Genomic DNA, 71,060 nt, shown 5'->3' with positions numbered 1-71,060 from the left:
GAGAGAGAGTATCGTCTGTCCCAGTTGGAGCTCCAGGAGGAACTTTCATAATCTTGATATTGTTTCATCTTATTACCATGAGACAGCTTAATTTGGTTGGTCATGTAAATGACGACGTAGCTCTGTTTTCTTTTCAGACCAGAGCTTTCACTTATGAAACTGTATACAATGTGATAATCTTTCTGAAGATCCTTTTCTCATAGGCGTTCATATGAACAACAAAAACACCACACAAAGACATGCATAGTAACACTTTCCACAAATGTCTTTGAGGATCAGAGCATAGATTTAAGTCTATCACTCACAGTCCTAACATGGTTTCTGGTGATGTCATCAATGGTGGGACAACCAGAAATAGCCATGGTTAACTCCAACTCATTCTTCAACATCTCAATCACTTTTCTCACTCCATCTTCACCTTTGGCTGCAAGCCCATACACTACAGGCCTCCCTATCTGCATAACCCAACCAAATTGCGTCATTATATCAACATAGAGCAACCTGAAAGATGTGTGCCAAATGTCCAAATCCTAGAAAAGCTTTCAAGAACAGCTTGTGATCCTAGTGCCAACGCTTTGAAAACGTCTGTCCCTCGTCCCACACCTCCATCAAGCAAAACCGACACCCTCCCTCCAACAATATGAACAATCTGCAGTTTCAGAAAGAAGACCATTGTGTTCGTAAAGAAGAATAAGCTAGTTCTTACGCAAAAGCTTTGATGGGTTTTACCTCTTCTAAAATAGTTATAGTAGCTGGTGAATAGTCAAGCTGGCGATCCCCATGGTTTGAAACAACTATCCCATCTACACCAGCTTCAATAGCTTTAAGAGCTGAAAATATCATCAAAAAAGTCTTTATTATATACTTATGATACAATCTATATATATATCAGAATATGACACAAGAACCTTACCATCTTCACGTTTGAGTATCCCTTTGACCAGAACTGGCAACTTTGTAACAGATCTTAACCATTCAATATCCTAAAACATTCCAGTTCAAACATTGTAAGTAATCCCTAGTATTCAAGGACACGAACAGTATCAGTTGACAAGATTAAACCTTCCAGTTTAAAGAAGCATCAAATGTAGTTGAATCGAAGGCTTCAACACCTGAACCTTCACTCTGAGAAAAAAAGTTATCACGTCAACAACATGTTATGTTTTCACTTTACATGAACGTTAACTTCAAGGTTTAACCACATTACACTAAAAGGAGGAAGAAGCCAAATGAAAAAGAGTAACCTTTTCTTTGAGACTAATCCCATACAATGGACGAAGAACTCATATAGGTTTTGGATAGCATCTTCTCTCTTAGAGTTAGACAACATGGATCGAAACCACTCCCTAAAGTTTGAATCACAGCTACTGGAAAATCCCGCTTATAAGACAAAGATTGGTGAGCTAAACATGTTAAATATTTTAGAAATCGGCTACGTATCACGCAACGAAACTTACTCTTCTTTCATGGGGAAGAATCCGGCGGCAATGGCTTCACCGGAAAAATCCCAGATGTGCGCCGTATCCTGTCAATCTCAAGATCTCTTAACCTGAGATGCAATTTTGTCGCCACCCGTCACGAATATTTCCTGAAACCTAAACATCTGTGGATCTAAGAACCCCGTTCCTCCTTAATCTGAGATGCAATTTAGTTTTACTGAGTCGGGTAGCTTTGTGGTTTTTTGGAATTCTGAGAAGGAAAAAAATGAAGAGACGAGGTGAAAGATTGGAGAAGAGAGAGAAACAATAATGGGGAAGAACAGTTTGTATTGGTCAAGAGTAATAGTTTCTCACGTGTGAAACAACTCAAAAGAAACAATGGCAATTCCGTGAATATTTTATCTGGAGAGGGTGATCTATGTATTTTCTAGCACACTTGCATAGGGTCAAATAGTACCACGACCCACTCCGCAAATAAAAACTTCGCCTGACCCGAAACCCAAATTGAAAACTCGGCTGCGACCCACTTTCCCAATTTTTCGTTGTTTCTATAGCAAGTTAGATGTTTTTAAAATGAAAGTTAAATTAGTGACCCATACAGCAAGTTAGAAGTTTTTAAAATGAAAGTTAAATTAGTGACCCACATGTACGATCCATCCAGTCACCCGTTAACTTTTCGGGTCAAACTTTTCCCCTAAAACGCAGTGTTTAAGGCTTCAACTTCAAGAGTATAGAAGGCCGAACAAAACACACAAACCCTTAGAGCATTAATATCGCGGTCTCTAAGCCGCGTATTCAACTGTTTTAGGATTTTTTTTTAAAAAGAAAAATGTGTAAATTAATTGGAGACGTCGCTTAATTAAGCGAAAGAGGAAACGGTTTTATGGGACACGTGTCACAAATGTACCATTCTCTCTCTCTCTTGACGGATCATCTTCTCTCTTTCTCTCCCGAATCCTCGACGATATCGAATCTCTCCGGTGATCTCTCCTCGGCGCTGATCTCTCCTCGGCGGTATCTCTCGTCGACGGAATAAGCCGGCGTCTCTCTCGGTCGAATCGTCGACTCTGTCGGTCTCCTCGGCGACTCCGCTTCTCTGTCGATCTCGTCAAGTGTCAGCGTCTCTCTTGAGATCCTCGACGGCTCTGCTTCGGTGTCGGTCTCGTCGACGATTCACACTCCTTTCTCGCGATCCTCGACGACTCCGCCTCCATATCTTGGTCTCCTCGACGCATCCACGTCTCTCTAGCGATCCTCGACGACTCCGCTTCTCTCTCTTGGTCTCCTCGATGACTCTGCATGTCTTTCGCAGTCGTCGACGCTCTCCGGCCCATGGCTATCATCGATTAAATCAAATCGAAAGGTAAAGCTATGTATTTGTCCTTTTATGTCTCAGCTCGTGATTGTACAGATGATGATGTCTCTTGTGTTTGTTTAAGTCTGTGTCTTTGTTTATTATGTTGATTTTGTATCTTCTGTTGGTTGTGTCACTTGAGAAATTTATGTCTGGTGATTTAAAGATCGATCACCACTGATTCTTTTTGATCTGTCTCTTTGTCTTTGTTTCTTTAGATGGACGGATGAAGCTACATGAAGACACACTTTGGTTCGGCAAAGTAGAGGTCTACAATTGGCGTACAGGTAAAATAATAATCTTTGCTCTCGTAAATTGATTGCTAGTTTGAAAAGAACTTTGGGTAGGTGTGATTAATGGTTAGATAGAAACTGATTACTGTCTGCAATATATTGAATGTGAATCTCGTTTCTCTGCAATATATTGATTGTGAATCTGGCTGTTTGTCTGAGGTGTGATTAATGGGTAGATAGAAAGATGTTTAAGTCTGATTAATGAGTTAGGTGAATGTCATCTCAAATTGGTTGTAAGTTAAACTTTCTCTCTTATATAAACCACCCCTTCTTCTCTTCTTCTCCTCCATCTATCAACTACGGCTTCTTCTCTTCTTTTTATCTTCTCTTCAACTACGGCTTCTTCTCTTCAACCTCGGCTTCTTCTCTTCTTCTCTTCCTTTAGACATATTCAGATATGGATTCCATTCCATATAGGAATTTAAATTTTTTTGATCTTCTTCAAAGTCAACAAGATAGTTCCGGTTTTGAATCCTCTGCTCTTCCAGCAATCGGCAGTCAAGCTACTGAAGGATGCAACTTCGAAGAGAGCAGTCCTGCAGAGCGTAAAGAAAGAAGGAGTTGGAGTCCAATAGAAGATGTCGTGCTCATCAGTGCGTGGCTGAACACAAGCAAAGATCCCGTTGTTGGGAATGAGCAGAGGTCAGTTGCATTCTGGAAAAGAATCGCAGCTTACTTCAACGCCAGTCCCAAGCTTGTTGGATGTGAAACGAGAGAGTCGTCTCAGTGCAAGCAAAGATGGCACAAGATCAATGACATGGTCTGCAAGTTTTGTGGAGCGTTTGAGGCTGCAACCAGGGAGAGAAGTAGTGGGCAAAATGAGAATGATGTTCTCAAACTTGCCCACGAAATATTCTTTAGCAACCACAAAAAGAAATTCACCTTAGAGCATGCGTGGAAGGAATTGCGCAATGACCAGAAGTGGTCTGAACTATCTACTGCAAAAAATGATCGAAGTTCGAAGAAGAGGAAGGTTGATGACACTTCACAGTCAGAAACCTCTCAAGCAATTGAAACCGATGATGAAAGAACCAACCGTCCTCGTGGCGTTAAGGCATCAAAAGCTAATGGGAAGAAGGCAATGGTTGATGGCAAGGATTTTGCTAAGTTCCAGAAGATGTGGACGATCAAGAAGCAGGATTTGGAGATAAAGGAAAGGCTGTCCAAGATGAATCTACTGGACAGTCTCCTTGGAAAACAAGAACCGCTACAAGATTATGAGGAAGCGCTGAAGCAGAAACTCATAACTGAGTTGATGTCTAATTAGTTAAGTGTGAGTGTCATTTTGTTGTTAAGTGTCAAGTCTTGGTTTCAGTTATGTTTTAAGTTTCAGTGTGAAAATGTTATGTGATGTCTCGTTGCTCTCGTTGTTCTTATGTTTTGTGATGTTCTTACGTTTAAAATATTGTTGTCCTAATGTAGGTGAGAAAGTGAAGTTTGAAGTGAAGCCTTGTCATGTTTGAAGTCAAGTCTCGGTTTCAGTCGGGTGCTACTAGAAAAGTCACGGACTAAGAGAAGTCACGAAGTGGTGTATTGTATTGTACTGTCTTCTAGTGTCATGTGTATTGTAGTGTCACGGCGTGGTGTATTGTAGTGTCTTCTAGTGTCATGTGTCATGTACTGTCTCTTGAGAAATGTCTTCTAGTGTCATGTGTACTGTCTTGTAGTTGTGTCATTGTGTTTGTGTCACGGACTTTTAAATCTCAAGCTCATTGTTGTTTTTTTTATGCTTGTGTCTATATAACCAAACACATGCGACTTCTAACAGCATCAAAGCCATCTCCACTCTTTTAACAACATTTACACTCTCTTTAATCTCAAGCGATTCCTACTTCCTTTACATTTCCACTCTCTTTACACAAAGCCATCTCTTTCTTTACATCTCCACGTCTCCACTCTATTTACACAAAGCCATCTCTACTTTCATTTTACCATCATATAATCACTATATATGGCTTCTTCTTCCCATAATAATCTAGATGAATCATTTGATCAAATCTTTGATGATACATTTGATCAAATCGTTGATCAACATTTCGATCAAACTTTCGAAAATTTAATGGTTCATGGTGATGAAGAAGAAGCAAGGAAAAAAGAAAAAAACGAGCCTACATCGAAAGAAATTGAGAAGAAGGTCATGTACGTCTATGGAACGATTATTTCAGTGAAACTCCGACGTATCCTGAAAATCTTTTCCGACGACGGTTTAGAATGAACAAGCCATTGTTCATGCACATTGTTGATCGACTCTCCAATGACGTTCAATTTTTTCGCCAAAAAAAGAAAGATGCTCTTGGAAAGCTTGGCATCTCTTCACTCCAAAAGTGTACAGCGGCTATTCGTGTATTGGCATATGGTACTGCGGCTGATACGGTCGATGAATACCTACGTCTCGGTGAATCCACAACTCGTAAATGTTTGGAAAATTTTGTGGAAGGAATAATAAATTTATTCGGCGATGAGTACCTACGAAGACCAACATCGGCTGATCTTCAACGTCTACTTGATATTGGAGAGTATCGTGGATTTCCCGGGATGATAGGAAGCATCAATTGTATGCATTGGGAGTGGAAGAATTGTCCCACTGCTTGGAAAGGGCAATATTCTCTTGGCTCGGGAAAACCAACAATCGTTTTAGAGGCGGTTGCTTCATATGATCTCTGGATATAGCACGCGTTTTTTGGACCGCCAGGTACCTTAAACGATATCAATGTTCTTGATCGCTCACCGGTTTTTGATGACATAATAAAGGGTCATGCTCCACAAGTCACTTACTATGTCAATGGAATAAAGTATCATATGGCTTACTATCTCACCGATGGTATTTATCCGAAATGAGAAACTTTTATCCAATCTATTCCATTACCACAAGGGCCGAAAGCAGTTTTATTCGCTCAACGTCAAGAAGTTGTTCGAAAGGATGTCGAGCGTGCTTTTGGAGTCTTGCAAGCTCGCTTTGCCATCGTCAAAAACCCAGCACTTTTTTGGGATAAAGTCAAAATTGGGAAGATTATGCGAGCATGTATCATACTCCATAATATGATAGTAGAAGACGAACGGGATGGATACACTCAATTTAATGTTTCGGAGTTCCAACAAGGAGAAGACAACGGTAGTTCACATGTGGATCTCACGTATTCTACAGATATCCCTACAAATATCGCCAATATGATGGGTGTTCGAACTAGAATTCGTGATAGACAGATGCATCAACAACTAAAAGATGATTTGGTTGAACGTGTATAGCTTAAATTTGGACGTGAAAAAGACAACAACTGAATTCGGATGCTTCTTTCAAATTGTTATCGTTTATTCCACTAATCTTTGTTTTTATGTTGTTTTTAAAAATTTTATGTTTGATGTTATCTTTTATTATGTTTTATTTAATAAAAAAAATTTAAGTTTAATAAAAAAAAAAAAAATTTAAAAAATCTTTAATTAAAAACCTTGCAATGGACCAATTAAATTTATGTGTCTCTTAGCTTTGTCTCTTAACCCACTTTTTCTACTAAAATGCATTAAAAAATTAATAATAACCCCTAATAGGTATTTGCAATAATCATGCTCTTAGTATCTGTGTCTGTCTGTAGTTGTTCGACTCTTTCTCTCTCCTTAAAGTGCTCTCTTAAATCCTTGGACCACATGGCGCACGGCGGCTATGCCAAGAGAAGGGTTTCGGAACCGAATAACACGGCGGGAAGCGGCAGCCGGAGGTCGAAAGGATTACGCGTCGAGAAGAAACCTAAGATTGTCTCTCTCAAGAATCAGATGCGTTCTGTTGAACGCTTTCTTCGCAAAGTCAGCTCTTCTCTCTCTCTTCTTTAGGATCGAATCTCTATTAAATTTCCAGCCGTAATTTGGCTATTCAATTGTGTTTGTAGGATTTGCCTCGTGAAGTTAAAGAGACTCTAAAACACAAGTTGGAGTATCTGAAGAAGCAGCAAGATGACCACACTCGTCTTGCTGTTGAACGTAAAGTATTCCTCAGGAACCGTAAGATTCGCTTCTTTGGTAAGTGCTCGTTTTTACTTGTGTTTTTTTTTTTTTTTTTTTTTGGCCGTCTGTCTCCCAAATTTACAACTTTGTTTCTTGAATTAGAGCGGAGAAAGATCGAAAGGAGCATTAGACGTCTTGAGAAGCTACAACGTACTTCATCTGCTCCTGTGGACATAGCTGAGCAACTCTGTAAACTCAAAGAAGATCTTGAATATGTTAGGGTAAATTAGCTTCCTTACTCTTTGTCATTCTCTGATGAGTTTGTTTTTGTTATGAATTAGAATGAGCTTAGTTGCATAAATGTATTTTTTTTTTTTTTTTTTTTTTTTTTTTTTGTAGTTCTTCCCCAAGAATGAGAAGTATGTATCTCTGTTTACTGGAGCTGAGGATTCAGAAGTGATTGAGCGGAGAAGTAAAATGCGGAAGCAGATCAAAGCCAATATTATTGTTGCTGCTGCTAGTGGGAAAGAGTTAGATGGTAAACATGATTTGCTTATTTGTAACTATTAAATAATGATGATTTATGTTAACTTTGTGATGTTATGGTTTTGTGGACAAACAGAGACGGGGAGTGAAGATGATGGTCTTCTGGAACTTAGTGATGATGATTTCTTTGACAAAGGGAGCTCAAGCGATGAAGCTGACGCTGATGATGAATTAACTGATAAAAGCACAAAGTAGGTCTTAGTAAATGTGGGATACCTTACTCTTTAATTTCTGACGATAAATCTACAATTTCCCAGGGAGGCTGCTTCTAGTAGAGCAACATCTGGCATGTCTAGTGATGAAAGGAATCAGGTATGATGAGCTTTCTTGATATTAAAAAAAAAAACTGAAAACTCATGGATGTCTGTAGTAGAAAAATGATTTGAGATTTGAGACTCATTATTGGTGATGCCACTTTTTACTAAATAACATTGTTTCTATGACCAACTCTGATTTACAAATTCAAATGTTTTGAAATCTTGTAGAAGCAAAACTCGGCCAGGGCTCTAATGCCACCACCACAAGCAAGGTTTGGACCAAATGCTAGGAAGAGCTCGTCTATGCAGAGGAATGAGAAGCCATCATCCTCGAGAAACACTTCAAACAGAAGAAGTGAGTCTTCATATAACCCCACGGCTGCTGACGCAACTTCATATAGCAGTCAGAGTAGCAACTTGAGCTCCAATTCTGATGCTCATAAACCCAAAAGGAAGAGACGGCCAAAGAAGAAGAAGCAACAGGTCAGTTTACGAGTTCTTTGAATGATAAAAGGTTCTCTGAATAATAAAACCGTCTCGTGAAATTTCTGTTCTTCTTTTACTTGCAATTGTAAACATAAAGGTTGAGCCCTCTGTTTGCTGTTTTTGCAGGCGTGATCGGGTTTCTCAGCTACACTCGCCTGATTCTTTCTTGCTGCAGCGGTCTCATTGGTTGGATCTAATGCATACATATATATAGATTTTGGTGTGGTCATGAAATGCTAAGAGACAGATGTTGGTTGCTTTTTGCTTTTGAAATGGAAAGTTGTAAACCCTATAAACTTTGGGGTCTAAAGTCCCTTTTGAACATCTGTGAAAAAATCAAATCAATGTCTTCACTTAAGATACTTGAAAGTTTGACACAGTGGACCAAGACAAGCATCAAGCTAGGGGACTTCTTGTCATTGAGACAGAGAGCTGCGTCATAAGAGAAGAGAGAGAGAGTAATTAGTTACTTTTTGGTGGGTTTTAACATATTTAGTTCCTTGGTGCCGGAGGAGTACTTTATGTCCATCTTTTGAATTTTCTGTTTCTGAAATGTCCTTGTTAGAAATAAAAATAAAAATGAGATAGAAAAGAGAGAGAGAGTAATTAAGTGACGTGGTCTCCACCACTTAAGTTTCTTTCTCCTTATTCAATTTTCCTTCTCATCTTTCTCTTCTTCTATAAATCCATAACCATTTTGTGAAGATTTGTATTTACTTCAAATCCCAGTCTTCTTAACTCCTCATTCCCTTCACCGTCGATTTCATTCAAATTTTCAAGTTTACCTTCTCTCTTTAGATTTTCTGCATTTAGTTCATCTGTTTGACAAAAACCTATGCGGTTACGGATCTTGATCCATCATCATCGAACCAATACGCATTATCCTTAAAGAGAATTGTGTGGGTAGGTTTGTTTTGGTCATTGACTATGTGGTCAGAGTCTTTGTGGCTGCGGGAATTGTGTTCGGTGGAGTTGAAGCTGCACCTGCCGGTGAGAAACTGCGACGGATTAGAGCAGTTGCCGCAGACCAACTGCGTAATCGTGGACACCACCACCGCCATATACCCAATGTAAGCATAGTTGTGGTCAGTGGTCAATCTGAACAGATAACAACTTGAAATTGTGGTCACTAGCTACTGGTAAATCCATAGAGCCAGACTGTAGGGGTCTTTCCATCCTTGTGATCACTTCACAAAACATTGTTGCTCTGGGCACCTCTAAACATGGTGAGAAAATAGTAATTGACTTATGAAACGGTGTAGTATCTTCATCTCCTCGCTGTAGCTGGCCGTCAATACCGCATCTTATTCCAATTTCCAGAACCTCACGCCGTTCACTTGACCATCCCATAATTGTGTTTCCGTACAAGCGGTGTTCCTCAGGAACCTCACATCATTCTTACGGTGAGCTTCACGTTTCTGCTGGTTACAGCTCCACGACAAATTAGATTCGAAACCATCACTATCATCTTCAGCCATGAGTGTCGGAGGAGTGAGGGCTTCTAGTGGAGCTGGAGTGCTGGACGATGAAGTCGTCGATAAGATGCAGATCTTGTGATGGTGGAGAAAGATGGGAAGGGAAGAAGATGAAAATTTTAAATATAAGGGCTTTTTGGTCAACTTACAAGAACAAAGTACTTGGCAAGTTGAAAGTATATCTAAGTGTAAAGAGAGAAGGTAAAAGTACGTGTAGATGTAATATTTTTCGCGTCATAAAACAGTGTTTGGTGACGCAGTTTTGGTCATTCTGTTTCTATTTCGTAATCTTCTAAGTGAAAAATGTGAGAAAACAAAGAAAAGACTGAAACTTTATAATCTTGACTGCTTACGCTTTACAACTAATTATCCTTTGATTATATACAAGGGAACATCTCAAAACCCTAAGAGACTCTTAGGTAATCTATTGACACGTGCTCTTCTCATCACCCTTGGATCATGGAGTCAAGAGGGTTGAACTGATTCTGCAGGACCACACGTCCAGCTGGTTTCTCCTTGCCTGAGACCGTACTCTGTCGCTTACTCTCGTTTGAGCATAAGACCGTTGCTCTGTTTTCTTCCTCATGTGATGGGCTTATTTTGGTCTCGAGGCCCATCTCCTTATTGCTCGTGATACGGCCCATTGAATCGGTCTTCATCTCTTCCTTTGAACTCTGATTGATACTGTTCACAAAATGCATCTTTTTAAATGTTATTGTACAGCGATCAAACCACCTCACCTGTCACTTTCTTTGGCTCTACCAAAACCTCAGGGGTCGGATTCTTAAATAACTCTTTGGTAACGGCAGTTGTATTTTAAGAATAAGCCCGAGCACCCTTCCTTTACTTGGGGACAACTCTAGCTCCCATCCACGATAAACTACCATTCTGGTCTCTCAAAACTGATTTTCCATAACCATTTAGTAAGGTACACCAAAAAACAAGCATTTAGTCAAATTAGCATGTGCTGATGCCGGTGCAACTCATTAAATGAATTTATGTTATATCACACTGATCATAATCTAATTAATCAATTCGTTTTTCTTTCACTAAATAATTAATGGTTAAAAGAAATAAAAAGAAAAAAGAAAATGAAAGAAAAAACGAAAAAGCAAAAGATTGAATCTGGATTGAATTGAAGGGAGAGAGGGCACCGCATGACCGCAGTTGAATCCTCTCGGACAATAGATCAAGGGTTGTCTCAGATTCATTCCACACACAGAATCTGATTTTTATTATATATATTTATTATTGTGAAAAAGAAAGAAAGAAATGATTTTAATGGAATCAAACAAGTTGAGGTGGGGGCTTTGTTATGCCATCTTCATCTCTCTGACGCTTTCGAGTTTGGTTCGTGATCTTGGAGTTTCCGCCGAAGGTGTTAACCCTCATGAAGCTAAACAGCTTAGAGACGAGGTAAGCCTTTCCCTCAACAAACCTGTATTTATTTCCATTAGAGATCTTGATTTTGAGTTAGCTTTCTGGGACTTGATAAGTCTTCAACTTTGGACCTGTTAGTTACTCAACTGGTGTTGATTGTCTCTGAAAATAACTTCTTGAGCCTCTTGAGAATGACATTATTATAGTAGTTGTGCAAAAAAAATAAACTAGCTGAGATCACCTAATTTTGATGATGCCTTGTGCTTGTTATCACGTTGAGTGTAGGTACGCGAGATGTTTTATCATGCTTTTGATGGATATATGAACAATGCGTTTCCACTCGATGAGTTGAAACCCTTGTCCTGCCAAGGAGAAGATACTCTTGGAGGCTATGCGTTGACTCTGGTATACACTCTCATCTTTAATCATCTTCTAGGCTTTCTGATATCTAAAACCCATATTGATGATTGTAGATAGACTCGTTGGATACATTAGCTTTACTTGGTGACCGAGAGAGCTTCACTTCTTCTGTTCAATGGATTGGTAAAAACCTTCAGTTTAATATAGTGAGTCATGTTACGTTTTCTGTTTTCTCCTACCAACATCCAAGTTTCCAATTCTTCTTTTCTCAAAGGCTTTTCTTTTTTTTTTGGTTAACTGCAGAATAAAACTGTCTCTGTGTTCGAGACAACTATCCGAGTCCTTGGAGGTTTACTATCTGCTCATCTGATTGCAAGTGATTGTGCAACGGTACTTTCTGCTTAGCTATTCCTTTAGTTGTGATGATTTCATCTTATGACAATGAATCCTATCTGATGACAGGGCATGAGAATTCCATCTTATGACAATGAGTTACTGGTCTTGGCTGAGGATTTGGCACGGAGAATGCTTCCTGCATTTGATACACCGACTGGTATTGCTTTTTATTAGTTTAATAAGCTCTTGTGCAAAGGTGGGAATTGTTTTGTTATCTCATTCTTCTCTTTTTTCTGCAGGAATCCCATATGGGTCTGTTAATTTGATGTATGGTGTTGACGAACATGAAAGCAAGGCAAAACATCTTCTTACTCCTTCATGCTTGTTTGCTTAATTGGTCTGTGTTTCTGGTGATCCGACTGGGACAAACGAAACTTAGTTTCCTGGCTCTCAACTATTTAAAGAGTGTTGAGATTCAGTTTCAGCTTATTGCTGATCTCATCTTTTTTTTTTCTCAGATAACGTCAACAGCAGGTGGTGGTACTCTGACATTGGAGTTTGGAGTGCTCAGTCGTTTAACAAATGATCCTGGTCAGTGAACCTCTTGAACTTTGGTATTTCATGTCTCAGACACAAATCAGTTTAGCCACTGAGAAATACTTCTCTTTACTCCGGTTTTTTCTTTAATAGTTTGTTCTGTGTTTTTCCGGCTCTTAACTTTGTTATACTGAAGTTTTCGAACAAGTTGCAAAGAATGCGGTGAGGGGACTATGGGCACGTCGCTCAACTCTCGACTTGGTTGGTGCTCACATCAATGTCTTTACAGGTGAATGGACACAAAAGGTAACACCTATATATTCGTTCATAAACTGAATAAAAAGGGTCCATTATATTGAGGATCTTCTTCATTCCATTGAGGAATTTTGCTTCCACAAAATAACTTGGTCTTTTCTTTCATCACCCAAGTTCTGAATGGTGGTGTCTACTTGGCAGGATGCTGGTATAGGAACAAGCATTGATTCCTTCTACGAGTATCTCCTCAAGGCTTATATACTATTTGGGGATGAGGAATATCTTTACATTTTTCAAGAAGCTTACGGGTCTGCAATGCACCACCTTCACAAGGATCCTTGGTAAAGCTTTCTTAAATCTTTTTTTGTATATTGTAAAACACGAAAAAACCAATTCCTATGTTTGGACTCTATTGGTTTTTTCTAGTTTTGTCCTAGGTATGTAGAGGTCAATATGGATTCCGGAGCTATTGTTTGGCCAGTTTTCAACAGCCTTCAAGCTTTCTGGCCAGGACTTCAGGTATTAAGTGATTGTATGCTTCAAAAAAATACTGTTAAATATTCTAAAGCAGAAAAATTAAAACTATACTGTTTCGCTCTCAAAAAGGTATTAGCAGGAGATGTTGATCCGGCAATTAGAACTCACACTGCCTTCTTTAGCGTCTGGAAACGATATGGTTTCACTCCCGAGGGTTTCAATCTTGCTACACTTAGCGTCCAGGTCCTCCATCTTGATTTGAAGTGATTGCTTTTTCTGATGTTACAACTTCATAGCATGATTGCTTTCTGTGATGTTACAACTTCATTTTTCCATGACAGTATGGTCAAAAGAGTTATCCACTGAGGCCGGAGTTAATCGAGAGCACATATTGGCTATACAAAGCTACCAGAGATCCTAGGTTACCCAAATTAGTCAGCTTTTTCTTATCCTTCATCATATGATTGGTTGGTTTCAAAAGAGAAGCTCAAAGACGTCTTCTTCTTTTTACAACCAGGTATCTTGATGCAGGGCGTGACTTTGTGGCTAGTTTACAATACGGGGCAAAATGTCCTTGCGGTTACTGTCACATCACAGATGTAGAACTTCACAAACAAGAAGATCACATGGAGAGCTTCTTCCTCGCAGAAACTGTAAAAAAATAAACTCTGTTTCTCAATATGGATTTGCTTAGTTACCTTAAAGGCTTGACCTGTTTTTTGCATTTCACAAATATTTCAGGTAAAGTACTTATGGCTTCTGTTTGACTTAGCTGTTGACTCAGACAACCTTGTCGACAATGGCCCTTACAAGTAACCAAACCCACACAATAGCATTTTAAATGTTCACAATTACTGTAGCATTTTACTAATCTTGTTTTGCTTAAATCTTCAGGTACATCTTTAGCACTGAAGGTCATCTATTACCGTTAACACCACAAATATCTCTAGCTCGAGAACATTGCTCATACTTTGGCGGATATTGTCCACGCAATGCCACAAAGTTCGAACAAAGTAACGATGATCATCAAGTCCCTGAAATCGAGCTTGATCATCACAGTAACATTTATCCTTACCACGAGTCTTTTCCTGTTACCGGTTTAATAAAGGTCTGAAAAAAGATCTCGATCCTTTCTCTCTGTTTGTATTATTTCTTACAACAAAAGTCAGTTTCCTCTGTTTTTGGTTTTGTAGGGTTTATGTCCAAGACTATCCCATGCTCAGAAGTACGGTTTGTCTTATGTTTTGCCTGAGAAGACAGAACGTGAAGATGTTAAACGACCTAAACCGGTGATTACAAGCCGCTCCATTGTATTGGTCTCGGATCAAACAGTGGAAAAGAGACCACAAGAAGAAGGATTTACTTCCGAGTCTGAACCAATTATGAGTATCTCTGGTGGTGGTAGTAGCAGCGACCAAACCGGTCAAGAGTTAACCTTGTTAGAGTCAGAAACTGATGATAAAAGAGTATACTCTTCTTAATGTCCCTCTAATATATTCAGTTGTTCCAAAAGGAAAGATTACAGTTTTGCTTATCTGATCTGTCTTTTAATAGTTTGGTGCATTTAGCTTTCTGATCTTTCTACGAGTTAATTTATAGTGAACAAAAAAACATTATGATAAAAGGGTTCTAGATCATAATCAAAATTGCTTCAAAAACGACAAGGTTTGAATGTAAAAGTAATTAGGGCAGTTTCCTCGAGAAACCCAAGTTCAAAGAGCTTAGGGTATGATTAACCATGATCTCTTAGTTGGAGTTTTTAACTCATGATTTGACATTTTTTTTACATTTTTAGGTTAAGAGACGGTTTTTATATCATTTATTTAAGAAACGGTTCTTAGCTTTTCTTAGTTAAAATTTAAGAAAAACTAAAAACCGTCTATTAACCAAAACTAAGAACCCCAATTAAAAGACTGGGGTTAATTAGGGTTTTGTACTATCTCTTGAAATAAGTGACTCAGTTTCCAAGTTTCTCAGATGTTATGTATTTTCTTATTTCATTAATTAGTTTTGAGATGATTTTAAAGTGAGTGGAGATAAGTTAGCGCAGTTTGGTAGATTTACTTGTTTAAGGTGTGGGGGACTACCGTATTAGTAGAAATCTAGGCTAGCATGTTCAATTATTTACAATGGTATATTTTATAAATAACATAAGCAAGAGTTATTTTCTTACAATGATCATGTTTTAATAAGAAATTACTTATAAACGATGTAAGTTTTTAAGAATAGTGAGGAACTCATTGTTTCACAGTTTCACTCAATCATTTTGTATCCATTTAAAGTCATAGAATATTCAAAAGTCCCACAAGTTAAAAGACTAAACGATAAACGATAGTTTTCGATGACATATATAGCCAGAAATCCAAATAATTTACAGATATATTTTCGATGAGAAACATTTCATCACAAAATTCTCGGTAAAGTACATTGAGACTAGCTTATAAGTAAATTAGATAAGTCAAAAGACTTATCTGAATATGCTAGGAATACCAAATGCGAAGATCTAAGATATCTGCCCTGAATTAGTCGCAGACATAGTTGTTGAAGCAAATGTCATGTTAAGTGGTGAAGATCATGTAGAGTCAATATGCTGAGATGGAGTCGTGTAGATTTGGAGAACAAAAGAGTATCTTGGAAAAAAGTCAAGAGGAATAAACTTAGGTATCAAGTTTATGACTTAAAAAAAATGGAATAAGTGCAATTCCAAAAAAAAGAAAAGTTGCACTTCTTGTTTTGGAAAATGCTCATATTCTTGATGCCTTGGAGAAAAGGTATTGTAGAACGTGGAGTTAATGATAAAATAGCTCTGAGGATCGTCGAAAAAAAACACAGACACAGAAGCTGATTTTATAAAGAGAGAAAAGCTCTTGAGTGTGGTCTTGGTCGTGTTGAAGCAATTGTTGAAGTACTGACAGAAGAGAGACATAAGTGTTGTAGCTTAGGAATCTTTCAGTTGTGTGTGTTAGGGTGTTAACACTAGACGTGTAAAAGCTGAATTAAGCAGATCTTGTAATAGATTGTTTAAAAGAGATTCTAATAAAGCATAAGTGTTTGCTTGTAGTGTTTTGTCTCTCGGTTTACTTTCTGCAGTACAATTATGATGTCTCCTTTACATCAACAAGTGATATCAGAGCGGGTCACCTAAGTTACTGGTGTGATCCTGAAGGCAAGAGGGAAGACTGAAGACAGAGTACAACATAAAGCATGGTGGCTGAGCTTATGCTTGATCCTGAACAATATGGGCATTGGAAAGTGAAGATGAAGGCAAGCTTACAAAGTATTGATCTGGATGTTTGGGCATCAGTGGAAGATGGCTATGAAGTTCCCAAAATAGTAGATAAAGATGGTGTTGTGGTCAACAAACCATTGGCTAAATGGACAAAGCGTGAGAAGGAGATGTCAAGGTATAATGCAAAAGCTTTATGTGGTATTTTTACATCAGTCAAAAAGAAGCAATTTGACCTGATTCAAGGCTGCAAGAATGCAAAAGAGGCGTGGGATATTATGCAATTACACTTTGAAAGAACTGAGAAGGTTAAGAGTTCAAGGATGGATTTTTTCAAATCAAAATTTGAGAACTTGAAGATGGAAGAACATTAATCTGTATCAGATTTTAGTTCTCAACTCAGTGCGTTAGCACAATAGGCTCGTGTTCTGGGCATGGAATACAAGGACAAGAAACTGGTGAAGAAGTTTTTAAGGTGTCTGCCAGAAAGATTTACAGGTTATAAGACAGCAATGTTTGTGTCTCTTGACATAGATAAATTTAGCTTTCACGAAGTTGTGGGTATGTTAAAAGCTCATGAGATGGAGCTTGATGGCGTGGGCAATCATACTGAAGTCAAACTGGCAGTTGCTGAAATGACAAGTCAAAAATCAGAGAATGAAGATGAGATGGTTAAGATGATTCGCGTGCTTCACAAAGTACTACGGGAAGTGATACAGTGGCAAGGACATGAGAAAGTTGATGTGAGCAAACAAAGGCAAGAAGATGGCGAACCATGCGATAATAAAGATGTGCAATGTTATAAATGCAGAGGATATGGACATTTCAAAAGGGAATGTCCAATGGCCAAGAGAAGAAGATTCAAACGCTTTAGGTGGAGAAAAATTGGACACGGTGAGATGCATGAGAAAGAGAAATCCTTCATAAAGGAAGATGATAATAAATCAGAAAAAAGACGAAGTGCTCAACCTAGTTGCTTTTGGTGCACACAAAGATGAAGCAAGTACATCATCTGAATCAGATTCTGAATCTGAGGAGGGAAAAATATGATGAAGGGCAAGATGATGATCTCAAAGAGTGCTACAAACAAGTGTGTGGAACGTTAGTAAAGCTTGGAAAAGAGAATATGGTGCTAGTAAAAGAGCAGAGACGTCTTGAAGCACTTATTGAAGTTCTATAGAAGGTTGCAAGTAGAGAAAGAAGAAACAAGACAAGCTCGTGTTAAACCTGGTAAAACTCAGAAAGGAAAAAAAAAGAGTGTATCCATGTCTACAATGAAGCCCGTAGTTAAGATGTATGCAAGGACTACTTCATATGGAAAGACTGCAGTGAAGACTGCAACTGCAACGAGAACTGCTTCATCGTCTGCTACAAGGAATATTCCAGAGGTAAAGAGTGTATCTCAGCGACCCTTCATACATGTGTGTCATCATTGTGGAGTTGTTGGGCATATTAGGCCAAAGTGTTTCAGGCTATTGATGGAGAAGCATCATATTGAGAGAGTATATGATATGAGGATTCATGGTCCAACATGTTATTCTTGTGGAGTTCAAGGACATGTTCGACGTGATTGTTTCAAGTTGGTTGATCAAAGAGGCACATCAAAAAGTGGAGCCAAAGAAGCTTGTCGAGAAGTGTGTCGGGATGTGCGACAAGGAGTACGACATGAAGTTCAACAGCGCATAGCTTTGAGTAACAAGCCGAAGGTTGTACATCAGTGCACCAACATGAAGGTCAGACATGAGGTTCTGAAGCATGGTTGTGCAGCTGGTACAAGGAAGGAGACTGATCGGTGCATAAGCAACTGTGTCAGGCAAAGCAAGAAGCAACATCAGATGTGTTGTTGGTTCTGTGGGAAGATTGGACACAAGAAGGTGGAATGTTTTGCTCGTGAGAAGAGCAGAAACATGGCCAAAAAGGTCAACAAGACGTTCACTAAACCCATGAGGGTTGAAGAGGTGTCCTTAGCCAAAAGTGGCTTACGTGATGAGATCAAGGATGGGAGATCCGAAGATGTATGCAGCTCTGGTAGGAGTGATCTTGAGGTTGATCAAGGAGCATCAAGTCTGGAGCCAGGACACGAGGTTGTTTGTGGCACAAAGGGGAAGGAGATCGAAGTGCGTCAGGAAGTAATGCGAGATGATCTTCAGGAGGGTGATAGTGAAATCACTCCAAGACAATAGCAATGAGTGCAGAGGGCACTCGGCGTGGATGGGGAAGGGCTTGTGGTCAAGAAGATGACACATGAAGGAAGTCAGGTCCTCAACAGAAGCTGGTCGAAGGGTAGTTCGACAGATGCGTCAGATCGTGATGCAGTACTTGTAATCTATTCCGCTGCAGCAGGAGTTGTATCATGATTACGCATGAAGAAACAGACGGCTGGGTCTGTAAGGCATGTCATCTAAGCATTTGTTTTAGCTTAGTATGCAATTAAGCAGGGGGAGAATGGTGATGTTCTGGTACAGAGAATGCATATCTCATGGGGGAGAAAAGCATGGTGTGGTGCATATCTCGTGGGGGAGAAAAACACATTTGGTGTGGAAGTTTCCAGCTGAGGAACGTGGTTGCTGAACCAGAAGATTGTTGTGCTTGATCGGCACACAAAGCTAAAAGGGGGAGATTGAAGATGTAAGATGTCTGCCCTAAAGTAATCGCTGACGTAGTTGTTGAAGCAGACGTCTTAATGAGTGGTGAAGATCATGTGGAGTCAAGTTGCTGAGCTGGAGTCGTGTAGACTTGGAGAGCAAGAGAGTATCTTGGAGAAAAGGCAAAAGGAATAAACTTGGGTATCATGTTTATGACTTAAATACAGTGGAATAAATGTAATTCCAAGAAAAGGAAAGTTGCACTTATTGTTTTGGACGATGTCCATATTCTTGATGCCTTGGAGAAAGGTATTTTAGAACGTGGAGTTAATGATAAAATAGCTCTGTGGGTCGTCGAAAAAGACACAGACACAGAGGGTGATTTTATAGAGAGAGAAAAGCTCTTGAGTGTGGTCTTGGTCGTGCTGAAGCAGTTGATGAAGTACTGATGGAAGATAGACATATGCGTTGTAGCTTAGGAATCTTTCAGTTGCGTGTGTTAGAGTGTTAATACTAGATGTGTAAAAGCTGAATTAAGCAGATCTTGTAATAGATTGTTTAAAAGAGATTCTAATAAAGCATAAATGTTTGCTTGTAGTGTTTTGTCTCTCGGTTTACTTTCTGCAGTACAATTGTGGTGTCTCCTTTGTATCAACAAAATGTTGGCGGTCTAGTGGTAGTGCAAAAAGATTAGTTATCTTGTGATTTGGATTAGAACCTTTTTTGGTATGAAGTATTATTCTGTAAATCAGAATTTTCAAAGGCCTACTTCGGGTCTATGGTATATTATGGAGTTAAGTCCCATAAGTTCGATGATAACAAAAAAGTAATTTTCGGAAATTAATTGTAGACTAGGAGTGGGACGGATCCGGATATCCAGTAAATTTAAGGTATCCAGATCCGTAGATTTAGTATCTGAATCTGGATCTGTAACTTTCAGATATCAAGATACGTGGCTTTCGATTTTGGATATTCGTGTAGATATTATACTATCTGTAGGTATTCAGATCCGGATCCGTAAAATAATTATAAAAAAAAAGTAAAACATATTTTTAAAAATATTAAGTTCTAAAATATTACATAAATTAAATATTTATACAAGATTTATAAATATATATATATATATGTATATAATATTATAGAAGTTAAGATATAATATTATAAGACTAATTTTATGTATAAATATTAATATGTCAGATATAATTATTAATAAAATTAAAATTTTAGTATGTTTTAAAAATATGGATCCAGATATTTGGACTTAAAAATCAAGATCCGGGCACCCATGATATCCTATTTTCGGATTGGATCTCAGATCGGATCCGAATCCCGGATAATAAGTCTCGTCCTTACTATAGACCAAAGTTGAAGGGATTTTGTTGGAAACTTTCCTATCAATTTATAAGAAAAACTAGGGATGGGTGTTCCGCGTTGGGGTATCCATCCAGGTTTGTTTCAAATCTATTTGGGTTTCAGGTTTTTGGAGATAAAGATTTCAGTCTCATTCGGTTATTTATAAATTTTGGATTTGGTTCGGTTCGGATCTTTGCAGATTTGGTTCGGGTTTGGATTACTTGTTTGAATTATTTTTAAAAATTAAAATTTATTATATACTTTAAATTACTCAAAATATAAAAACAAAACAATATATTACATATGAATTTGAATAATGTATGTCAAAATACCTAAAGTTAACATATAAACTGGTTTGACTTGAATATTTGGATAGAGAATCAATAGATATTTCAAGCATTTTTTTTAGTATTGCTTAACTATTTTATACATTTACTTTTGAATTTTTACTTCAAATTTTAAGTATTTTGGATATTTTTTATATTTTAAATCTAAAAATAATTAATATATTTAGGTATATTATTCTATTTCAGATACATTCGGGTATCCAAAATATTTTGGTTCAAGTCAGGTTCGGTTTCGGTTCTCTATATACTAAAAATTTAAATCCTTTCGGATATTTAAGCAAACTCGGTTTGAGTTCGGTACTACTTTTTCGGATCGGATTCGGTTCTTGCTTCGGATTCTGTTTTTTTGCCCAACCCTAAGAAATACATTGGGTTTCGGTTCTGTATATTTATTATTTTTATAATTTTCAAAAGAGCACAAAATAAATTATATTATGTAATTTGTATATACAATACTTATTCTGCGCAGGACGCGAATCTTAACCTAGTAGTATATTACGAAATAAACTACCAGAGTGAGCAGAAGAATGCCGCGGACCAGAGTTTCATCTGGATTCATAACTAAGAGTTCTCAAGAAAGCATACTTTCAATATGTAGCTAGCAAATTTTAATAGATTACACACTAAAACCAACTGTTTGCTATGTGAAATTTATGATGCAGTTAGAGATTATCCACTTCCACATGGACATTATGACCTATGATCTTGGCGTCTTTATTACGCCAGTCAAAGCTGGTATTCCTTCATTGGATTTAGAAGTTGGATCAGTGGTAGATTTCCATCCTTGGGTAAGTCGGCTTGATCACCTCATATCTTCGTTCTTATATACAACAAATGCGGTTTATATATGCTCTTTGGAGAAAGATATTTTATCGGCGTTATTACAAATTCGTAGACTACTGATATTCAAAACATTTGTTTCAGTCTTTGTAAAAAGACAGAATTATCGGGTTTATTTGGCATGTTTGGTTTCAAGAATATACATCTTCTCGTAACTATTTTATTTTCCTCTTTTGTGTTTCCATGGAGAGCTCCATTCATGTATTTGGTGTTTCTAAAAGCATTTTTCTCTTAAATTTTAATTGTGCATTGTCTTAGAAAAGTTCGGTGATCAAATGCACAAAAGAGTTTGCCAAACTATAATAATAGACATATTTTTCATTGTTTACATAAGAAACAAAGAAATGTGGAAGCCCCTTAGTCCAGTGGTTTGATTGAGAATTTATTAATGCTTCTACACCAGTAGGTCCAAGTTTCAATTTCCGGAGAAACCAATTTATTAAACAATTATGCAGACTACGAAGGAAAGGCTTATAAGGGATCTTCAACATGGTGCAAGTAAACCCGGCTAAGTGTGGATCTTCATAAGGCGGCTCTGGTGCGTAGATCCTCATAAGGCGGCTCTGGTGCGTAGATCCTCGTAAGACAGGTAGTATTGTCGGTTGTCGAATCGTCTATGTAATATTTCTCATAATTGTAATATCCTAATAAATGAGCGTTAAGAAAAAAAGAAACAAATAAATATAGAAAAGCTATGTAGTAAGTATGAAGACATATTGCATATTTTTTTGCTCTATAAAGTTGGTAAAAGAAAAACATTATGCGGTCAAGTCATAAAAAAGAAATTAAGGGGTGATTGGAATGAGCTATAGCTTTATGTTTTTTGCTGTAAAATTTAAGCTGTAGTTTTATTTGATATAAATTATTTTGATGTACTTTTGTAAATCACTATCATTTTGCTCTGGAAATAAAGCTGATTACGGCTATATTTTATTTTTTTTTAAAAAAATTTGCTGTGAAATTTTTAAAGAAAAGAAAGCTTGATTGGTTGACTTATATGACTTTAGACTAAATTTTAGTTGTCTAGAGTATCTACAGCCGCAATCAATCACCCTGTAAATGAGAGCGACGATGCATGTAAAGTATATAAAACATGAAGTTCAGAAAACGTATATAAAATATATAAAATGGCGACCTTTATTAGTTTGTCTCTATGATTTAATTAAATCCACTAATTATTGCAAAATGATTACTAAAGTGTATTTAACAATATTGCCCTCATGAATCCACGTTCAATTTTATAATTACGTTTTCCGTAGTCCCTTAAAAATAACATTTCAGTGATTATTTTCTCATAATTTGATTGATAATTACAAATTTGATAGAAAATCAATACTCTCAGTTATATCTTTATATAGTTTGCTTCACTTCTAGACTGTCCATGTCATCTTCCACATCAATAAGTCGGCTCATGTACGTTCGACCTGTGTCACGATCCACTGAAACTCACCTGTTCATTTAATTCCAAAGTATCAGATGGGCTTCGATCGTGGGCTTATAAAATATTTGTTTGGGCTAAAAAATGTAAACAAAAGTCTAACCCGTTTCACCTTCGTCTTCTCACCTTCTACACCAGTAGGTCCAAGTTTCAATTTCCGGAGAAACCGATTTATTAAACAATTATGCAGACTACGAAGGAAAGGCTTATAAGGGATCTTCAACATGGTGCAAGTAAACCCGGCTAGGTGTGGATCTTCATAAGGCGGCTCTGGTGCGTAGATCCTCATAAGACAGGTAGTATTGTCGGTTGTCGAATCGTCTATGTAATATTTCTCATAATTGTAATATCCTAATAAATGAGCGTTAAGAAAAAAAGAAACAAATAAATATAGAAAAGCTATGTAGTAATCTTTTATTTTTAATTTCTTATAGCCCTATATTAACTTATTTGTTACCATTTGGTTCTCATTCTTCAGAAACCAAAAAAAAAAAGGAAAAAATTAGAAGCTCTCATCGAAAGTGGAAGAATGAAGAATGAAGAATAAAGAATGATTGAACAACACATATATATTTTCAAAAAAAAAAAAAGTATGAAGACATATTGCATATTTTTTTGCTTTATAAAGTTGGTAAAAGAAAAACATTATGCGGTCAAGTCATAAGAAAGAAATTAGGGGGTGATTGGAATGAGCTATAGCTTTATGTTTTTTGCTGTAAAATTTAAGTTGTAGTTTTATTTGATATAAATTATTTTGATGTACTTTTGTAAATCACTATCTTTTTGCTCTGGAAATAAAGCTGTATACGGCTATATTTTATTTTTTTTAAAAAAAATTTGCTGTGAAATTTTTAAAGAAAAGACAGTTTGATTGGTTGACTTATATGACATTAGACTAAATTTTAGTTGTCTAGAGTATCTACAGCCGCAATCAATCACCCCGTAAATGAGAGCGACGATGCATGTAAAGTATATAAAACATGAAGTTTAGAAAACGTATATAAAATATATAAAATGGCGACCTTTATTAGTTTGTCTCTATGATTTAATTAAATCCACTAATTATTGCAAAATGATTACTAAAGTGTATTTAACAATATTGCCCTCATGAATCCACGTTCAATTTTATAATTACGTTTTCCGTAGTCCCTTAAAAATAACATTTCAGTGATTATTTTCTCATAATTTGATTGATGATTACAAATTTGATAGAAAATCAATACTCTCAGTTATATCTTTATATAGTTTGCTTCACTTCTAGACTGTCCACGTCATCTTACCCATCAATAAGTCGGCTCACGTACGTTCGACCTGTGTCACGATCCACTGAAACTCACCTGTTCATTTAATCCCAAAGTATCAGATGGGCTTCGATCGTGGGCTTATAAAATATTTGTTTGGGCTAAAAAATGTAAACAAAAGTCTAACCCGTTTCACCTTCGTCTTCTCACCTTCCCTTTCTTAGGTCTTGATTGGTAAAGCGTTAGCATTAGCAGTAGTAGTATGCTATAGAAGTAGTATGCTGCAGGAATTGTATGCTTTTGCTAAACTGTTTAATAGGATGATTGGTATAGCAGTATGAGTATGCTATTTAAAATTATTATAAAATTAGTATATGATATATAATATATTTATTTTTAATGAATATATTTCTAATATATATATATAAATATAGAAACATATAAAATGAAAAATATATATAATTAATTTATTTTATTTAATAATTTAAAAAATTATGTTTATATCGAAAAATATTGTTTTAAAATAACTTTTATAATTAAAATATCTATTTTAAAAAATAATATTACACATTTAAAATAATTTAAATTATATAAAATAAAATTATATGAATTAAATTTTATATTTTAAATGTGAAAAACTACTTTTTTAAAAAAGTATTTTTATTGTAAATTAATTTTAGAATCAAAATTTTATTTTCTGGATATAAAAATAATTTTATGATATTATTAAATAAAATAAATAAATAAATTATATATTTTTCTTAATTGTATAAATTATAAATGCAAATGATCTCCTACAAACTTCATATGAGAGCATTGGCCATAAAGCATTTGGAGAGCATTAGCATTTAATAAATACTTCTCTAAATGCTTTTCTAATAATTGTTGATTGGATAATTTAGAGCATAATGCTAATGCTAATGCTCTACCAATCAAGACCTTAGAATGGTGGCTACTCAAGATCTTCATGGTTCTTCCTATTTTCGCTAGAGACGATTGACAACGGCTAATCTCTGGTGGAGAAGTTGCTTTCAGAAATAAGCAACTGGCAAGGATTTTAACTGACATATAAGAGCTGATTATGTTCACCTCCAACTAATTTCGGATAGATGTTGATTGTATTCATCACCTTTGGCTCAACACGCAAGAGTACTTACCTTTCATGAAGTAGATTAGCTATCAAATAAATAATTCTGACATAAACCATAGTTTCCCTGCAGAGGAGGGTTGACGTTATTTAAAACCCATCTTTACTGGATGCACTAAACCATTATCGTTGTGGAATATTACCTGTCCATTGGGATTGTTAACATCAGACGCTGAATAGACTGGCTTAGACTGGCTTTCATTGTTACAAAAGGTTGATACTCATCCCCTGACCAAAAACATCTGCAAAAAACATTTGTTACATAAGTTGAGTAAACATGACTTATTAATCTGTTTTTAGGAAAGGTTTGTTTGGACGTTATTAGTTCAGAAACAAACCCGGAAAATCAACGTCATGGTTGCTGCTTCCCTCATCAACGTCAAGATTGAAATCACAATACTTCTGAACCTGTTTTTGCAATCCTTGAGCATCAACGGAGAGTGAAGAAGCGAGGTTGATGGAGCCGAACTGACCCAGTTCGTGAATTGGGTATCCGGAGAAATCCTCCATTGTTCTAATCGTTGGCTTTGGTTCATGTTGTTGTTGAGCCAAGGTTTAAGGTGAAGAGCAGAGAAGGGAGATAAGAGGAAGAAGGAGAGCAACATAACAGAACCGAGTCAATTCTAGAGATTCCATTTTTTCTTGTGTGTTTGAAAGAAGACGTGGATACACTATTTACAGTTTATATAATCTGGTGTGGTGTCCAACTTTAGGACAAAATATTAGAAATATTCTCCAAATTGTTTGAAGAGGCATCCTCAAACATAGTGGGAATCTGACACACAAAGTTTTGTTGTGTAACTGTATACACAAAAGTTTATGTATCTTGATGTCATGTGAAGTTGATATGTCGAATCTTTTCAAAGACGTTTGATATTTTAAGAATGGAACTTTCCAAGAAGCATATCTTGGCACTCGCCCATCCTATGCTTGGAGAAGCATCCTCCATGGAAGGGAAGCTATGAACTTGGGTTTGGTTAAGCGTATAGGAGATGGGAAGGATTCAAATGTCTGGTCAACAAACTGGTTAGTGGATACCAGCGCACGCCCTCCTATGTACAGGCAAGATAGCCTAGTAGATCTTATGTTAAAGGTTTGTGATCTCTTTATTCCTAATACAGAGTTGTGGGATAGGGAAAAAGTGAGAGAAACCTTTACACCAGAAGATGCTGAGTGCGTTCTCAGGCTCAAACCATCACTAAGCAGACCTGATTGCCTGAATTTGAACTTGCACTACCTGGTTGCTTGCTCAAAGAAGAGAAACTCCAAGTTAGGTAACTTTAAGACCTTTCCTTGGATTCTCTGGAATTTGTGGAAATCAAGGAATGAACTGGTGTTTGAGAACAGTGGGTCCTCCGCATTATCCTGTGTTGCTAAGTCAGTGGAAGAGGCTAACATATGGTTCCAAGTGAACGGTGAATCAGGCGATCCTATCCAAAACCCTGCTCAGCCTCCACCGGCTCTTCAACATTGGCAAAGACCTCCTCAGGACTTCTTAAAATGCAATATTGGATCGGTTTGGGACCATCTATCTGGTTTGAGTGGAGCAGGATGGCTGGTAAGGGATCATCAAGGAAATGCTAGAAACCACAGTAGACGTGCTTTTGTAGGTTCTACGTCAAGGAGGGAGGCGGATCTACGGTCTCTACATTGGGCAGTGGAAAGCATGGTTAACGTGAGGCTTAAAAATGTGATTCTTGAAGCCTCCTCCATTGAGTTAAGATAATCACTCCTCGAGCCTCACCGCTTCCCAGAGTTACAACCACTAATAGAGAGCACGTTGCTTCTCTTTTCCAGATTAGACTCTTGGTCTCTTATACATGTCCATGGGTCAAGAAACAGAGTGTCTCCTGCTATTGCTGTAAGTGTTACCTCTGACCTCTGCACCCAATCGTATGTTGCTACTGGAGGCCCTAGTTGGCTCTCAGATACCATTCTCTCTGAAGCACAAGCTATGTGATTAAGCCATATGTGCGGCTGCTAGGGGATTCTTGCGTCTAAGAAAATCACTATCTTGTGGACCTCTCCCCTGTTTCTGTCTTTTCTTTTACTGTTTTGGTACCTTCTGGTACCTAGCATTTTCTATTTGTTGTCTTTGTACTCCTATACGTTGCCATTTCTTGGCTTTGTTATTGAAATTCCCCAGTGTTTAAAAAAAAGGAATTGTTCCAATTCCTACATGGATCAGTTTACAAGACTTTTAAAACGCAATTTTTTTCTTAAATATTATTTTATAAATACGGTTACAAAAAATGCTATAACCGTAGCATAGAGTTCATGCAAACAGTTACAAGAGCAGTAAGAACATATAATCAAAAACAATCGAAGCTTTCGTTTCGATTAACTTTAGTGCTAGGAAATGATACCTTTTGATGGATCTCAAAATCCACTTCATAAATTAGGTTTTGGATTTTGAATTACGTGTATAAAAAATTGTATGAAAGAATAATATTGATGATTCTGTATAAGAAAAGTATATATATGTTACTGATAATATAAATAAAAAAACTAATATGAATACAAAAGGTATCTAACAACAAAGACGTATATAGGTATTGAAAGTATAGTACTGCTCTAAAAGAATCTGTATTTCCTTCTTCTTGTCAATGATCTCTCTTTTATAGATCTACAAGATTAGATCATAACGGTCACATGATATCCGGTGGGTATTAGTGCTTTTAATGGCGTCCTTTAATGCTTTGACTCTCTTTCAGCTCATGTACGACTATGTGAGCTCGGCATGGACAGTCTTTCCAGATGGGGATGGGCCTGGGTGTAAGCCCCGACCCGCCAATGGTCATGAGACCCCACGTCCATTCTTGTCCCGTCAGCCTCATCCTCATTCGATGTTAAAGGCTCGGTAGACTTGATATACTGACACTGCAAATACGACATGATTGTTCTTCGTGCTTTGTCCTTACTCTCACGGTGCCGGGATGGACCACCTTGCACCAGCTTCCCGATATATCACCCATCTGTCGATTGCTTCAGCTCGAGCATGATTAATGCTTGAGTTCACTCCGGATAGTTAACCTAAAAAGTAACTGCACTTTATGTTATAAGTAGCCAAATTCTTATGAGCCATTTCCACCTAATTTACTACCACAAATCCGGGATACTACATTCACCTCCACTGACAGAGTTCACATCCTCGTTGAACATCTAGACCGTCACCCCGATGGTGTGAGTCCATTCGACTCCACACTCTCATCAGGTGCCGGATCTGATACCAATTGTATTCTAAACCCACAATTTGTTTTTCTTCTTTCTTGGGAGCCGAACCAGTTTGAAAAGTTAATCATTGCTTTCTTTGGACTTTTCGCTTTCCATGTTTTGTCTCCATTATGTCGTTTCGATTGAAAGAGCTGTCACTTCCCTTTATAAGTTTTTTTGGCATTCTTTTATTTATCGAGTGGTTATATTTTTCCTTCGTCTTCTATTCCCTTCTCTGATTTTTTTTTCTATGTTTGCTATTTTACTTGACGTCGCCTTTGATCAAGAAAACTCAAGGAGGTCTCCTCCGCCACCTAATAATTCTGATGGTTTGTCGTCAGACAGAATTTTCCCTGTCTCATGACTTTCTTCTTTTGCGATATTCTGTTTCTTGAAAATATCGATTTTGTCGGTCGTTCGTCCGGTGTAGTTTTGATCCTCGTCCGGCCTTTTTGGCTCTGGAAACCACCAAAACTTTTACCTGGATCGAGAACAATCAGCGTCACATCACGATCATCATAAATCTCCACAACCTCACCAGCTACCTTTATGAATGATGGGAAACCGTACGAACGACGCGGCTATGACTACTCTGGCTCTCCTCCAATCTGATTACCCCTTGGCTTTAGATCTCTTCTGCAACTCATCATATATAATTGCCCTTGGGCTTTAGATCGCTTTTTCTTCTCCATCACTGAATCAAATCTACATCAAAGCCGTAACAAGTCTATCCAATCCCCTCCAATTTCCTCATTTGTTTTGGGTTCTTAAAAAAGCCCATTATGTCTAGAATTTTTAGGTTTAAAACTAGAGTTTCTCTTCCTTTTCATAAAATTAAAAATTTACACTTTAATTTTATTTCTTCACAAATCTTTAAGGAAACCCTGCATACATCTCAAGAATCTTAGTCGTCAAGACCCGAAAGCCTCAACATTCTTATTGAAGTTACTCAAGTTTCGTGATTCTTAGTCAATATCGAGTGGGATACTAGTAAGAAAATTTGGGTGATTGGGGAACTTAAGCATAAACTCTCACCGGGTCTAAGTATGATTTTCAAAATTTCCAAATCTGTTTAGCATAGCAGACTTTTTCGAGTAGATTTCCATCGAGGAAACATCAAGAAAAATCCCATGGTAAATACATATGTTAATTCAACAATTGACCGTTTTTTGAGTTTCTCTTTAGTAGAATTTGAAATACAGAAATCAATAACAGCTCATAAGTATATACAAAATAAATAAATATAGTGTCAAAATGAAACAAATCTATTAGACACCAAACAAATCTGTCAAATATAAATTAAAACATGTGGTTAAAAGAAAAAAATCAATGGAAAATTCAGCAAGGTTGACAAAATAAGTAAATATGTGGTTAAAATGAAACAACTGTATTATACATCAAATAAATCTGTAAAAAATAAACAAAACATGTGGTTAAAAGAACAAATCTTTTGAAAATTAGAAAAGGTTGCCAAAATAAGTAAATATGTGGTCAAAATAAAACAGATATATTTAAAACTATATAAATCTGTAAAAATAAGAAAATAATGGTCAAAATTAACCAATATATGAGACACTATATAAATATTTTAAGAATATGGAGATAGAAAAATAAATATGTGAAAAAAATGTTGCTTCATGTGGTAAGACATCCATTAATTAATTAAGTATGATTTTATGAAAAAACCTAATTCTTTATTTTATTGAGCTAGAAATTATAGTGATAATTTTTATGTAAATAAAGTTTTAACATAACAGGATTTAAGAGTATGATAGACACTAAAATAAGTTAATAATTAAAAAAAAGAACAAATGTATTAATAAAAATTGGATTGGAACAAAATAACTAAATAAATATTCCAATTAATTAATTTTCAATTCTAGGAATTGTTAATTTCCTTTTAGCAACGATGAGATACATCATACATATTTATAAAGAGTTCACCAGAGCAAGCTTATAAATACCAAAGGTAAAACCTAACTTTCAGAACGTATAATATCTCCGTCTTTCTCTGCCTCTAAGAAGACTCCGGTTGATTGACTTAACGCAGAGGGAAGCCATGAATAGAGACTGGGAAAGAGAGCTGATGAAGCACGATAACCTTTTAACTGGTGTTGATGTCGATGAATCCTCGACTATGCCGATGGACGTCGATGATATCGACTCCTCCTTGGAGATGTTTGGTGATGTTTTCACCAACCAGAAGCAGCTTCAAGACGCCAAATTCTTCAACGGCTTTGAGGATGATTTCGATGATTCAGATGTGATTCAGATGTCAACTGATAATCCCTAGTTAGGGTTTTTCGAATATTTTCTTAAGATTTTAAATCACCTTCTCATCTTATAATTTTAATATTTTATATTAACGAAAATTGCTTTTGGTATATGCTCTACGTTAGATTTAAGCTTGCACTGCTTTCTCTATCTTAATCTCTGAGTTTTGGGCATTGCTTCGTTGCGTTATTAATTGGTTTGATTGATTGGGATTCGAGTGAAGAAGACGTTTGTATGAGGTCTCAAGTGCTTGGACAACATTGGCGTTTTTGTTGTTCAGATGTAATCTCTTTAGCTGCTTGTTTAGATCTGAGATACTTCTGAATCATACTGAGTGACAACCATATCATCCACATAACAATACAAAACCGCTCTACATAAATTCGTCTTAGTAAAAAGATTTGTTGAAAAACAGCTCCTTAATAATCTATTGTTGTGTCTTGGAGTTGTTATAATCGTCATATTAATGATTGTGTGACAGCTTTTTATATGATAAGTAGCAGACTAGCAGCGTAGCACCTTGGCTCCTATGGCTTTGATAGCTCAAGTCTCGCCCACTTGACTGGACTTCTTCGTCAGTCAAACCTCCAGTAATCATCCGATGCTTCCGTTCCTCCACTATATCATGCACACAATCATTCCAAAACAAAAATCTTATTTCTTAAGAGATCGATATAGGTAGGAGGTAAGAAACTCACAAGTGAAGTTTATTGTAAGTGTTTCCTTGACAATGAATCTTCTGTACCTGCCCTATGCGATGAATTCTCATGATCGCTTGCTCTTCCACTGCTGGATTCCACCATGGAACTTCTTTATTCAAGAATCAGAGCTTGTAGAGTTTTACTGTATCAAACTTGTAGAACAGAGATTTAAAAGGAAACACTGATTATATTGATAATAGTAACTGGTTACAAGTAACTTTGAGAGACTGATAATGGAGTTCTCTCACCTCCCCATGACATGAATGATCAACAACTTGATAAAAGAGCTCTCTAACTCTCATCCCAGCTTATATACCTTAGGTTAAAAGACACCTAACCCAGCCCATATTATTCTATCGCTGGCCCATTTGCTTCTCTGAAATATAAGCCTTCGTATCAAAAATTAGGCTTGAAAAAGTGGGGTACCATGAAGACGTTTGAAGCAGCGGTTAAACTCAGACTAAACTCCTCTAGCTTTAGGAGACATAAAGTTCTCCTGATACACAACAAAAGCATAATAATCTTTAAGCTCTATATATGCTCGATTCAAACAGAGTTGGAGAGTTTGTTTACTTACTGTTTTGTATTTGGTTTCATTGACCTCTTTCAACGCCTGCCAGCTTTTCATCAAATCTAAAAACTCAACTCCTCTTCTTGTCAGTGGAATCTCCAAAAGATTCACTAACAATACTACTGGCTAAAGAAAATGCTCTTCTCGCCCTGTTTAAAAAAAAATCATGAAGATACCAAGACATCATCAATCCTTCAAATAAGTTATGATTATGACAGATTTTTTTTGTGCTTGAAACATGGAACTGTAACACTTACTTTGGATCTCTTGGAAACGGCGGTATAGAAGTCGTGTTCTGCTTCAGATTTTTCAAATTAAATTACTTGAACATAGGTTGGATGACTAGAAGATGATGTACGAGATGGATTATTTCATCCCTCCACAAGGCCCATCAAATAGGATATTTGAACCGTCAAGCTGGCCCGAGAAGCCGGATCAAGTCGGCGGGCTCCCGACTAAAGCTCAGCTTTCCGCTTGGCGTCCTGAAGAAGCGTGCTAGGCCTGGCCCATGGAGAGATCAGTCGACCCCAACGCTCAGCCTAACCATAGTGGGCCCATTAGGTCGGACCGACCTAAAGCTGAGAACGAAGGAACAACTATATAAGAGAGAGGAAAGAAGAACAAGAGGATACAAAGATACACATACACACTCGGCGGCTAGAATTATAATTTTATTCTTTTGTATTCTCGCCAACTTGTACTTTTCCGGCCAACGCTCGAGCACCGACTTACTTTTCGATCAAATTTTCATTATTTGTAATCAAACTGTTTACCGATTAATAAAACGTCTTTGAACTAACCCACTGACGAGTTCCGTCTTTCTCTTTACTGTTTCGACCGAGCTCGGTTCATATAATATAAATATATAAATTATATATGAATAAAATTCCAATTGGACCAATTGAACCGGTAGTTATACCGAGTCGGTATCCAATCAGGTTTCAAAACATTGGAGTCTATCAGTAGCTAGACCAAGTCGGTATCTAGTCCGGTTTCAAAACATTGTTCTAACTTTCTCACAAATATTACCTATAGACTTTCTTGCGGTTATTTGTTTAATTGTTTTAGTATTATTCGATGCAATTTCCAGTTAAAAATAGATTAATAATTAATAAAATGAGAAATTGGAGGGTCGGCCGAGCGAGCCAACCCTATAGGGTTTCCAGAAATAATGTCGGCCATATGTCTTGATTGTGCCATACAGCACTCACCCTTTTAATCTTAGGCTGAGCGTGGCATAAATAGCCATCCGACCCTTTTTAATTTTTAAAGCGGAGGCCCAGCTCCCTTATATAGAAGCCCTGCTCGACCTCTTCTCACTTCTCTTCCCGATGTGGGACAGAAACAAACACAGTCAACCGTAACCAACTTCTTTTAACAAAAACAAATAAATAAATAAACCTCCGCTACAAACTAACAAAATAACTTTGCTTTTACTCCCTCTCTCGTGTATTAAGAAAAGTGTCTTAACAACAACGTAACACTAGGAGTTGATGAAACAAAATGCTTGTGCTTGAATGTAATAAGAGTCTCTGTACTTCTTAGCACTCCCTACTCGTATCCCATTCTCCATCCATTCGTTCCTGTGTATCCATGCCTCCCTTCCAAAATCCAATATTCCCAGAATCTGTTCTTGTCACCGTTTCAATATAGTTATATATATACATATATATATATATATATACGTCTCACCATGCTCATAAACAGATGCAAAAAGGTAGAACATACCGCTCCTCCTTTCCAAGATACGAATGTTGGATCCATTTTTGACGGCAGAACCTCCACCGTGTCTATGGCTTCCGTTGGAGGTATCGCATGAAGAACTCTAGGAGAGAGAGAGAGAAGGGGGGGTGGGGGAACAAACAATTACTTCAACAAAGCAATCTCTTTGAAGACAAATATGTTCAAAAAGATATGAACAAACCTTTCTTCCACGGCTGAGACCAGACCTTTAGTCAAACCAACACCACCAACCTGAGAAGAAGCAAAAAACAAGAGTTTCAGGGGATTATATGGAGGAACCGAGTCTTTTATAGAAACAGACAGGTTTTCAAGAATCTACCAATTGTATGCTGGAGAATAGTTTTCGCTGAAGGTCTATGCGTCCTGCAAGCCAAAAATGGTCTTTTGTTAGGAGTCATCACCTTCCGATATCAAACAGGACAGACAGTGAATCATTTACCGGCAGAGAGAATGCTGCTGGTAATGGCTTCAGCAAGACCAATCTTCTCTTCTTTCTTCGGGTTCAGAGGAGAAACTGCAAAACTATCCCACACTGGTAATCCCATATTACCACCACCACCACCACCAAAGTCCATGTTCCATGTTTCCTCCAACATATTCTCATGGTCTTGGAACCTAAAAACAATATACAAAATGAACATCTCTCAACAGAAGAAAGGGTTATAAGAAAGGATTGATTCTGACCATGTACGTGGTGGCTGGGGAAACAATTCAGGAACAAGAAGGTTAGGATAAAACAAACCCATCGGTGGAACCTGAGATAACCAAAGAAAATCTATTTTCAAGACTTAAAACATAAGAAGAGAGCATTTAACAGAATCATGACTTGAGCTTGTTTTTTATGTTTACGTTAAGTGAGGTGAGATTTGTCTTGTGAGCCACAGCTGGCATGCCGTCCTCGTAAGAATAAACTGTTGCAGCTGTTTCAACTTCTCCTTCCTGTTTATGTACAAAAATCATATTAGTTTCAATATTTTTTTTATCAAGCGAAAAATAACAACGGAGATAATCCAACTTACTCTAATCTCACAATATGACTCCTTAAGTCGATTAAGCATCAGCATATCGATTGGCTTTGCCAAAACGTCTGTTCGGAGCTGTGGCCAGTTTTGGTAATGCCTCTGAATCCATAGAAGGCATCTACATATATCCTGAAAATCGTTTGTAGATGAAGAAAGTTTAGCATGCAGTGTAGCTCATCTAGAAACAGAAAAGAGAAACAAAAATAAATAAATAATATATATATATATATATATATATATCCTTACATCTCCTCCAAAAGGTAGAATCTTTTCAGTATTTGGCAATGAGACTCCATCCTACAAAAACATATCAAAAGTTATAATGGAAGAAGTCACCTAGACTTTTCGCCTATCCTGCTAATACCTCGATACAAACAACTGCACTTGTCTGGGCTCCCATATTCACAATGCAAGCTGTTGACAAACCATTCCCAAAAATGGTGGATAAACCTTCTTGGTGGACCACTGCTGAGCTAAAGCATAGGTCTCGCAACACGATAGTTAGCAGTTCCTTTATTTCTGATAAAATATCATGAATCCAAATCAGAATACTAGCGTACATCAATCAACATATGTCTTGATGGAAGTGAACATTAAGGCTTTACCGCGGCTGTCAAATGTTCCCGGGACAACAAGAACAGCAGAATACTTGTTTCTCTCACTGTGAGCTATCTCAAGTTTATCTAGCAAAACCCAGTCCCAGATAGCGACTAAATCCTCACAAACCTGGAGAGGCAGATAGGAGTATCAAATAAGTTGTCATCTAGAATAGAGAAGAGAAAGCATTACAGGAAAGAAACATGTACCTGTTGCGCTGAATATTGTGGCGAAACATTGAAGTGGCCTCTCCGGATAGGACGGTGAATGGTATATGGCTCTTTTGGAGATATTCTCATAGCTTCTTCACCAAAAATCATATTCCTATACTTGCGCTTACTCTCACCAGAGTCTGTAACATCAGGAGCAGCTCTATCTGCGTTGTCTTCACTTCTATGAGCAGAGGTTTCTGGTGTGTACATGAAGTAAACACATTGAAACCCATCACATGTATATTCAGAAAAGAATAACATTCCTATATGTAGGAGATATAAATCTGATAAAGCAGATTATACTCTACTATGTTCTAATAAATAGAGAGATTGAAGAATGACAGAGACCTGAGGTGGGAAGCGAACTAGGCTCGTCCTCAAACACATCAGTCCAAGGAAAGGCCGTATCTTTCTTCGTATTAGTACTTGGTTGGTTGTATCCATCGATCCTCGCCGTCTTGCGTGAGCCAAAAGAAGAGCTTCCATCCAGGTATGGTATCTTCAACAGCGACGCCGTCTTCTGAGTTTAAAAAAAAAAAAGAAGAAAAAACGAAAGAGTGAGCAGCACCAACAAGTGAAATTCTAGCGACAGAGGAAACAAGATTTCTTACAGTGTTGAAAGCTCTCTCACGGTCAACTTGTTGACTGGTGGTGGTGACCTGAGTGTTAATCATCTGGGGGATATATAAAGAACAATTTTTTATTGGAAAGAAACAGAAGTGAAAAAAAAGGAAGAAAGGTTTAAACAAGAACCAGAAAGAAGACCTGATCGAGAAGGTTTGGTTTGCCGATTATGGTGGTGTGTCTAGCAATGCAGTGAGGGACATTGAAAGGTGTGTCTTGCTTAGCAAGTCCTATTCTTACATTCCCAGACCCTAAACCCGAGAGATAGAGAGAGAGAGAGAGCACCAGTGTGAGATTCCTTTATACCTAAAAAGATCAATTAAAGAGGGCACACCTGGGTTGATGATAACGAGATTTGATCCTCGTTCGGATACAAGCTGAGACGGGACTACTGATTTCAAGTAATCCTGCCATTGATAAAAAAAGATCTCTGCGTCAGATAATTTGATTTGTTGACTTTGCGGTAAGACTAGAAGATTACCATTTTCACGGCCAATAAAGAAGAAGAGCCTGTCGAATTAGGGTTTCCACGAATTTTGAAAAGCTTAACCAGATCGCAATATTTCACAGAGAGCGCTACGGAAGTGTTTAACTAAAGAGACAATGGCCCCAGCCAGAGAGAAAATATCTATTATAACTATTTGTATAACTTAATAATGTTACAAAAGATCATCCCTAAAATGTTGCTTACATTATTTTATTTTTTATTTTCATAACAATATCCTAACAATATATTTAATTATCTTTTTATTCCATCAAAATATTGGTGATGATTGGTTCGACTCTGACTTTAAAAATTTAGCTCCAGATGATTAGACGTAGATAAATCGGTTGTAGTTGTAAAGTTGTTACTGTAGATTTTTTCTGCAGAGATTTTTGCTGTAGTTAAATTTGTTGTAGCTGTAAGCTGTAGGCTGTAGATATTTTAAAATAAAATATATTAAATATGTGTTATATATATAAAATTATTATTTTATATAAATTAAAATATTTTTTTATTAATATTTTTTAATAAATTATCAAAATTTATTATAATTTAAAATGTGATATGTAAATAATATTTATATTATTTAAATATCTTAATAATTTAAAAACACTCAAATTCAAAATTAAAATATTTATAAAAGTTTTTATTATGATTATATAATTTATTTGATATTATAGATATTTTTTTATTTACAAATTCTACAGCCTATAAAAAGAAGATGTAGGATTTTTGCCTAAAATACATAAGAAAAAATTTTGTTTTATTTTTATTTTGTTGTAGCTTTAAAAATAAAGGTAAAGCATGATTGGTAAAACTAAATAAAAACTTGATGTAGACTTTAATTTTTAAAAGTAAAGCTACAACATGATTAGTAAAATTTAGTGATTTAAAAATAAATAAAACTAAATTAGGGAGATAAAACCTAACCAATCACCCCCATTATTAATAATGGATAATTTCGAAAATATATTTACTCCATCAATATATAATTATAATTGCATATAACCATTTATAATCAACTTAATATTAATAACATTTAATTATTCTACAGTTAATACATGCATATGATCTAATTAATAATAGTAATAATTAACATTTATTATGCAAATAAAATAATGTTAGAATTTGACCATGCAAATAATAAAATCAAATCAAATATTAAAATCCTAACACTATTGTATTATCATAATAAGTGTTATTATTATTAATTATGTTATACATATGATGTTGTGTATCAATATGTATAATCACATGTATAATGTATCAATATTTATATAGATGTTGGGTTAACAAACATGCATCGATAAATATATAATATTTTTAATATATATATACTATAGTGATGAATTTTTCAAGCGTGATTTTTTCATTTGGACAATTCTTTAAAATTTTATCAAATTTTGCATGAATTAATTATAATATTTATCTTTTTAATTGAATAACAATAAATATTTTTTAAGAAAGTTCTAAAAAAAAATTTTAAAAAAATTTCGGAATCAATTTAAATTTTATATCCAAAATTAATTAATTTTAATTGTAGTTATCATAAACTATAATTAGAAATTAAAATTTATTTTAGTTTTGATTTATATATGAAAATGTAAAATTATATAAAGTATTATAATTATATACTAGATCTCGATCCGCGCATTTTTGTTTTAAGTTATTTTGATATAAACATTTTGTTTTCAATTCTAACTTGTAATATATTATAATATTTATGTGTCTATCAATTTTTAAAACATAATAAGTTTACGGTATATTTTTTTCATTGAATAAATTGTTTCAAACTTTCACATGTATTTGTATCTTCTTTTATATATATATTTTTTGGATTATTATTTCATTATTAAAATCGTAACTATATATATAAAGATTAGTAAAATATTGTTTTATTTTCATATTCAAAAATATCGTAACATTTCACAAATTTAGAATTTTTTTAAAAAATTAAACTTTTCGCTTCACAGATTTATATTATCGAGTAAATAATTAAACATATAGTTTTTGTTTAATTTTTAAAATAAACTATGTAGTTTAAAATTTATTTTCATTGGTTTAAGGTAGTAAAGATTAGTCAGTGTTAGATAATATGATTTCTGTTATTTAAAAAAAAAATCATAATTTTAAAATTTAACATCAACAAATATTTAAATAATTAACATATAGAGGTATAGTATTACAATATCAAATTATATATATTTAATTTATACTATCTATAAATCCAAAGGATCATCTATTGTTTTTTTTTTTAACACGGATCATCTATTGTTTAAAGCTAATTATTTGATAGCCCAATAAAAATTTCTATTAGGTCCAAAATTTACATGATAAGATTATATATTAAATGTACCATGACTTTCTAAGAATAGGTCTATTAGGTCCATTTTTTAAAAAATCACAAATGAATCAAGGTTGTGACTTATGTTTTAATATATAAGATTCATTGATAATAACAATTTAAACTGATTAATTTTCAAAAATAAAATTTACAAACATTTTGTTAGAAATATTCATTTCTATTTCCAATTAAAAGAAGATATTTTATCCAACTTAGTGTATTTCTTAAATATGATATTTACTACAAACATATTTTGAAGTACAATGTATTATTGTTTTTCTTTAAAAGAAATTCTTTTACGGTATCTCAAAAAATATATTTTCTACTATATAGATCCAATTTAATTTGCTTTCTTATAAATTTAAAACAAAAAAAATTATGTAAAGTAATATTGTTACATAATAAAGTTTCCAAAATATTTTTTGTTAAAAAAATAAAAAATTTATAGTAATAATATATAAGCCACGTAAACATAGCTATTATAGAATTACATTAAGTTATTGGTAAAAATTTTTATATAAACTAAAACATTTTAGTATATAAACAAAAAAAATCTGCACGGTTGTGCGGATTAAAATCTAGTAGATGTATTATCAATTCAAAAAATGATCACTTCACAAAATAGTATAAGTATTTTTAATTCTTTGCTAACTTTTTTTCAAAAATTATCACAATGAGTAATTTTGATTATCTTAAAAGATAAATTATTAATTATATCTTATATATGTAGTCTCTATGCAATTTTTAAATTAAATTTAAATAATAATATAAATATAATATGTAAGTGATATTTATCGTATTCTATCTTATATTATATAATATGTGAAGTGATCATTTTGCTCTCAAGTTAAAATTTAAAGTGTTTATTACCCTTAATAAATAATTAAATAAGATTTGTTAATATATAATTATCCATAAATTAAATACAAATTTTATTAATTTGATAATCATCATTATCTAAAAAGATTTTATATTATATTTTCCAAAAATGTTTTTAAATAAATATAAATAAATAAAATATAAATCTCTGTATATAATTTAAGGTATATACAAAAGTTTTCAAGTTTATTTTACGTTATAAAATATTTTTATTAAAATAAAATAACTTTATACCGTGTATAAGAAATTAATATTTAATTAATTATATCTTATATATGTAATATCTATACAATTTTTAAATTAAAGTTAAGTAATAAAATAAATATAATATGTAAGTGCTATTTATCGTATTATATCTTATATCTTATAATATGTGAATGCTAATACATAAAATATATAGTTAACTAATATTAAATATACATGATATTTATTGTAATCTATTTGATCTATATACACTATTATTTGTGTAGTCAATAATTACAATAAAAATAAAAACGTAAACAAACAAGAAACATGTAATAAGAAAAAATATAATCAGTGTATATCCCAATGCTCCTATTGATTGAGAAATTTAATGTTTACCATTTTCATGATACCATTATTCATCTTTACCACCATGAAAAAGACATTTTCAAAAATATCTTCTTCATTAAGTGACAAAAGAATATATATAATTGAACAATTTAAAAAATATATATATTAATTTGATAACTTTGTGTTAGACAATGTTTATGATTTACCAACAAAAGGTTCTACGATATTATGTCATTAAGGGTTAGATTGTTAGGGTTAAATTTTAGATTGAATTTTTTTTTTGTTTATTGAATTAAATTTGAATATTAATGTTGAGTAGCTTATATATTAAATATTTTGATATTTGATATAATAATTAACACTTTTTGATTATAAAGCTAAATTTAGGGTATGAGATTTGTAGTTTAGGGTATAGTAATTCTACGATAAAGTCTACTGAATTGTAGACATCTTTTTAGTCTACTTAAATTAGTGTTTACAAACAAATATTATTTTTGTAATAAATTTAGCTTTTTACGAATACAAATCTGAAATCATATATTATAACTACTAAAAAAATAAAAAAATCAATTTAATAAATCATACTTTACAAGTATTAAAACAATAAAGAAAAAAATAATCCAAAAAAATAATCGTTGTAGACTTACAAATAAGTCTATTCACCGGTAGCAATTTAACATAAACATATTTAACCAAGTTAATTCTAAGCTAACTGAATTTAAACCAAATCTTTTTTAACCTAATGTGAAATCATATATTAAAATTATTAGCAGAATATAGAATGAAAAATTAAGTTTATGTATTAATTTTTCTAAAACAATAAAGAAAAAAAAATTACAAAAATCAAAATAATTTTGATTAATTTTAGTAAAATAATTATGAATAAATAATCTTCAAATTAATATTCAAAAATTGTAAGATCATATATTAAAATTATTAAGATAATAAAGAATAAACAATAATAATGAAATTATCAAAGTAAACTTACAAAAAAGCCTACCAAGTAGACTTACAATAAATTCTTTCTAAAATTTTAATATTAGTAGACTTCAAAAAAAATCTACAGTGTCGTAAATTTTGATCTGGTTACAACTTTTGTCTCTCTATATAAATGAAATTTACACAATTTTTCTCTAAAATGACTGCATAAGTTTCTAAAGCTCTCTCATTTCTCTCTAAAACTCTCTTATTTTTCTCCCTTCTCTCTAAAACTCTTTAATTTATTTCTCACAATATTATCTTTGTTATTTTAGGTAATATGATTCATGGTTTTCATCTTTTCCTTTAAAAATGTAAGTTTTAGATCTATAGATTTTAAATGTGTATTATGATGCCATGTTTTTCTCACAATATTATCTTGTTTTTGTAGGTATTATCATTTATGGTTTTCATCTTCTCCTCTAAAAATATAAGTTATAGATCTCTAGATTTTAAATTTGTATTTTTATGCTATGTCTTTCTCACAATGTTATCTTATTTTTGTAGGTATTATTATTCATGGTTTTCATCTTCTTCTTTAAAATATATAAGTTTTAAATTTATAAATTTTAAATGTGTATTTATATGTTCATATTCAGATAAAGTTATAGATTTAAAATCAGTGCATTTACTCTGCTACTAGTTTATCTTATAAATTATATTATTGAAGTATTTTCAGATTTAAAACTATTTTTCACATTTCAAAATATACAGATTTTTTCAGTTCTGAAAATTATCAGATAATGTAGATTTCTAATGAAGTCTGCTTATAAGCTAAGGGGGGTTTATTGGGAGATGAATTTATGTAGAGTTTGTGAATTTTGAGAGATGATAGATTTAAAAAAGTTATGTGGATTGTGAAAATTTATATATATTGATTTATGAAATTTGATCATAACTTTTTTAGATTAATATAGATTTTCATGATATTGTATTACCTCTTTTCTATCATTTTTTGTAAAATAAATATATAATATATTTATTTTTTAAATCATATAGCATAATTATTTATTTTTTGCTTTCAAATTAAAAAGAAAACAATACTAGTATATACAAAATTGAATAATTTTCTTAAATAGTCATTTAAAAAATATTTGTCACAAAAAGAGCATTAATAAAAGAAAATGACCGAAAAAAATTTCATTAAAAATATAAAAGACTATTTTACCCCTTACGGTATAGATGTATAAGTAATAAAAATAAAATAATAAAAAGTTGTTTTTATATTTTTTTTTTCAAATTCAAACATTTTTATAATATTTATATTTTATAAAAATAATATTTTTATAATATTTATATTTTATAAAAATAATATTTTTATCAAATTTTCTTTTTGAAATTCGAATTTTTTTTGAAACTATTTAAAAAAAATATTTAAAATTTTTAAGATTTGTAAATGTAATTATTATTATTTATATTAAAAATATAATATTTTTAAAAATAATTAAATATTCCAAAATGTAAAAGTATATAAATGTAATGAATTATAGCTTTGAACATATAAATTAGGTTTAAGGTGCAATAGATATTTGGTAAGAATAATTATTTTGTTTTCTAGTATTTTAATTACAAGGATTTTGAAAATCACATGGATACATATGATATTTTGAAAGTTGAGTCTTATGAGTAAAAATGAATAGAATTCATCTCCCAATAACACTAGATTTAGTTAGAATTAGAGAATCAATAATAACTAAACTTTTTGAATAACAAAAGATTTGAATGATTTTAAAAATTCTTACACCAATAATAATAGATTCTACTAAGATTTTTGAAATCTAAGAACCAATAACAATGGATTCTTAAAATTCACAAATTCTACACAAATTCATCTCCCAATAACCTCAGACTTAAAAATGTCTACTAAACAACTAATTTTAAGGAGACTTCATTGCAAGTCTACAAAAATATGAATTAAATTTTTTCTATGTTTTATTAATAATTTATCTTATTTTGAATAGATTTTAAATATTTGTTTTTGTATTTATATTCAAAATAAAGTTACATATTCAAACTTTTTGTCTTTAATTTACTACTATTTTGTCTTATAAATTCTATTTTCTAATTTTTTTTAGATTTATACTCATTTTCATATTTTTTAATGTATATATTTTTCGGATCGAAATTTTTTCTGATAGAGTATACTTCACTAGAAGTTTACTCAAATATTATTTTAATTTTAATTTTATATATTTTCATAATTTGATCTTGTTTTCATGTATTCTCTTCCAAAGTTTTCAAATCATCTTCCCAAAACTGTAAGATTTACATTTATTCACTATAGAGATATGTTTATGTTTATATTGAACTAAAATTATAGATTGAACACACTCAAGAATTGTCTAAGTTTTTATGTTTCTATGTTTTTGCCTTGCTACAAGGTTGACAAAAAAAACTATTTTGAAATATTTTACAGAACAAAGTATTTTCAAATTTTCTAAATGTACATTTTAAGATTGAAAATTTTCCGTTAGTGTAGATTTCAGCTAAAGTCTACTAAACCATAAACTTTACGTAGACTTAATAAAAATTCTACTAAAATATAATTTAATCTTTTTATCTTATGTTTTTCTCATAACTTTATCTTACTTTGCAGGTACACTTTTCCAAGACATCATTTGAGGCATCAAAATTATGAAAAATCAAACACACTCAAAAATATTTTTTACTAAATTGCTTTTAAATAACTTGTCATAATAAGATATTCATTTGTAAATAACTATTTAATGCAAAATCTATAAAAATTGTATTATTTTCAGTTGTGTTTCACTTGTATAATATTATTAATTTTTCTTAGCTATCAATTTTTTCACAAGATACTCTAATCAACCAAACAATTAAAATCACCATAAGATAGAACAATAACTAACACACGTGTCAAAAAAAAAGAAATCTATACAAAATTTCCAAGAAGTTTGAAGAGTAAAACTAACCACAAAGTTTTTCAATAAGTTTCAAGTATATAATTCAAACAACAAAATGGAGAACCAGACTTTTAAGTAAATCTACACTTCTTAGTTAACAACCTAATCAAACAATTTTTTTTAGTTCCATAGTTATAACACATTAACTTTTAAAATTCATCCAAGACCATTAAGATTTACTAATACACACTGTAATATAATTAAATTCTGAAAAATATGATGAATAATACACAAATGTACTTTTAACAGAATTTACAATGTAGACTTCAATTGCAGTCTAAATTTGTAGACTTACAAAGACGTCCACGCTTATTATCTAACATATAGTCAAACAACAAATTTGTATTCTACATGGCACTGGCTTAATACAAAAAGGCGTACAATATGCGTCTTAGATAACTCGATCAAGTTTCACACTTGTCGATCATTCGTAAAATGCATATGAGGAGTATATGGAGCCATTTGCTGTAAAATGACGTCTGGTAAGGAATACATTAGCTTCACCATCTCAATTTTCTTGTCCAGATCATAATCTTCTTGTGTCATATCAATCGGTTCACCATGTGTACAACCATCATGCACAATGAACATTCTCCTTTTTCCAATTATCGACCACAAACTCCTACAAAGAGCCTTTCACCACTCATTTTCTGTATACAACAGGTAACTGAATCATTCCCTGCAAAAAGAATACAGTTTCCTAAATTAGCGAACAAATATTTCATGTTTGAATATTACAAAGTAGACTTACAAAGACGTTTACACTTATTAGCTAACTAGAAAGTGAAACCAAAATGTTGATAATTTCATAACTATAAAAGATTATCTTTTAAAAATAGTTCAAAACCATAAGGATTAACTAACACACACTGTCGAACTAAAAAATCTTGAAAGTGCATTACAAATAATACACAAATCCACTTTTTATAGATTTTTCTATGTAGACTTTATATTCAGTCTACCTAATAATATACTTTTATTTTCAGTTTACGTGTGTAGACTGTCATGTAGGTCTACAATTTGGGTTAGTTTTTCAATTGCAAAATCCACGGGTTATTATCTATATTTAAAAAAAAGTTGTGATTTTATACGTGTAGACTTTCTTTTCAGTCTACATTTTGAAAATGTTAGGTTTTGCAATTGACCATAATTCAACCATGATTTGACTTTCAAAAGTAGACTTCATTTACAGTCTACATTTTTTTAACTTTTTTGAACATGTTAGTTTTTGCAATTGACCAAGTTTGACTTTCTACAAATAGATTGAGATGAACGTCTACACATGTGTAGACTTCACCTGAAATCTACTCCCAAATTCGACATGTTAGTTTTTCGTCTGACCAAAATAAAATAGTAGACTTCATATGTGGTCTACGTTTTTTTCTGATATTAGTAGACTAAATATGAAGTCTACATTTTTTTGTTATGGTCAATTTTATAACGTTTAGTCAAATACAAAACTAACATATTCAACGCAATGAAAGTTTTGATCAAATGCAAAACTCACCTTTCGTAGACTTCCCTAGCAGTCTACATAATGTAGACTTCCGGTGAAGTCTACTATAAAAAGTCAAAAGTTGCCCAAAGTTCGATCAAATGCGAAAACTAACCTCTTTTACGTAGAATTCTTAGTAAATCGACCTACTTTTTTGTTTTTGTTTTCAAAGGTTAAGACGCAGACTTCTAGGGAAGTAAAAAAAAATTATTTTGGTCAATTGCAAAAGTAACATGTACATTGAAAAGTAGACTGCATCGTAAGTCTACACATATGCATGGACATACAAACCAGTCTACAATCATAACACATATCTGAAAAATGACAAAAACCATGTAAATAATTATCTTTTTCCGGTGTAAAGCTCGTTTCCACCCTTTACCACCATCCAATCTCCAAATATGAGCAAAAAGAACCACCTTTGTCGACTCACAACTGACTAAGCTCGAAAATATGAAAGTTTAGATTATAAAAATTGGAAGTTATGGGAGCTTTTAAGATGAAATGAGAGAAAACGAAGATTTGTTGGTTTAGAAAGAGAAAAAAATGGTTACAAATTGAATTTTTAAACTTTTAAGAGCTCAAAAATGGTGGTTCATGGTGGTTGGAAAATTGATGATAATGACATTGTAGTAAATAAGAAGAAATGTTTAGGGTGTAATAGGTTTTTTTCCATTTTTGAAATAATTAATTAATAATGGTAATTTTTTTAAATCATTCAGAAACATAAAGAGGGTTTGGAAATTACAAGGGTGAATAGTAATGACAAAAATGTTGGTCTTGGAGTTGACTTGAAATTGTAGGTTAGTTTTGAAAAAGCCAATAAATGGTAGATATTAAATGTTTTATTGGAAAATAAAGGTAAATAAACAAACTAAAACTTCATGCAAGTAATATAATTCAAAATAAAGGTTGAATCAATTATCCAAAAAAAAAATCAAAATACAAATCCTATTAAACATGGTAATGTTTACCATCATTGTGAAAATTCCTTTGGATTTCTTATCAGTTCGACCTGGTTTCCTGAATATTATTTTTGCATTGAACTTCTCATGTGGAAGAGGACACGACTGATTTATGATGAGGTTCTTGTTTATATCTTCAAATTTTATCTAGTGAGTATATCATCTAGAGACGTAAACCTACCTTGAATTTTCCTCAAATATGTCTTGAAATTCACCTTTAATTCATCATTGAAACACAACAACAAATCTCAACTGAAACAATCGTCATTAAGATAAGTGATAAAAACTTGCATACACACCTTCCAATATCTATAATTTGATGCCTAAACGTGGTGGTTTTGTTATATACATATCTTTTTGATATACCTTCATCAGTTTCAATTTCAAATTATTATCCTACTTCATGAACCAGTTATTTTGTCATCACCCTTGTCCTAACCAAATCAAGACTAAATATATCTATCTATAATTAAATTTGCTACCAATCAAAAGTGCAGATGATGCACGAATTTAACAAAGAAAATTAATGACAGTTGTTTCCTCACTGAGACATCTTCGAGATTTCAAATTCATTAAATAAGAAAACATATTCAACCAATTCGCAAACGCGTAAAACTAAATCTCCTTACATTTTGTTGAATTAAAACTATTATATAGCATGATTTTTTAAACATAAGTGAATCTTAAACTAAAATCTCCTTACATACTGCTCAACCTCCAAAGTATTTGGAAGTATGTCACACATTACGTCAACTCTTAATACAAATTAATGACATCAGCACTTGATGATGTAGTAACAGGGGCAGACCAAAAAATTTATTTAGTATGAGGCACATAGTGTAACTTATATATATGTTAGGGGTATATAAAGAAATTTAGGTTAATTAATAAGGAAAAAATGAAAATGAGGGTGGGGCATGTGCCATACCCCTTTTTCACCTGGGTCCGCCCTAGTAGTAACCGATATTTGTAGCTTCAATTTTTTAGTCTAAGAATGTCCGAGAGATCTCAACAGATCTCAACACATTTAGCCAAAAACAAAGGTTAAAAGAAAAGCTTTTGTTTCATAAATCAATAATAAATGTGTCACTTACAAAAGCTAAGAGATCACTATATATAACTAATAAAAAAGTCTTAATCCTTAGTGATTAGGAGCTAACCTTTTATCCTAAAGCTTTAATCTTATTCCCATTAAAAATACTAATCTAATCAAAAAAAAGGAAATAAAACCAAAGCGAAAAAGGAATATGGTATACGCTGCATCACTTGATCTTGCAAGCACAAAATGATCAACGCAAGCACAAAACAAAACTTTCTTTGTTATCTTTAGTAAAAACGATTGCTGACTACATGAAGTATTGGTCATCACATGGCTAACTATGCAAACTAAACAAATGTATATTTAGCTACACGAAGTATATATTATGCATGGCAACATCCCTCAGTTTTACGATGTTGTGTAGTTAGCATCACGAGTTTAATTTCATACGTCTAAAAACTGATGTGTATGTTACAAACCGTTTAAATCTCTCGGTTCATCAATTAAAATATGACATACCTGGCGGTAATTTACCTAAATTAGATTTTGACCCGTGTTTTAAAATCGTAAAAATATTTTTAAGAAAATCTAATTTATAAATTAGATAAAATCAATATGTTTTATAAATTTTGATAAGTAGTGTTTTAACATATTTATTTTAGTGTATTTGAAAATAATATAATTTTTATATTAAATATAAAAGTTATAGAAGATATTGTTTAATTTATTTTTAATTCTCTTAATCTGGTTTCGTATGAATTTTAATAAAATTTATGTAATTCATTTGATTAATTGTGTGATATATACTTATTTGATAGAAAATTATTAGAAAACTTTTTTGATGTCAATATATTGACTTTAACATTTTACTTGCTTAATATGAAATTATTAAGTTAATGAATTATTTTATATATTTTTTCATAAAAAAAATTCTATTCATTTAAACTTAGTAAACCTTTCATATTAGATTCTTATTCTTTGATTATTTTTATTCTTAAGAGTTTATAATTTATAATTATATACACAATATTATGTTTGGTTTAAGTTGACTTCAAATAATTTTTAAACAAATAAAATGTTAGAGTTAGTAAATTGACAGCAAATAAGTTTTATAATTAAAAAATTACCAAATAAGTATATATCTCACAATTAATGTAAAAAAATTACAAAATTTTTAGTCAAAGTTCATAACAAAACAGATTAAAAAACAAAAAAAAAACAGATTAATAAAAATAAAAATAATAGAATTATATAGTTTTAAAAGACACTAAAATAAAAATGTTAAAACACTAAAATAAAAATGTTAAAACATTACTTATTAAAAGTTCATAAAAAACAGATTAATATAAATAAAAATAATATAATTATATAGTTTTAAAGTACACTAAAATAAAAATGTTAAAACACTATTTATCAAAAATGTTAAAAAACATATTGATTTTGTAAATTAGATTTTGTTAAAAATATATTTTAAATTATGAAACCTTTTTAAAATACTAGATACTTGGTTACTGGATGATAAAGAATACATTATTCAAACCAACTATATAATCGAAATATCTTTTAGCAAAAAGAAAAAGAAGAAGAAGAAAAACTATATAATCGAAATAGGCAACGATGTAAAACTTGACTCGTGTTATTTTATCTTGATTTAATTACATCCGCCGAAACCTGAAGCACGATGAGTCACAAAAAAAAACTGCCAAACAGTGGTGGACCCAGGTGAAGTTTCAACTAGGTTCAAAATTTTATTTAAAGGATCATGAGTTTTGTTACATAATTCGTTAGATTCAATCAACATAACCCAAAGTTTGTTACATAGTTCAATACATATAGACCCCTCTTTTCACATAGCCGGTATCAATTAAATATAAACCGGACTTAACATATGATCAAGCTAAACGAAACTTAACCATATGAACAGTATACTCTAATATACCCCCTCAAGTCTTTATCTTCGTATCATCAGAAGGAAGAAAAAGACTTGAAAGCGATAAACGATGAACGAGCGAATAGAATGGATCAGGATGCAGAGCTTTCGTCAAGACATCAGCTAGCTGATTAGAAGAAGAGACATGCATCGTGCGGAGTCTACCAGCTTTTAGTTGATCACGAACGGTATGACATTCAATGTCGATGTGTTTCGTTCGTTCATAAAAAACCGGATTTATACCAATATGAAGAGCTGATTTGTTGTCACAAAACAACTTAGCAGTCGAAGAAGGCATGAAATGAAGATCCTTTAGTAATCGCTGCAACCAAATCAACTCACATGTTGCCAAAGCAAGACTCCTATATTCAGCTTCTGTACTGTTTCTACTCACCACAGCTACTTCTTAGACTTCCATGATATCAATGAAGTACCCAAGAAGACGCAGAAGCCACTCACAGAACGTCTAGTATCTCGACATGTAGCCCAATCGGCATCAGCAAATGCATTGAGACACAATTCTGTTGAAGCAGAGAACATCAACCCCTGACCCGGATTAGACTTGACATAGCGCAATATGAGCTGTCTGAAGATGAATATCAGTAGGAGCAGATAAGAATTGGCTTAACTAATGAACAGCAAAAGTAATATCCGGTCGTGTAATCGTCAAGTAAAGAAGACGACCAATGAGTTCACGGTACTCAGTAGGTTGAAGCAGAGGAGTTTCTGAAGTCTTTGTAAGATTGAGGTTTGGATCCATAAGAATAGAGCTAGGCTTGCACCCCAAAAGACCAGAATCTTCAAGAAGATTCAAAGCACACTTCCTTTGACAAACTGCAATGCCTTCAGAAGATCGTGATATCTCCAAGCCAAGGAAAAAGCGAGCTGAACCAAGATCTTTAATCTTAAATTCAGAATGGAGTAGGTCTTTCAACTGAGCCAGAGCTGCATCATCATTTATTGTGATCAAGAGATCATCCACATAGACCAACACAACAATGAAAGAGGTTGATGTAGCACGAACAAAAAGCGTATTGTCTGCAGGCGACTGAACAAAGTTAGCACCTAACAGAACTGATGAAAAACACTTGTACCATTGGTGAGAAGTCTGCTTCAATCTTTACAGTGACTTGCGCAATCTACACACTGGATTTGGTGGCAAGACAACACCTGGTGGCGGTGTATAACCCTGAGGTAAGCTCATGTATATCTCCTCATCAAGATCACCATGGAGGAAAGCATTAGACACATCCATTTGTGTTAAACTCCATCCTTTAGCCGCAACAAGACTTAACAGCAACTTAACACTCGTTAGCTTCGCAACAGGAGAGAAAGTATCCATAAAATCCAGACCTTCCTGTTAAGTAAAACCCTTAGCAACCAACCTCGATTTGTAACGCTCACAGTACACACCGAATTATAATTGATGGTAAACACCCATCTACAACCAACAACATTCTTACCAGAAGGTAAAGATTCAATATCCCAAGTCCTATTTTGTTCAAGAGCATCAAACTCCATATTCACCGAGACTTTCCATTTATCAGATTTCATGGCTTCTTTAAAGTTTTTGGGTTCAGTCTCAAGGGTATAGGAGAAGATAAAATGTTGAACAAAAGGTTTAAATTTGTCATAAGAAACAACAAAAGAAAGAGGATATGGAGTTTTGGTCGGTAAGGGTAAAGGAGAGGAAGGAATAGGCGGTAAAACAAAGCAAATAGGAGGTGAAGGAAGAGGTAAAACATGTGAAGATGTAGAAGGTTACAAAGAACAGTGATACTCAGACAAATAGCTAGGGACTCTAGACACCCGTTTAGGTCTATCAATAGGAACATAGCCACCACCAGTTTTAGTTACTAAAGAATCAGAAGCAGGAACTGTAACAGTATCACTAGTAGGAGATGGAATAACTGGAACATTAACAGAATCACTAGTAGATGGATGTGTACAAGTTTTATGAGCAGGAGCTGAAATAGGCATTGTTTCCACAAAATGCAATGGAACAGGAAGCGGTAAAAACGTATTAGGAAACATATCAACAGCCTGAGAAACTAGCTCACTTGTTTTGAAAGGAAAATCATTTTCATGAAATTGAACATTCCGTGAGATAGAGACAGAATGAGATTCTAAATCTAACACTTTGTAACAAAAGACTTTGACCAATCTTCTACGAAACAGAGTTCAGAAGCCAAGTCGCAATCATATCGTTACATCTTGACCACGCACCATAGTCATGATGATTCAAAGAAGGTTTAGCAATCGTACCATCAATGAATTCCAACTTGTTACGCACATTCAACGCCATTCGAATCGATCTCCTCCAAAAATGAAACTCAGATGCAGTAGTGAGACGATCCGAAACTAAAACAAGACCAGGATGATCAGTATTATGAAGATAATAAGGATTCTCATACTGATCAGCCTGATAACGCGAGGGATCGGAGAAATCGACATTCGCCGACGGTTGATTCAACGGATTCACAGAGCTAGGGTTCACCATCTTCAAGAAAACACACTCAAAACGCAAGAGAGACTGGAATCAACACTTCGCCCAGCTCAATCAAAGAAGATGAACCAAAAAGAAGTAGCAAAAGAGAATCCGAAGAAGAAAATCGCCAAGAACAGCGACGAAATCAAAAACAAATCGGAGAAGACGATTGATCGGAACACTCATCGGAGAATAATGAAGCGGAAGATGAATTTGTTGTGCTCTGATACCATATCAATGTTCTTGATTCTGAAGTAATCGAAGAACGAAAGAGAGAAAAGATTCAAAGCTTGAGAAGAAGATGAATGAAATAGTTTGTTAGATTCAATCAACGTAACCCAAAATTTGTTACATGGTTCAATATATATAAACCCATCTATTCACATAACTGGTAACAATTAAACATAAACCGGACTTAACCTATGATCAAGCTAAAGGAAACTTAACAATATGCCCCAGATACTCTAATATATAATACGAAGAATATTTTTCTTATTGTTGTTTCATAACATGCTGTTTAGGATAAGTGTAGTTAAAAAAAAAACTTTCAACTAATATATAAAGAACTACTATTTTATAACATATATAAAATATGCTTTAAAAAAATATTTAATTACATTTTTCAAACTGTAACAAAAATTACCGTTGTTAATTGAATATGTTATTTGCTTCAGCACAGAGGCGGACATTTTTTATTTGTCAAAGGCACAGAGGCGGATCCAGTAGGCATAGCATGTGTCCCACCCTGACTTGTTGTTTTACTGTAATTATTGAATTGTCTCTTAATTAAACACTAGTTATAAGAAATAATTGCATGCTCCATACTAAAAACAATTCTGGATCCGCTCCTCCTGAAGTGCACCTACTATTCTATGTTTTATTAAAGTTTCAGTATCCTTTAGAACCGGCCATAATCACGACTACACTAGTAAACGATTGAAACGGCTGAATTCATACTAGAGTAGTTTCACTAATCACTATCATTACGTATTAATGAGGTTCTTATTATGATAGTTTATAAAGCACAAACAAATGATATATAAGCTCCTGTAGACTCCGATATATAGTTACGTAGTTGACTTGAGAAATAATTTGGTCTATAAGTAGCACACACACATTTTCTCACTATGAGATTATCTTATAAGACAAAAGTTTTAAGAATCCTTCTTCACTCGATCTTAAAATCCGACAACCAAAAGCCTCATCATAAGCATAAAGGTTAGTAATTCAATTAATTTGATGATTAGGCGTTCCAACTGGATTATCGTCGGTTCTTATGAAACGTTTAATCATTTGCTTTCTAATCAAATATATATAGCTATAATGTTTGTTATTGTCTTTGTAGATAATCTTGAAGAAAAGTCAATGTCTGGAAATAACCAGTTAGGAGTGCTCAAGGCACTCGATGTAGCCAAAACACAGCTTTACCATTTCACGGCAATTATTATCGCCGGTATGGGTTTCTTCACCGATGCCTACGATTTATTTAGCATTGCATTGGTCACAAAGCTTTTAGGTCGCATCTACTACCACAAGGTGGGTGCAGAGAAGCCGGGAACACTCCCACCAGAAGTGGCGGCGGCGGTCAATGGTGTTGCTCTATGTGGGACACTTATGGGTCAACTATTTTTTGGGTGGCTTGGAGACAAACTTGGCCGGAAAAAAGTATATGGGATCACTTTGATTATGATGGTTGTTTGCTCTGTCGCCTCCGGTCTCTCGTTTGGAAATAATTCAAAAGGCGTCATGACCACTCTTTGCCTTTTCCGGTACTATAAAGAAATTTAGCTATAACTACAACTCGCGCAGATGTATTTTTAAAAAAGATGGTGCTATTTATTTTTCATGTCATTATTAGGATTGGGCAAAAAAAACCGAATCCGAAAAAATTTATTATTATTAACATATATATATTATTAATATGGGTGAAAAACTTTTAAAATCTAGTGGAGTATTGAAACGAAAAAACTAATAATTATATTTGAAAGCGAATAGTTTACACTTCAATATGCTAAAATTATTTATTGATCTAAATTGTGTATTTTTGGCAACTTTGGAAAAAGTTTCTGGCTAGGAGTTGGTATTGGAGGTGACTACCCACTCTCAGCAACGATCATGTCGGAGTATGCGAACAAGAAGACCCGTGGTGGGTTCATCGCGGCCGTGTTTGCTATGCAAGGGTTTGGAATCTTGGCTGGAGGCATCGTTGCACTAGTACTCTCGAGTATTTTTGATTACCAATTCCCGTCGCCCATCTATAGTGTAGACCCGTATGCCTCGACTGTACCTCAAGCTGATTACTTATGGCGTATCATCCTTATGATTGGTGCTCTCCCCGCAGCGATGACCTATTACTGGCGAATGAAAATGCCCGAGACTGCTCGTTACACCGCTTTAGTTTCCAGAAACATCAAACTAGCTGCACAAGACATGTCGAAAGTCTTGCAGGTGGATCTTAAAGCTGATAAAGAAATTGCTGAAAACAAGGCTACAGATCCTAAGCTAAACTACGGCTTGTTCTCCAAAGAATTTCTTAAGCGCCATGGACTTCCTCTCCTCGGAACTACATCCACCTGGTTCTTGCTTGACATTGCGTTTTACAGCCAAAGCTTATTTGAAAAGGATATATTTTCTGCCATCGGATGGATCCCAAAAGCGGCAACGATGAATGCCATGCACGAAGTTTACAAGATTGCTAGAGCGCAAACCCTCATTTCACTATTCAGTACCATCCCAGGTTACTGGTTCACCGTCTTATTCATTGATATTATGGGAAGATTTGCGATCCAGATAATGGGATTCTTCTTCATGACCGTGTTTATGTTCGCTTTAGCTTTGCCTTATGACCATTGGATCAAACCAGACAACCGCATTGGATTCATTATTATATTCTCCCTAACTTTCTTCTTTGCAAACTTCGGTCCGAATGTAACTACATTTGTTGTACCTGCTGAGATATTCCCAGCAAGGTTGAGATCTACATGTCACGGAATTTCAGCCGCGGCAGGAAAGGCGGGAGCTATCGTGGGCGCGTTTGGATTCTTATACGCGGCTCAGTCAAAGGATAAGAACAAGACGGACGCAGGATATCCACCAGGTATTGGTGTCAAGAACTCGTTGATCATGCTTGGAGTTATTAACTTTGTCGGTATGCTCATGACATTTTTAGTGCCAGAATCCAAAGGAAAGTCTCTTGAGGAGCTTTCGGGTGAGAATGTGAATGATGAGACGGCTTCATCCAAGGCCAGTCTCTCCAGAAGAAACTGAAGGGATACAGACTTGTGGCTTAATCAAAATTGTGTAGTTATTTTTTTTTCATTTGATTTCATGTAAAATTTGTTGTTTATATTATGTTATAATATTTTTGGAGAAATTACTTAATACCGTAGGTTGGCTAATACTTTAAAAATACTCTAACATTAGAGTTTAAGATTTAAAAATTATTTTTAGAGTTTAGTATTTAAGGGGTAAAGTTGGATTTATAAACCGTTATAAATGATTAAACATGTATAACACTACAAGAAAACATATTTTTTACGAGGGCGGTATTCGTTGTAAATTCGTCGTAATAGGGGCTTTACGACGAATTAACATCGATACATGTTTCGTTGTTAAACGCTCGTCGTAACGGAGGTTTCGTCGTAAAGTCCTAGTTACGTTTACGAGGAAGTCAATTCCTCGTAAAGCGGAAGGAAACTATTCGTCGTAATGCCCTCGTAAATAACGATGTAAATACCTCGTAATAGTTCGTTGTAAAAGCCACGTAAGACTTCCACGTAAAGTCGATGTAAACTTTACGAGGACTTTACAACGACTCCATGTAAATTCCTCGTAAACGTTACGAGGACTTAACGTGGAATTTTACAACGAATTTACATCTCCATATTTAAAATATTAATTAATTATAATAATTATATAAATTTTATAAAACAATAATTTTAAAATTTAAAATATTTGAAATAAAATTAAATATGAAACCAAATAATTTTTTTTTAAAAAACTATAAATTCATTAATTAAATAGAATTTAAATTTTTTATACAAAACAAAAGAAATTAAAAAAGGAAACTAAAGGCCAACATCATCGTCATCGAAGTAGTTAGCTGAGGGGTTCGGGTCTGTAGACGTTCCTGCTTCGGGATCCGGCTGGCTCATCCCGAGAGCTGCTCGTCTCTCCGCCAAAGCTCTCTGCAAAGTTGGATTTCCCACCGCCATCACATCCAGCAAACCCTCGAGAGAGTCCAAACGCTGCTGCTGGGTATCCATGCGAGCCTGCATCCGGTCGTTGTCCTGGTCCCGTCTCGAATAGTATGACGAAGTCGCCCTTGCAACTTCGTTAACGGAACCTATTCCGACAGTCCTTCCCTTCTTTCTAGGAGCCACCTATATGTATATATATAAAAGCGTATTTAGAGTTAATAATAAAATAAAGAAAAAAAATTAAAATTATTAAATTTTACCTCCTCGAAGATCCGGTCGACCTCTTCGGTTGACAACTTGACGGGTAATCCATCTGCAGACTGTTAAGTAAGTTGCGTCTCTTGCTCTTCAACCCGAGACGCCACAGCGTTGAAGAGTTTCTCCGATGCAGGATCCACAAAAACCCCATCTGGTGAGGCGTGAGTCATCTTGAATAAGTCCGAGAGAGATGGCAAAACTCCCGTCTTCTCCAACTAATAAACAACAATAATAAATAAATTAAATATAATTAATAAATACAAGTTTAAAATAATGAAAATTATAAATTTAAATAAAACTTACAGCTTCGAGACGAATTCCGGCATGGGGTTTTTGGCCGGTTCTATGAACCATGGGCAAATGGCCATCTTTATCCCTCGTTCTTCGGGAAGCGGAGCAGGAGTTGGCTTTGCGGATGGAGCTTGGTTCGTTCCAATAGGTGATGAGGCCATCCCATGCTTCCTTTGTGACCCCGCTCGGCTTCCCCTCATAGCCGTAAATCTCCCACTTGTCCTTCCAATCGGAGACGGTGTTGCAAAGACGAGTTTTCGCCTTTGCAATAAATTCGCTCTTCACCCTCTCGGTGATTCCTACGGACCAGTTCCACCTTTGCTGAAAAAACAAACATTTTAAAAGATTAGAAAAAAATAATAATTATTTAATTAACAATATAAATATTAATAATATGTAAATATAATTACCGCAAAACATTTAAACCACGTCGTCTTGACGTGATCGGGAGTCATGGTCCAGTTGGGATAAGAGCCGTCATAATATCCCTTCATCGTCTCTGAAACGCTCCGGCTAACACTGTTGTTAGCCCCAAACCTGCAAATATAACAAATTTGTTAAAAAAATTGATCAAAGATTTTAAATTTAAAATTAATAATTTTATGTACTTACCAATAAGTACCCGGGGGTCTATCGGGGTCCAGAACGTGTAAACCCTCTCGTCCGGGCTGGGCAAGCAAATCCTCGACGGTGTATCTTGCGAATGGTGCATGAGCTGGCACCCGCAAATCGGGATGAACTGCAGCCGGTGGGGCAGGCTGATCCGGGGCGACAGGTGGAGCTGGTGGGGGAGGCATCTGAGATGGAAGAGGAGGAGGGGTCGAAGAAACTCTCCGAGATGTGTGAGAGTCCGGAACTGTCCCGGAAGAAGACGATGGACCGCTAGAGGAAGATCCATCGCCAAACAAATCCGCATACATAGGTGCAGGAGCTGCTGGTCTCGGTCTAGGAGCCATCTAGAAAATTTAAAAAAATTAAATTAATATATATCCTAAACGAATTGTTTAAAATAATTTTCTAAACTAATCATCTAAACTAATTCCGTTAACTAATCACCTAAACTAATTCCCTAAACTAATCACCTAAACTAACCACCTAAACTATAAAAAAAAAAAAGATAGAGAGAGAAAGTTACCTTAGAGGGGGAGAGGAGTTAGGGAGGAAGATACGAGCAGTGCTCGTCTGAAAGACTTCTCCCATATATATAAAAACGGTTTCCTCGTAACTTCGTCGTAATGTTACGAGGAAGTTACCAGACCCGTGTTTTCGTTTACGACGAAGTTACCAGGCCCGTGTTTTGGTTTACGACGAAGTTACCAGACCCGTGTTTTTTCATTTACGACAAAGTTACCAGGCCCGTGTTTTTTCATTTACGACGAAGTTACTAGGAAATAGTATTTTATGTTACGACGAATTTACATGGAAATAATATTTTATGTTACGACGAAGTTACCAGGCCCGTGTTTTTATTTACAACGAATTTACGAGGAAAGTATGAAACCCCGAAAATCAAATCCCTAAACCCCAAAGTTATCATCTTTACCATTATCACTCATTCATACTTTCATCCTCTTTATCCAACTAAAACCCTTAACTTCAACAAAATAAAATTTTTTACCTTAAAAAATAGATATTATACAAGACAACTTATAGTACACATACATTAAGTATCTCACTTAAGTAATAAAAAACAACATTGGGTACAATATTTTGTAAAGATAAAAACAACATTTGTTACATATATTACATCATTCTGAATCGTTTGAGTTCTCATCAACATCTGAACAGTCATCGTCGTCACTACAATCGAACTCGTCTTCACGTGCTTCATCTGTCGCATCTTCGGGAAGATCTTCATATTGATGGTTATTTGGGTCGATCAGAAGATTTTCATGTTGATCAGGAACCTCAACTTCATTAATAGCATCTTCTTCTTGTAATGGTGGTTCTTCTCCAGTAACAATTCGTCCACGAGGTGTAATTTTGATATTAGCCAACCAATTAATCCCAGAACTTCGAAGGCGAGAGTATGGAAGAAAGCTAACTTGTTCAGCCTGGGAAGCTAGGATGAAAGACTCGAATTTGTTGTATCTTCTCCCAGAGTTGACATCCACAACACCAAATTTGTTAAATCGAACACCTCGATTCTCAACTGGATCGAACCATTCACATTTAAAGAGGACACATTTTAGCTTCAATAACCCTGGAAATTCCACTTCAATAATCCCCTGCAAGATCCCGTAAAATTATGTTTCGCTTTTCACACATATTCCGTAGTTACTTGTTGCCCGATGTCTTCCATACTCGTATGTGTGAAAGGTATCCCACATACGAGTATTCTCTGAAGAATGCTTCAATTGTTGTATGTTGCGAATATAACCCAATTAATAACATTTTATAAACATATGTAATATATTATAAATTAATATTTACCTGCAAGTGCTTCATGTACATTTGTTGGAAGGAGCTCAGCAAAAACGAATGGAAGTAGTCGTTGCATAAACACATGACTTTACAACTTTTTTACAAGGATTTTACATCCACTTTACAAGGAATTTAGTTAGATATAAAGCACACTTAATACACGTTTCGACCAAGTATAACGGTAACCCGATTCGTTGTAAAATACTTGTTAAATTACAACGCCATTACGAGGAAATATAAGGAAATAGGATTCCTCGTAAAGTCCTTGTAACATTACAACGTCTTTACGAGGAAAGATAAGGAAACAGGATTCGTCGTAAAGTCCTTGTTACATTACAAAGCGTTTACGTGGAATTTAATTTTCCACGTAAAAGCGTTGTAACTTTACAACGACTTTACGACGAAACAGTTTCGTTGTAATATTACATCCGCTTTACGACGAAACTGCTTTTCGTCGTAACGTCGACGTAATCTACTTGTAAATTTACGAGGAATTATGTTCGTCGTAAAACTTCGTTGTAAAGCCAGTGTTTTCTTGTAGTGTAAATATTTAGAGGGATAGTTTATTATTATTCTTCACAAATTAGTGTATTTATAAAAGTGGTCATTCTTTAAAGGTAAATTTGAAAAATGTATAAAGTTTGCTGTATAATTAGAATTCTCCCAACATATTTTGGTGACTATTAAAAACACTAGAAAAAAAACAATATAAATAAAACGTTATGAATAAAAAGGAATAGTTATGTTCTATAGTTCTGTAAGAATAGAAGAATGAAAAAGAACCATGTATCAAATATTTCTTATAAAAAGGAAAAAAGATGAATTCGCTATTTATATTCATTATTTTTTTAAGGAAGAAATATGATATACCATGGATTTTACTCACTTTCAGCCATGGTATATATAAGTGTTTTAGGAACTATCTATGTTGTTTTGGAGTCTTTTTAGCACTTTTACATGTTCAGGAATGATTTGGAGAAAATTGATGATTTGAGTGCATTTTGGAGATAAAATGAGAGGAAGCTCGAAGTTGACCATCAAACAAGTTTGAGGTCGACATTCAGAGTCTTCCATCGATCGATGCACACTTTGTGCTGTCGATCGATGCACACTTTGTACTGTCGATCGACGGCGAAGCGCGCAAAGCCCAACCGGCTTAAAACCCAAGTCAAGAAATAATTACGGAAATACTCCTAACCAACTTTTAAACTATTATTTACGTGCTCTGTCATTGTTCTAGGCACCACACGCTTTCTATTCTATTCCCATTCTCTAGTTTTCCACAACAAAGGTTTTTAGTATATTTGGAGAGAAGTTCCAAGACTCCTTCCGAGATTTGTATTGGAACTCTAGTATTTCTAACCTTAATCTATTTATGCATTGTTTTATATTATTTGTTATGAATTGCTTTGCTATGTCTGAGTAGTTCATCTTGTTAGGTTAAGGTTCAAATAGGATTATGAAGGATTAGCCCCAAATACGGATATCTGAGTTGTTTGTGATATCCATTGCTCCCACTGCATGTGTTATAGAGTAGTTAACTAGAACTTTGATATTATGATAATTAGACGCAAGCGGAAGCATGGTCTGTTACCTGAATTAATTCACATTGTGCTAGGATTGATAGAAACAAGCAACAGCTGATTTAGTTAAACTTAGTGAACATAAGTCAAACCCGATCGGTGAAGCTTGCTGGAAGGATCATCGATTGACAACCCTCTAGTTGTATCGATCGATATTATGAAATGTGTATCGATCGATTATCCATTGATAATATTGATCGACACTTTCTCCAGATCAATAAACGACAGTTGAGATCTGAGATCCAGACAATAGATATTCTAAACAAATGGAAGTTGATAGAATATTCTTTAAAAGCTTAAAAAGAACTTTAAAATTCCAAAAAATTGAAAAAATAAAGAAATTTTTTATAAAATTAATTTTGAAATTAAAATAGAAAATAAAATTTTATTTGATTTTTTCTTTTCAATTCGTGAAAAGTTCGTGTTTTTTTGAAAAGAAAAAATAAAATTTTATTTTCTATTTTAATTTCAAAATTAATTTTATAAAAAATTTATATTTTAATTTAAAAATTAATTTTATAAAAAAATTCTTTATTTTTTCAATTTTTTGGAATTTTAAAGATCTTTTTAAGTTTTTAGAAAATTTTGGAAGAGTTTTAATTTTTTAAAAAGAAAAATAAAATTTTATTTTTAATTTTAATTTCTAATTTAATTTTATAAAAATCTTCTTTATTTTTTTAATTTTTTTTTTGAATTTTAAAGATCTTATTAAGTTTTTAGAGAATTCTTTATATTTAATATGTACCAAATAAAAGTAAACATGTTAGTAAGTACATTGAAAGTGCCAGTAGACCAGTGGTAAAATACCGTGTCATTTGACCAACCAACCTGGGTTCGAATCCAGGGGTTTACATATTTTTAATTTCAAATCATGTAAAACGACGTCGTTTCATCTCATTTGAAAACGACGTCGTTTCACTAAACGCCAACAATAAACGACGTCAAATATTTCTGTTAAATTTGTTGACAGCGTGCTAAATTGATAAGTCATCGAAAACATTGTTAATTAATTCAAAAGTCAATGAAAGTTTGGTGTTTTTTTGGTCAGCCCAAAAGTTCATCCTTCTTTTGGCAATTCGTGCAAAGTTGTGGTTTTTTTTGGTCGAATTCTCTTTAAAAATTACAATTTTAAGGGCATTATTTTCATTTTGAAAATAATTAACCATATGAGACATAGTGTATATGAGATTAGTCTAAAAGGATATAGTTATCATTTTTTTTCCTCTAAAAAACAATTGAAGTGAGATCCAAAGAGATTGAAGAGAGAGAATCTAAAATCGAATTTTGTTTATGTCAACTAATAATTTGATATTACCTTTTAACAACTTTAATTTGATATTCATATATTTTAATAATTGAGAATTTTACACGATTTCAAAATTTCCTGAAAAATTCAGTTTTTTCAGTATCATTCTTACTTTTTTTCTTTAAAAGGCATGAATATATAATTGAGAACAAAAAATCAAACCAAAACCGAATCGAAATACCCAAACTTGAAACCGAACTCAAAACTGAATCGATGTTCACAAATAACCGAGTGGTTTAGAAATATATAACCAGAAACCAAAACAAAAACCAAAACGGAACCACAAACCAAATGGATACCCTAATATATATCTAAAATATAGTTTATATACCTACAATATTAAAGTTTTAATATTACCAAATGTTTTTAAAATACCAATTATAAACTAGCTACCAAAAAAAAAAACTGAATTACCCAAATATTTATTTATCAAAAATATTTTAAAATTACACAAATTATCTGAAAGAATCAAATTATTTGAATAACTTTGATTGGAAATATTTAAATTTATTCGATGCCCGATATTTAATATGAAAAAACTGAAAAAGCTGATTTTCAACAAAAAATATCTGTAATTATTTAAAAAATAAACCGAACTGGAATCAAATTGAAAATCGAGATTTTATCGGATTTTTGCATATTCCTAATATTTTACCCGAACTAAAGTGAAAATCGAAGCCGAAATGAAGCCGATCAAATTTCATAAATAATCAAAATTTTCATAAGCCGATCAGATTCCTAATATTGACGGGATGAGGTAGCTCACTTGGTAAGAACCCTGTGGGCCAATTGTCATGCTCACGGGTTCGACGCCAGGCGGAGGCGAACTGTCCATTCTGTCACCAAATGCGGTACTGGATGTCGGGTCTTGTCCCCAGCCCAGGTACAGCCCTCGCGGGTGAAGTGGACCGCTGCCTAACCGGGCTCAGGGGAATGATCCACGTAAGTGGGGAACCCCTGGATTACAAAAAAAAAAAAAAAAAAAATTTCATGTATTAGAACGAAAAAAATCAGAATCCAACGGAACGACGAGGACTAGTTAAAAATAATATAAAAAGACGTCAAACATCTAAATAATCTTAAAGCTGGCCCATAGGAGCTCAAAGAGATGGGCCGGGCCATTCTTGATACTCATTTGTAAGTAACTAGGGTTTTTGCTTTGTAGGAAGTACGTTTAAAATCTTCGCCGCTGTTTAGTAGTGAGCGAGAGAGAGAGAGAAGTGCGGAAACGATGAAGACGATCCTTTCTTCTGAGACGATGGACATTCCCGAAGGCGTTAGCATAAAGGTTAACGCCAAGGTGATCGAGGTGGAAGGACCTCGCGGGAAGCTCATTCGCGATTTCAAGCATCTCAACCTTGATTTCCAGCTCATTAAGGAGGCCGAGACTGGGAAAAAGAAGCTCAAGATCGACTCGTGGTTTGGATCTCGCAAATCGAGCGCGTCCATCAGAACCGCTCTTAGCCACGTCGATAACCTCATCACCGGTGTGACCAGAGGTTTCAGATACAAGATGAGGTTCGTGTATGCTCATTTTCCCATCAACGCTTCCATTGGTGGGGATAGCATGTCTATCGAGATCCGTAACTTCCTTGGCGAGAAGAAGGTTTGTTTTCTTGATCCTCATTTATCACCGTGGAATCGACACTGAACTTTTCAACAACAGGTGAGAAAGGTGGAGATGTTGGACGGTGTAACCATTGTTCGGTCTGAGAAAGTTAAAGACGAGATTGTTCTTGATGGTAATGACATTGAACTTGTGTCGAGGTCATGCGCCCTTATCAACCAGGTATACTCTTTTATTTAATTTCCTACGATCTTTCAGTTTTTGTTTTGATAGATGAAATTTGTTATTACTTTTTGTATATTTTTAAGTGGTCTTGATTCACTCTTGTGCTCTGATGATAGTCCATATGTTCAGTTCTCGAGTTAACATCTTTCATAGGCTTATCAATTACGAAAAATGTAGTGCTAACTTGGCTGTCGTCCTCGTGTTTAGAAAGTTTCTTGCGACATTGCATCTTGGTTAGTGTATCCGTATCACTTACTGATCTTAAACTTTGGTGAAGATGGGCTTTTTCTGGATTTTCGTATTACATTTGCATTGTGAAACCACATCACTGTTTGGTTTTACACATCTGTTTAAGAGCGTTTTTGTAATCGCTTTGGGTTTTATTTAAATGTGCAGAAATGTCACGTAAAGAAGAAGGATATCAGGAAGTTCCTTGATGGTATCTATGTTAGCGAGAAGAGCAAGATTGTTGAAGAGGAATAGACAAATTTTTCTCGTCATCATTATCTTTTTAATGTTTAGCTTTGTTTTACAGACCAAAACACACCGGTGTTGCAAAACTCAGCTTGTCCTTTGTTCCTTTTTGTTCGAGATTTTTATTTACTCGACAAGTTTTGGAGACCCACTTTATCTTTTACCCCGATCATTCTGTTTTTAGATTGCCTATATATATATATCAAAATTGGCATAATTTAGTAGCTAACCTAGGTAGCCAAATGAACGCTCCTGAGTGCTCTATATCGATCTATATCTTTGTAATTGTGGTCAAAATCTCTTTGTAAGGTTAATCGTGTAATCTCGGTTGGTGAATATATATTGAAATTGAGCCATATTTTATATATATATGTATGAACTGTATCATTATCGCAAACTTGGATGAGAGTGAATCACTTCATAATTGCTTCCTTTTTTAGCACTAATGGTGCACTTACCGGTTTCACTTAGTACGCACTTTAGTTCCTTTTTATGTTTGTGGTAGCCCCACTCTATGTTTTCTTTCTTCTTGTGCTTCCTTGTTTAGCTCACCGAAATTCACTTTAGCTATCTTGTTTTACTTGTTAATCATTTTGAAACTTAGGGTTCCGTTTCCTTTGATCATCGAAAACTGATTTCTACCAAACTCAGGTGCTAACTTGTTTCCCCGCTACCACCCTTAATAGCGGTTCACTGCATTTCAAAACAATCATATAAACTGCTTTGTACCACTTCGAATTACTTTGTACCGTTCAAAATCAAAAGCTCATTCCTGTAAACGTTTGTGATTGGATAAAAAATATTAAATTTTAAATTAGATTTGGATTTTTTATATCCTAACTAATCACATTCTAACTATCACTTACAAACTAATCTATTTTATTTTTAGTCAGTGTTATATATATATATATATATTTGAACGGCCTTTAACGCATCACTCTCATTAGAACTCTTCACACGAACATAAGTAGTGAAAGAAAATCAAAGACCGTTTTCACATATTTAGATCCTACTGTAAAGTATCTATAAGAAACGTTGTATAGATAGCAAGATAGCAATCAATCATTAACATCAACACAAGTCAGTCCATTAATGTCCTTTAAGCAGTGTGAAGGTTCTCTTATGCAATATGATTCATACATCTATCAATGTAGCGTCCATTATGATCTATCAAACTAACTTCACGAGAATATATGTAATACTTAGTAAGCACAACCTATTGCTTACCATTTACATTGACCACGATCCACATTGCTTTACACCACTTATCAATTCCCTCAATATTAGCACGAGCATGCACACGAAAAAGTTCTTGAAAAAAACACATTTTATCTTATTGTACACAATGTTTTCTTGATAGGCATGTCTATTACTGGGACTAGTTTAGATCTGAAAGCTTAAGTTTGAGATTAAACCATATTCTAGCCTAGCCCCTAAGGCTAATGCTGACCATGTAATCGAAAGTAAGTAAAAGAAAAAACAATTCGTAACAGTAACCTATAACCAACTTAATCCTAAGAGCAAGTCCATTGGTTAGAGACCCTAATGGGTTCTAATGAAAAAATTAGTATTCAATTTGGTGATTTGAAAAGCTAAGAACCCTTGTTAGTCTAATTAATTTTTCATCCTCCAATGGAAGAACCTCATTGAGGTTCTTAAATTTTTTTGAAACAAAATGAATGGTTGAACAAAAGACCATATTATAATGACAAGCAGACACAACTCTTCTACTTTATATCGATCATGAATGGTGGAACACAAGCAGACACAACTCTAACAAGACAGTGATCTCGGGTTTGTCTGCATTGGTGCCAAATCAAAACTACACTATCAGACTGATTCATGAATGGTGGAACACAAGCAGACACAACGTTAAAGGCAAGTTTAAACTAATGCAATCACTTCACCGCAACTCAAACTAATGTCAATCACTTCACCGCAACTAACACAAACCATAACACTAAATTCCATTTAATTCCAAACCTAATCGATGTCTTGCAGAACTACGATAAAAAAAACTATCATGGGGGATTCAAAGCTTTCTATAGAATATTTTATAAAGTGTGCACAAACCTGATCAACCGTTGAGTTTGATAATCATGTTATAAAAGGTTCGAAGAACTCTGCACGAGTTCGTACTTCACCAGCAGTAACAAACCAGAAGAACATTACAACTGAGACACAAACCAGAATCTGTCAAAATTACGTTCGGTTGGATACTTGGTCATATATACGTTATCAAAGATATTTTAGAGTGGCTTACTGTAGTCAGAGACAGACTGATCTCTATTTCTGTTAACCAGCTCTTCGTAGCTGCAAGAAAAAAAATGATATAATATGAGAAGAGACATCTCACGATCAACTTCACCACGATCTTGTGATTCCAAAATATGCTTCTAATAAACAAAAAGAAGAAGAACAACAACAACTTTAGATAGAGATAGAAGAAACAGTTAGGGATAAGTAAAGACATTGTGAGAACATACAAGGTAAGAGAACATGAAGCTTCGGAAGAAGCAATTTCCATCGCCTCTAGTTCTACAAAACAAACATATGATCATTTTAAAGCAAACAAAAAAGGAACTTTTCTATCTTAGACCAAGCGAGAAGGGCTCCGGATAGAAACGTTAACTTTTCTATCTTAGAGATGTTGTGAAATTATCATTCAATCAAAATCAGCATACCTGAAACTTCAAAGGCTGTGGCACCTTTGATACTGGCGGAACTCACAGCAATGATTTCTCCAGGAGTCATAGAATGAGAAAAAACCGATTTATCCCTGCCACATTCTAATTGGGTCACCAAAAGTTGGAAACTTTAACAAGAAAAATGAACAAATCATAACCAAATCTTCCTCACGTTTGAGGAGCACAGTCGAATCAATCCCATCTCCGTTCCTGACCAAAACGATTGGTCTTGAGTCATTGATCTCCTCCAGACAAAACAGATTCGTCTTTCAATCCGGACAGAGAAGATGGAGTGATCGAGATTGGATGAGGAAGATGAAGATCGAAATCGCCAGAGAAGCGGAGTGATCGAGATTGGATGATGAAGATGGAGATCAAAATCGCCAGAGAAGATGTCGTGCTCTCGATACTGGAGGTGGAAAAGAGAAGATGTGACGAAAGAGAGAGAGAGAGAAAAATAAATGGAAAGTCCATTCACCCGCTGACACGTAAGGTTCCTTGCCAACTCCAAAACCTCCATATTAAGCATCGGTTCTTTGAATTTTGTCCATTTTTCATTTTTTTTGCTTTTCTTTAAAACTTCTGTTAGGAACCTCCCGATGGAGGTGGTCTAAGACCAATTGATCGCGTCATAGCTCGGTTGGAAACAGTGCAACTAATTTAAATTAAGTTATTTTTTTACTTCATTTTCTAGCCGACTCTTAGTGAGAGATAGAAGGACTTATGCTTTTGTGTTTGTTGGTGTTGTATATGTCTAACTCACTCGTGAATTCATATGTTTTGATCAATTTGGTCTTCAATGCATGCATTTCATGTGTTGTCCGAGTTTTTGGCAAACAGATGTATTACTTGAGGAGAAAAGCTAAAATGAAGAGACTGAAAATGCAAAGATCTAACGAATACTTTGAACAAATTCTTAACACTATGAACTAAAAGTTGTAGTTTTAAGTGTCAACTAGGTGGGGATAAACCACTTATAAAAATCAAATCGATTGGTTCTTGCTTCAACAGATAGTTCACATAAATAATAATCAGTGCCGTACGAAAGGTTTTAGGCGCTTAAGGCAAATTTTAAAAATAAACTTATGTACAATTGTATTGAAAACAATTTCTTAATACGATATATCGCTTTTAACACTGTAAAAAAATAAGTTTATTACGTAAATATGCTATATTATTTGATATAGAAAAAATACATGAATTCAGAATATTTAATATAGAAAAATACATGAATTTAGAAGGTGAATTAGTTGACTCTCTGGAAATGTTTAAAAAGAAAATAAGTTTAAACCACTAAACCAGAAATTCTTTTAAATTTTTGAGGCCCTAAATAAAGTCACATTAATCAGGGATCTGAGGCGAATGCTTTTTTCAATAGACTGTAGGCACACTTCTAATGATAATGGTTCAAATTGGGTTTGGCAATTTCCAACTGATTCATCATGTAATCGTAAAAACATCAACTTTAACATAATGCATCATATAATAAAATAATATAAGTATTAACTAGTTGAATATTATATTTTATCAATGAAGGATATATTGTATTAATAATTAAAGTTTATTTTTATAAAAAGTGACTGATATTTTAAAATATTCCTTTAATATTCTTTTTAAATGAAGTATACTGTAAAATTCATAAATTTGAGTTATTGTTATGTTTAATTACTTGAATTGAATTTCATTATTCTAAAATAATTGAGATACTTAAGAAAAATTACCAAAAATATCACATTCATAATACCATTTTTCATATTTACACTATCCACTTTTACCTTCAGTTTTAAAGAGGGAAAAAAACATTTGTAACCGGAGAATTTTCATGTTTATCACTTTCTTGGTACCATTATTCATGTTTACCACCACTAGGGAGACATTTTCAAAAAACAATTCTTCATTAAAAGGCAAAAAACTCTTATACCATTTTTCTCTATATATAAAAAAGAAATAAAAAATAATTATTTTATGTTGTTGAATTATACTTTTTCAAATTCGAACTTTTTATAGAAAATGTTTTTGAATTTTTTTTACGATTTTGATTTTCAAAATTTCTTTTTGAAAATCAAAAAATATTTTTGAAACTATTTTAAAAAAATGTTTATATTTTTAAGTATTTATTTATATATTTATTAGAATCCTAAATTTCACATTCCAAAAACCCTACCACACCCTTCAACTCGAAACCCTAAGTCTACATTACGGTCAGGTCGTTCATGTTTTAATTGATTAAACCAGTTATTTAAACGGTCTTTGACATGAACATCAGTTTTTGGATGAATGAAACTAAACTCGTGATGTTAACCAGATAATATCATTAAGTTGACGGATGTTGTCATCCATAACATATACTTCGTATAGTTAGGTATACATTAGTTTAGTTTACATGGTTAGCCATGTGATGACCAATATTTCATTGTAGTCAACAATCATTTTTCCATTAGGTAACCCGAGGGTTATAAATGTATTATTCCCTTTTTAAAAGTGAGGGTTATAGTGTAGATATGAAAAGTGATGTTATGAATGTAGTATTTTTGGCAATTTTTTTTTATAATCCTAAGGTTAAATAATCTAGACTTAGAGTTTAGAGTTGATGGGATTTGGAAGTGTTTCTGGAATGTGAAATTTAGGATTCTAATAAATATATAAATAAATACTTTTAAAAAAATAATTTTTATAGTTAAAAAATAATTTTCGAATTTCAGAAAAAAATTGAAAAAAAAGTTTCTTTAAAAAAATTCAAAAAACTATAAAAATTTGGAATTTAATTATAATTTGAAAACATAAAAAATATTATTTTTTATAATTTATTTAAATAATCTATATTTTTAAAACGGAAGTATATTTTGAAACTGTTTGGAAACATGTATAACAGTATAAATGTGAATTGTTTGAAAACATGGATATCAATATTTATAGTACTTCCTTTTATTTACACATTTAGACATTGCATTTACAATAAATTAAGTACTTTGTTTTTATATTTTTTTTGTTTACATATTCTGCCACTGCATTTAAAATCAATTTTAATTAATTAATTACAATTCCAAAGCTTATCTAACCAAATCAATATTAATATATTGACCATTATTAATATTGTACGAATATTACCTAAATCGTATGTATTAATGGGAGATAATCATTTCCTATATTACATCAAAATGCATCAAGTTATAAAATGTTTAATATAATATTGCGTACACATAAAAAAAATTATTATCAAACATCTATATTATAAATTAATATATTTAACTCTATATGTAAATTACAAAACATAAAAATATATGGATTTTTTTTTATAAAACCAACGGTTTATGAGTTTACGTTGAAGACAAATTAAATTAAATATCCGCACGCGGGCGCGGGTCAAGTTCTAGTTATTTATTATACATATATAGAACAAAAGTATAAGAGTCTTTTGCCTCTTAATGAATAAAGTATTTTTGAAAATGTTTCTTTAGTGATGGTAACCAACAAAGTGGTAAACATGAAAATTATCCGTTACTTAACTGTATTTCTTATTTGGTGTAATAAACATTATATATATAATTTTTACAGCATTCCCATTTTTGCTATCTATTCTATTAAAATAGAATTCATAACTTCTATTTACTTCTATTTATGTGTGATTAAAAAAATGGATCTTCCTTAGAAAAACATATTTCTTTTATTTCTAATTAACATTTTGGTATCATTAAGATATCACTTCTAATATAATCAACAC

At 33.8% G+C, this 71,060-nt stretch overlaps 8 protein-coding genes and 2 non-coding genes across 11 annotated transcripts in view; 6 read left to right on the top strand and 4 right to left on the bottom strand.

Annotated features, from left to right (window-relative positions):
* LOC106379566 (peroxisomal (S)-2-hydroxyacid oxidase GLO4-like) overlaps positions 1-1,204 on the bottom strand; it is a 3,093-nt gene extending 1,889 nt beyond the window's left edge. The window contains exons 1-5 of the mRNA XM_048749079.1: positions 1,175-1,204; positions 1,063-1,125; positions 914-983; positions 730-830; positions 1-649 (exon numbers count right to left, since the gene is read on the bottom strand). The exon at positions 1-649 is cut by the window's left edge and continues 1,889 nt beyond it. Of these exons, the coding sequence (XP_048605036.1) occupies positions 482-649; positions 730-830; positions 914-983; positions 1,063-1,125; positions 1,175-1,204 (432 nt within the window). The 3' untranslated portion in view covers positions 1-481. The remainder of the gene's footprint in view (positions 650-729; positions 831-913; positions 984-1,062; positions 1,126-1,174) is intronic.
* A 2,279-nt stretch (positions 1,205-3,483) lies between these two features.
* LOC106378260 (glutathione S-transferase T3-like) lies at positions 3,484-4,353 on the top strand. Its single transcript, XM_013818417.2, has one exon. It carries the CDS (start codon positions 3,484-3,486, stop codon positions 4,351-4,353), a length of 870 nt encoding a protein of 289 aa, XP_013673871.2.
* Positions 4,354-6,637: 2,284 nt separating this feature from the next.
* On the top strand, positions 6,638-8,673 carry LOC106381574 (rRNA-processing protein EFG1-like). Its single transcript, XM_048747584.1, has 8 exons — positions 6,638-6,884; positions 6,968-7,097; positions 7,185-7,303; positions 7,422-7,560; positions 7,645-7,759; positions 7,826-7,880; positions 8,054-8,308; positions 8,438-8,673. Exons 1-8 carry the CDS (start codon positions 6,648-6,650, stop codon positions 8,441-8,443), a joined length of 1,056 nt encoding a protein of 351 aa, XP_048603541.1. The 5' UTR covers positions 6,638-6,647; the 3' UTR covers positions 8,444-8,673.
* Positions 8,674-10,484: 1,811 nt separating this feature from the next.
* LOC106381573 (alpha-mannosidase I MNS4-like) lies at positions 10,485-14,684 on the top strand. Its single transcript, XM_013821488.3, has 16 exons — positions 10,485-11,202; positions 11,452-11,571; positions 11,640-11,732; positions 11,830-11,916; positions 11,989-12,079; positions 12,162-12,217; positions 12,381-12,453; positions 12,596-12,705; positions 12,856-12,995; positions 13,092-13,173; positions 13,261-13,374; positions 13,473-13,552; positions 13,649-13,784; positions 13,873-13,943; positions 14,026-14,239; positions 14,325-14,684. The coding sequence occupies exons 1-16, from the start codon at positions 11,059-11,061 to the stop codon at positions 14,610-14,612; spliced, it is 1,899 nt and encodes a 632-aa protein (XP_013676942.1). The 5' UTR covers positions 10,485-11,058; the 3' UTR covers positions 14,613-14,684.
* Positions 14,685-33,192: 18,508 nt separating this feature from the next.
* On the bottom strand, positions 33,193-33,328 carry LOC125582827. Its single transcript, XR_007320276.1, has one exon. It is a non-coding gene; the product is annotated as a U11 spliceosomal RNA (small nuclear RNA).
* Positions 33,329-33,421: 93 nt separating this feature from the next.
* On the bottom strand, positions 33,422-36,910 carry LOC106381572 (actin-related protein 9). Of its 2 annotated transcripts, none has more exons than XM_013821486.3 (17): positions 36,747-36,910; positions 36,600-36,672; positions 36,407-36,516; positions 36,253-36,315; positions 35,990-36,161; positions 35,639-35,838; positions 35,438-35,558; positions 35,197-35,351; positions 35,079-35,129; positions 34,830-34,961; positions 34,660-34,749; positions 34,495-34,565; positions 34,250-34,425; positions 34,130-34,173; positions 33,992-34,041; positions 33,796-33,892; positions 33,422-33,694 (listed from the first exon to the last, which is right to left on the bottom strand). In XM_013821486.3, exons 1-17 carry the CDS (start codon positions 36,747-36,749, stop codon positions 33,551-33,553), a joined length of 1,752 nt encoding a protein of 583 aa, XP_013676940.2. In that variant the 5' UTR covers positions 36,750-36,910; the 3' UTR covers positions 33,422-33,550. The 2 variants fall into 2 exon arrangements, with proteins under 2 accessions (XP_013676940.2, XP_013676941.2); XM_013821487.3 differs by having other exon boundaries at positions 35,990-36,158.
* Positions 36,911-50,523: 13,613 nt separating this feature from the next.
* Positions 50,524-55,824, top strand: LOC106378259 (probable inorganic phosphate transporter 1-3). Its single transcript, XM_048747583.1, has 2 exons — positions 50,524-53,543; positions 53,671-55,824. The coding sequence occupies exon 2, from the start codon at positions 54,441-54,443 to the stop codon at positions 55,590-55,592; it is 1,152 nt and encodes a 383-aa protein (XP_048603540.1). The 5' UTR covers positions 50,524-53,543; positions 53,671-54,440; the 3' UTR covers positions 55,593-55,824.
* LOC106409832 (probable inorganic phosphate transporter 1-2) lies at positions 53,649-54,113 on the top strand. Its single transcript, XM_013850388.2, has one exon. It carries the CDS (start codon positions 53,649-53,651, stop codon positions 54,111-54,113), a length of 465 nt encoding a protein of 154 aa, XP_013705842.2.
* Positions 55,825-63,524: 7,700 nt separating the features above from the next.
* Positions 63,525-64,803, top strand: LOC106446281 (60S ribosomal protein L9-1). Its single transcript, XM_013887980.3, has 3 exons — positions 63,525-63,992; positions 64,053-64,175; positions 64,575-64,803. The coding sequence occupies exons 1-3, from the start codon at positions 63,618-63,620 to the stop codon at positions 64,659-64,661; spliced, it is 585 nt and encodes a 194-aa protein (XP_013743434.1). The 5' UTR covers positions 63,525-63,617; the 3' UTR covers positions 64,662-64,803.
* Positions 64,804-64,994: 191 nt separating this feature from the next.
* LOC106381571 lies at positions 64,995-69,273 on the bottom strand. Its single transcript, XR_001276640.3, has 6 exons — positions 67,512-69,273; positions 67,337-67,431; positions 67,139-67,190; positions 66,916-67,048; positions 66,726-66,826; positions 64,995-65,345 (listed from the first exon to the last, which is right to left on the bottom strand). It is a non-coding gene; the product is annotated as an uncharacterized LOC106381571 (transcript).
* Between the last annotated feature and the right edge of the window lie 1,787 nt (positions 69,274-71,060).

This window comes from Brassica napus, chromosome C2 (assembly GCF_020379485.1).
Source record: "Brassica napus cultivar Da-Ae chromosome C2, Da-Ae, whole genome shotgun sequence".
In the NCBI taxonomy this organism is placed as follows: domain Eukaryota; kingdom Viridiplantae; phylum Streptophyta; class Magnoliopsida; order Brassicales; family Brassicaceae; genus Brassica; species Brassica napus.
Note: the sequence above shows the minus strand (reverse complement) of the source record. Positions and strands in the feature narration are given on the sequence as shown.

Coding starts and splice junctions, on each gene's coding strand:
- LOC106378260 (XM_013818417.2), top strand. CDS start 3,484: ATGGATTCCATTCCATATAGGAATTTAAATTTTTTTGATCTTCTTCAA.
- LOC106381574 (XM_048747584.1), top strand. CDS start 6,648: ATGCTCTTAGTATCTGTGTCTGTCTGTAGTTGTTCGACTCTTTCTCTC. Junction 7,760..7,825: donor TTAACTGATAAAAGCACAAA/GTAGGTCTTAGT, acceptor ACAATTTCCCAG/GGAGGCTGCTTCTAGTAGAG. Junction 7,881..8,053: donor CTAGTGATGAAAGGAATCAG/GTATGATGAGCT, acceptor GAAATCTTGTAG/AAGCAAAACTCGGCCAGGGC.
- LOC106381573 (XM_013821488.3), top strand. CDS start 11,059: ATGATTTTAATGGAATCAAACAAGTTGAGGTGGGGGCTTTGTTATGCC. Junction 12,706..12,855: donor CAGGTGAATGGACACAAAAG/GTAACACCTATA, acceptor TCTACTTGGCAG/GATGCTGGTATAGGAACAAG. Junction 13,174..13,260: donor CTTTCTGGCCAGGACTTCAG/GTATTAAGTGAT, acceptor GCTCTCAAAAAG/GTATTAGCAGGAGATGTTGA.
- LOC106381572 (XM_013821486.3), bottom strand. Junction 35,559..35,638: donor CACAATATTCAGCGCAACAG/GTACATGTTTCT, acceptor CTGCCTCTCCAG/GTTTGTGAGGATTTAGTCGC. Junction 34,426..34,494: donor CCCCAGCCACCACGTACATG/GTCAGAATCAAT, acceptor TATTGTTTTTAG/GTTCCAAGACCATGAGAATA.
- LOC106409832 (XM_013850388.2), top strand. CDS start 53,649: ATGTTTGTTATTGTCTTTGTAGATAATCTTGAAGAAAAGTCAATGTCT.
- LOC106378259 (XM_048747583.1), top strand. CDS start 54,441: ATGTCGGAGTATGCGAACAAGAAGACCCGTGGTGGGTTCATCGCGGCC.
- LOC106446281 (XM_013887980.3), top strand. CDS start 63,618: ATGAAGACGATCCTTTCTTCTGAGACGATGGACATTCCCGAAGGCGTT. Junction 63,993..64,052: donor ACTTCCTTGGCGAGAAGAAG/GTTTGTTTTCTT, acceptor TTTCAACAACAG/GTGAGAAAGGTGGAGATGTT. Junction 64,176..64,574: donor CATGCGCCCTTATCAACCAG/GTATACTCTTTT, acceptor TTAAATGTGCAG/AAATGTCACGTAAAGAAGAA.